The sequence below is a fragment of the Ciconia boyciana genome, chromosome 5 (assembly GCF_034638445.1).
Source record: "Ciconia boyciana chromosome 5, ASM3463844v1, whole genome shotgun sequence".
Taxonomy (NCBI): domain Eukaryota; kingdom Metazoa; phylum Chordata; class Aves; order Ciconiiformes; family Ciconiidae; genus Ciconia; species Ciconia boyciana.
The window spans coordinates 73,746,541-73,818,629 of NC_132938.1; the positions used below are offsets into that span (position 1 = coordinate 73,746,541).

The window sequence follows — 72,089 nt, forward strand, 5'->3', positions numbered from 1 at the left end:
CTTACTCTCTAAAATGAATACTACCAGACCATCTTGATAGTTTAAACACCACCACTAAAGTAAAGATGTTGAGAAAGACAGAAACAATTTACAGGTATTTCACATGACAATTGTTTCAGGCTTTCCACAGGCTTATACAGAAAGTAGGTTGCATTTTGCTGATATTTTAAGGGCTCCAGTAATGCAACAAATGACAACATACTTGGAAAAACTTCCTCAATGCATACTCTTGAAAAAATCATATATTGTCTGCTGCAACTATCTGACCTTTTCTGTATCAATGATGAATCCATCTGGCTGAAGACTTCTAGACATAAGAGAAGTGTCATGTTCAGGGTACATTATGATAATGCTATGCAGCATGCAACAGGATGCAGGAAGGCATAAGTAGAGGAGACAATGCAGGTAATAGTTTTCTTCCTTCAGCAAATTTCAGGTTTAAGTTCTCCAGAAAAAAAAAAAAAAAATCAGAAACAATAAAGGCTTACCTAACTAAACCAAAAACTTTATGCATTGTTTAAGAAAAAATAGTTTGTTGGAAACCTAGTCAGGGAAATATACTTTATAGATAAAGAGTAAACCACTCAGTATTCTTGGCGTACAAGCAAAAAGAGAAGATGGGATACAATGAAGTCAGTATCGCATTCAGGCACTGGGCAGTTCCTTCAGTGCAGTGGTACTGATTTACATTACATTTCCACAAACAATGGCTTAAAGGAGCCTTCAACTTATACTTTCACAGGGACACTCAGGAACAAGTCTTCATGGCCATGCTGGTCACAGGGGGAAGGCTGTGCAGGGCCAGGGCAGAGGCTATCACAGGCTGGGGGGATGCAGAGGACACCGCCTGTGGAGTGAGTCCATCTCATTTCAGTTCAGGCTTTCTTCCCTGAGCTTGACCTAGAATGCCACCAAGCATGACACACAGCAAATGAAAGACAAAGAAAGGAGAGAGAAAACTGCTGATGCAAAAGTTTAGGACACTTACAGTTTGGTTTATTCACAAATCTAGGAAACCAAGAGGAATTTGTTTCTTGAGAAATTTTTCATTTTATGAAGGGATTGGATTTTGGATATATAAAGCGTAACCATAAACCACAAGGAAACAAAATACAGGATTTTCTGATCTGGTAACATAGCACTTCAATGCTTGTTACAATATTGAATAATGATTGTATAAGAAATAAGGATGTATTCAAATTAAAACACAGAAATTGCTAAGGGTAATAAGCTTTAACAGTTTTACCTTAGCAGGGCTAAGGAAAAACACTACACATATATTAGAGATTCCCATCAGAGGAGAAATATTAAGTCTACGACAAATGGGAAACATTGAAATGCTTCAGAGCATTAGAGAAGACACAGATGCCTTGGTAACCAATACCTGTCATTTGGTTCCAAGAGCTGAATTTGATTGCATCCCATCTAGTATATTCGATGAATACAAAATTTGTTGTATTCACCAAATTCTCTAATAAAAAAGTAGAATCATTGAATTGCAGAGGTTGGAAAAGACCTTTAAGATCATCAAGTCCAACCATTAACCTAACACTACCAAGACCACCACTACACCATGTCCCTAAGCACCTCATCCAAATGTCTTTTCAATACCTCCAGGGATGGCGAGTCAACCACTTCCCTGGGCAGCCTGTTCCAATGCTTGATAACCCTTTCAGGGAAGAAGTTTTTCCTAATATCCAATCTAAACCTCCTCTGGCACAACTTGAGGCCACTTCCTCTTGTCCTATCACTTGTTACCTGAGAGAAGAGACCGACCCCCACCTCTCTACAGCCTCCTTTCAGGTAGTTGTAGAGAGCAAGAAAGTCTCCCCTCAGCCTCCTTTTCTGCAGGCTAAACAACCCCAGTTCCCTCAGCCGCTCCTCATCAGCCTTGTGCTCCAGACCCTTCACCAGCTTCGCTGCCCTTCTCTGGACACGCTCCAGCCCCTCAATGTCTCTCTTGTAGTGAGGGGCCCAAAACTGAACACAGGATTCGAGGTGCGGCCTCACCAGTGCCAAGTACAGGGGCACAGTCACTGCCCTAGTCCTGCTGGCCACACTATTCCTGATAAAAGCCAGGATGCCATTGGCTTTCTTGGCCACCTGGGCACACTGCTGGCTCATATTCAGCTGGCTGTTGACAAACACTCCCAGGTCCTTCTCTGCTGGGCAGCTTTCCAGCCACTCTTCCCCAAGCCTGTAGCGTTGCATGGGGTTGTTGTGGCCCAAGTGCAGGACCTTGCACTTGGCCTTGTTCAACCTCATACAATTGACCTCAGCCCATCGATCCAGCCTGTCCAGGTCCCTCTGCAGAGCCTTCCTACCCTCAAGCAGATCAACACTCCCGCACAACTTGGTGTTGTCTGCAAACTTACTGAGCGTGCACTCAATCCCCTCGTCCAGATCATTGATAACGATATTAAACAGGACTGACCCCAATACTGAGCCCTGGGGAACACCACTTGTGACCGGCCACCAACTGGAGTAAACTGCATTCAGCCCGGCCATCCAGCCAGTTTTTTACCCAGCGAAGAGCACGCCCATCCAAGCCATGAGCAGCCAGTTTCTCCAGAAGAATGCTGTGGGAAACGGTGTCAAAGGCTTTACTGAAGTCTAGGTAGACAACATCCACAGCCTTCCCCTCATGCACTAAGCGGGTCACCTTGTTGTAAAAGGAGATCAGGTTGGTCAAGCAAGACCTGCCTTTCATGAACCCCTGCTGTGCTGACTGGGCCTGATCACCTGGTTGTCCTGTACATGCCACATGATGGCACTCAAGATGATCTGTTCCATAGCGTTCCCCAGCACCGAGGTCAGACTGACAGGCCTGTAGTTCCCTGGATCCTCCTTCTGGCCCTTCTTGTAGATGGGCATCACATGTGCTAACTTCCAGTCAACTGGGACCTTCCCAGTCAGCCAGGACTGCTGAGAAAGGATTGAGAGTGGCTTGGTGAGCACTTCTGCCAGCTCCCTCGATACCCTTGGGTGGATCCCATCCAGTCCCATAGACTCCTGTTTGTCTAAGTGGCGTAGCAGGTCACTAACCATTTCCCCTTGGATTATGGGGCTTCATTCTGCTCCCCGTCCCTGTCTTCCAGCTCAGGGGGCTGGGTACCTGGAGAACAACGGGTCTTACTATTAAAGACTGAGGGAAAGAAGGCATTAAGTACCTCAGCCTTTTCCTTATCCTTTGCCACTGTGTTTCCCCCAGCATCCAGTTAAAGGATGGAGATTCTCCTTAGCCCTCCTGTTGTTCCTAATGTATTTATAGGAACATTTTTTATCGTCTTTTATGGCAGTACCCAGATTAAGTTGTAGTTGGGCTTTGGCCCTTCTCATTTTCTCCCTGCATAACCTCACGACATCCTTGTAGTCCTCCTGAGTTGCCTGCCCCTTCTTCCAAAGGTCATAAACTCTCCTTTTTTTCCTGAGTTCCAGCCAGAGCTCTCTATTCAGCCAGGCCGGTCTTCTTCCCCACCAGCTCATCTTTCAGCACATGGGGACAGCCTGCTCCTGGGCCTTTTAGGTTTCCTTCCTGGACTCCTTTGCCCTTCAGGACTGCCTCCCAAGGGACTCTGTCAACCAGTCTCCTAAACAGGCCGAAGTCTGCCCTCCAGAAGTCCAAGGCGGCAGTTCTGCTGACTCCCCTCCTTACTTCTCCAAGAATCAAACACTCTGCCATTTTGTGATCGCTGATGCCCAAGACGGCCTCCAACCATCACCTCACCCACAAGTCCTTCTCCATTCCCAAAGAAGAGGTCCAGCAGGGCACCTTCCCTAGTTGGCTCCCTCACCAGCTGTGTCAGGAAGTGATCTGCCACACACTCCAGGAACCTCCTAGCCTGTTTCCTCTCTGCTGTATTGTATTTCCAGCAGACATCTGGTAGGTTGAAGTCCCCCATGAGAGCAACAGCTAAAGATTGCGAGACTTCTCGCAGCTGCTTACAGAATATTTCGTCTGCCTCTTCATGCTGGTTGGGTGGTCTATAAGACTCCCACCACGCTACCTGCCTTGTTGGCCTTCCCCCTGATTCTTACCCATCAACGCTCAACCCTATCATCACCATCAATAAGCTCTAGAAAGTAAACATATAGAATTTGCCTTCCACCTGCTTCACACACACAAAAAAAGGAAACAAAAGAATCAGTTTTGAGGTGTACACTGCAGAAACCCTTACTCTGCTTAAGATTCCAAATTGTATGCCCAGTGACTCTGTAAATTAGTTGCATTTATAGGTTTCTTACTTCTTAGTCCAACAAATTAGTAGGTTAGCTATCTGTACCACTAGCAAGTTCACTTGCCTTCTCAATTATAAAAGTGAAAAATGCATTAACAGCATTTCAAAGTAGTTCTAAATAGATGCTTTATGAAACTAGTAATCCAAGTGTATGAAGAGTCTGATTTAAATAAGTTATGGATCTAGTAACAACCTGAGTTCAACATAATACTGGACTGAATGGTTGTGTTCAGTTTTGTTTATCTTTCTAAAAAATGACAAGACAGAAGTATTTGCTTTTGAAATAGAAGGGGCTTGAAATGTCTCATTTAGCCCAGTTAAGTGCAGAGTAATTTTGTTACACTCTGGAGATGACAGTTAATTGTGGGGATTCAGCACAGACTAGGTAGTTTTATAAAAAGACTAGAAACTAACACAGTTTAGTATTTCTACATATTCCAAATAAAAGGTCAGCAACTACCAAAGACAGACATTGGTCCATAGGTGATACGCTGATTACTTTTTTTTTTTTCCACGTTATATACCTTTATTGTTCTGGAGATACTTAACGTGCATTTTATGGCCGCATTTGATGTTGCAGGTAATGCTATATAATGGTATTTAATGTAGTCATAAACCACAGGATATTCAATTTATACTTTCTCGATTATTAAAAAGGTTTAAACAAAATTTTGTATTTTCCATTTTTATTGGCTTTCTACGGAACATTAGAGAAAAATATACTCAGTGGTATGACTACCTTTCATAGACCCCATGCACAGGTTTATTTCTCCCTAAGGTCCAACTACCTGAGCCAAAACAGAGCATCCCAATCCTCACTGCTTTCTCTACCTTTCTACCAAAGCTGCAGCAGAACTGTATGTTTCTCCACTCCTCGGCCACCCAAATTCACAGACAGGTGCCCTACTCCAGGTCAGTTTGCTCAAATGCCTCCAAAACATCCTCATAGACAAACTGATGAAGTACCGACTAGATAAATGGACGGTGAGGGCAACTGAATATTGGCTGAACTGCCCTCTGCTCAGCGCTGGGGAGGCACATCTGGAGTGCTGGCACCAGTGCTGGGCATCCCAGTACAAGAGAGACATGGATATACTGGAGAGGGACCAACAACATGGGCCATTAAGACAATTAAAGGCTTGGAGCAAAGGAGAAGAGGCTCAGAGAGCTGGGACTGTTTGGCCTGGGGAAGTCTTATCACAGTTCATAAATACTTAATGGGGGTGAGCAAAGACAAAAGACTCTTCTCAGCAGGGCCTAGTGACAGGGCAGGAGGCAAAAACTGAATTATAGGAAGTCCCATTTAAACATCATAATAAAAGTTATGATAAAAAATTGGTTGGGTTGGGTTTTTTGCCACCTTTTTTTTGTTTGTTTTTAAAACTGTTGGGGTGGTCAAATGCTGGAGCACATTGCCCAGAGAGGCTGCAGAGTCTCCATCTGTGGAGGGATCTGAAAATGCAGCTGGATATGGCTCTGAACAACCTGCTCTAGCTGCCCCTGCTCTGAGCAGGGCATTGGAAGAGGTGATCTCCAGAGATATCTTCCAACCTCAGCCACTCTGTGAAAGATGCAATTAAGTGTGCTGTGTAAGTAGATATGATCTAATATACTGGGACAGATAACAAGGCTCATATCCCAAAACACATTGGTACGGGGGAAGAAGGAACGAAAAGGCACTAGTACTTTGCATATAACCACTCATCTTCTAAGGCACTGACTCCAGGATATGCTTGAAATTGTTAGTCACAGTAGCTGCCTGGAGTCAGAAGTGGACTTGAATGCTTAACTATCCATTTCTCATGGATATTTTATTCTACCTGATTCAAAAAGAAAACCCAAAACAAAAAAAACCCCAAAGCACAACACACCTACACTGTGCATTTCCTTACCTGTGGGTATGTGTGCACTGCTTCAAACTGAGGGTGAGGATCAAGGGAAAGATCCTACTATTGAGCAGATGGTGAGAAGCATGAGCAGGTGGGTGATGAGCTGCAGCGCACAGGGTGATTTTGGCAGGTGGTGGGCAGGCTGAGCAAGCAAGACTTAGTCACACTGCTCAGGAGAAATCCAGAGAGTGCCTAGATAAAGGAGCATGCAACATTTTGAGTGGTGGAGTTAACAGAGGAAAAAGTAGGGAGAGGGATCATGCACATTGACTGGAAGCACCTCACGATGGGATGGATGAGCTTCTCTAAGGCGCATTAGTCTAGAGAACAAAAAGTTGAGAGTGAGTGCTGGGAGACTGCAGTTAAGCCAATGTAATCAAAGCTTGGACTTCTAAATATAAGATGCTGCAGGATAGGGGCAGGGGAATATCCAAAACCCAGACAGACAAGGAGGACCTACAACTGACACCTCTTCCTTTTAATCCTCTAGAGGAGAAAGTGATCACTCCATCAATACCAGATCCTGGCCATATTAAAGGCCTCTGAGCAGGTTTCCTAGAATCCAAAACCTCTTTGTAGCACAGCCTCCTCTGTCTTTTTCCTGCAACTACAAGTTTACCTTGAAACAAAGGCATATTTCCAAATTCTCTTGAAGAAAAGCTAAGCCACTGTTAGCCAGCTCTCCTTGTAGAAATATACAGAGATTGAATATCCACTAGTGTCTTTATCCTCATTATAGACCTACACCAGGAACATTACACATGTCCATGAAGTCCCAAATCAGTAGCAACGTAACAGTGTGCTGCATAATTTTACACTTTCCCAGTAACCATCCTACCTCCTCTTGCCAGATCCAGCTGGGATGGCTGAGACCTAGAAAATATCTTCTGTGCTCTGCCTTGCAGAGGTTTGGCTGTCCAGTGATGCTATGACCTTTTAGGCACATTCGATGCTCTGTAAAAATGGTTTGAAAATTCATCACCAGTCTAAGGTTAGTAAGTTCACTAGTACAATGCCAGTAGTGTAAGAAGAAATGCAAGATCTTAGAATTCTGTGGGCAGTTATTTGCTACGAATTCATTCATTCCTTTCATTTTAACTATCTGATGTTTATTAAAATACACAATTATTATATAGTAATTCCTGAGTTATCTATTGTTAATAAATAAAACAGAGGGTGCTTTATTTTTGTATTAATGGCTTTAGGTTTCATATTCTTAAGAATGGCTTGTAGTAAGTGGTCGATTATGCCACATTTCCTTCTTATTCATTGCTTGCATTCAAAATAAATAGCTGTTTTTTTGCTTAAGCATCTCAAAAGCCACTAAACAGTAGGTTTTCTTAAGATGTTAGTACCGTTTCCAGTTTCTCTCAGCCAAGATCATAACCCGGTTATCTGTAGCCATCACTCACAACTGAAGCCAACTTGGCAGTTCTTCAGGGTTTCTATTTAAAAAGGACTCTAAAATAAATGAAATGGGTGCTGGGGAAAAAAAACACCCTGCAATTTTAAGAGAGATAAAAACAACTTGTTTACTTTTCACTGTTGAAGTGCAGCTGTAACTTTATCTTAGCAGCAGTTAAAGTTATCTTCTTTTGGAGAGGTAAAGAAAGAGGTAGACTTCTCATCATTTTGTTACTTCTTATATTGTACAAATCTGAAATTCACTGAGCCTCCTGAAAGACCAAAATAGGAATTACTTTGTAGAAGGAAGAATCGCAAGAAGGGAGAAACTCTGGGTTCTTTTCAAGAGATTATTTCTGCAGGAGTATTCAAAATTTTCAAACTCTTTCAGGTTGTTTTTTTTTATTGAGGGAGGTAGAATTTGCCTTTATTATGGCAATAGCTTTTAATACCAGGAATAATCAAAAGGTGACTATCTTATTAGCAAGGCCTGCCTGATGAATCAGGGCAGGCATTTGTTATCCAAACTTATTTAATCGCAATTGCCAGGAGCTGAACTGGGGCAAAAACTAGTGTCTGGCTTTTAGACACTGTTTTAGCATCAGCACTGTTCGACCAAGAGAAAGAGTTTTTCTTAAGTGTTACAGGCTTTCTGGAACATACTCTGATTTCACTTGTGCTCTATGTCATGCTGACCTTGCGAAAGCACATAATTCATGGAAATGCATTATTTGTATGGTTATTATGGAAGAATATGCTCCCTTTTTTGTTTGGACTCTGTGCTGTCATACGTGTGTAACCCCAGTGGCTGCTAATTGACAGTAGCAATAGACAGAAATTAAAGCCTTTCTAGCAGATTCTTTTTTTCTTAAGACTTTACAAATCATGTTTTACAGTGCAGCAGTGGGATACATTTGGAATCTTTTCAAGTACTCCATTTCCATCACACAACTATTTTATTTTTTCATAAAGGATTTAAAACTCTGACAGTGACCTCCAGAGTTTGACATTTCAGCTCCAGAATATGCAGTTAGAGGGGCTGTGCCTCTAACCAGCAGGTCACTGGAGCATCTCGGAGTCAGCTCAAACCACGCGCCACATCCTGGGGACCCACCCGAGAGCAATGCCTGGCCTCCAGAGTCAAACATGGCAGCCAAGATTACCAGTTTCTATTCATTTTATTTGAAAAAGAGTTACATAAATATTATTTATACATGGCATGCCAGATACTATAAGAGGAGAGAGTGGAATAACTTTCCTCCATGCTTTTTAGGGTCAAAGCTACAGGTGTCCTTTTACTTGCTTTTCGAGAACCGTATCATTGATTAGCCAGAGAAAGCTGTTTGACAGACCTCTGGAGCTGCCCCAAACTCAGCAGAGAGTTTGTCTGGTACAACACAGCATTATGTTGCTTGTGTTATTGTATTGTAGTGCCTTTTGCATTTTACTACGTATCTCAAGTTGTGTGGATGAATACACTGGTAGTCAGCGCATCAGTGAAAAGGGGCAAGTCCAGGGAACAAATCTAAAGCAAATCAGCTGGTGAATTTAGTCTGTAGTTCAGAATAAGGTAAACTACTCCAAATAGAGGTTTTATTACATCCATTATGATAGTACTTTATATTTACATACATAAATTCAACACATCTGGACATAGTACAACTCTTTCCATTTATTAAAGAATAAGCCTGCTTTTTCTATAGACCTCTAAAAACCCTTTCACAAGCCTTGCAAGAGGATTGGGAGGGGGGGTGGGGGGGGGTGTCATTGCAGCAGAGACATTTTAGTGGAAGATGACAGATGTTAGCAACACTAGGGTCATGCCACATGGCATAATGAAGACTTTTTTTAGACCTTGTAGTCTCAGCGATCTTATTTGAACCCTAGTTGTAATTTTTCCAACTCCTCATTCTAGTTTCCTCCTCTTTCCCTCCCCCTTTCTGTCACCCAACCTTCCTTACCAATCCTCTCGCTTTGGTCCTGGCCTATCACTATTCTGTTATGCAACACTCTACTGCCAAAACTCGCTTTCTAATTCAATTCTTTCACCCATTTCTCCACTGATCCCTAGCCAAAAACTCCTAGAAACTGCCCAGAACCGCAGATGGAAGGGACAAAAAACCCCAACAAACAAAGCAATACAAAGAAGCACCCCACCCCTCCCAAGAAAACACACCCCCCAAAACAACAACAAAACCTGAAAATGGACACAAACATACACCCACAAACCTCAGTTTCGGGGCTGTATGCTTCACCACAGAATAGCAGTCCTAAGGTTTCAGCAACTGCATCTCTAAGGCATCCGAAATTCACATTCACATGTGAATTCCCCAGTTTAAACAACAAAAAAACCCCCAAACACACCCCCCCAATTTGTACGGAAGCTCCTAGAAGAGCAAAACCCCTGAGCTGATCCCTCACAGACTCCCTCGCCAGCACCAAGCCTCCCTACAAACCGCGGCTGCCAGAATAATGCAAGAGCCCTGCAGAGTTTTCAGCCAGATGAAAGCATGCTTATTCCAGCTTTGTTTTTAGAAAGATGTTCTGCCTGTTATTTAGCAAGAAAGGGTAAAAAGGGTAGGGGAATCCTATCTGGCATAGCAGCTTGAACTGAAACAGTTGCTGTTTGGTTGCAAAACAGCAACTGAAATGCTTTTCAACACAAGAGTATTAGGCAATTTTAACACCAAATGCTACCACCTCCATTTATGTCTTGGTTGTTCATTTCAAGGGCTGATGGCCATAGTTGCCATTTAATGGTGAGATAACGGACCTAGAAGAAATCTTAAAAGGAGTTCCTTAAGTACATTGATTGATCGGCTCTACTTTAAAAAAAAAAATATTACAAGGAAAGGACAAGAGTAAAGCAGCAAATGGTAGAGGTGTAACTGGAGTACCCCAGGCTCACGCCTCCCTGTTTTATAGAACTCTTGTTGGAGGTTGCTCTGAAGTAAGGGAAGAAGATTTTCCTGCAGCAGCAACTTTGCAGGGTTTGAGAGTTCCCCCCTCCCCGCCTTACAGCAAACAAGGTTCACATCTCCCTGAAGATCTCTGAAAGGGAAAACCGAGTGGCACCACATCTCAGCAGCTACGTTATCAACAGTTCACTTAGAGACTCTCTCAGGTGAGAAAAGTAAAAATCAACCATACTGAAAGGCTGCATCTTTTCTGCAGCCCAAGTATGTCATCCATAGGACTGCTTCCATAAATTAGAGACATTTAGCCATTTTGCTCCATATGTCCATGCTCCGAAGGAACAAATTTATAGAAGTTCACTGGTTCTAACTGCTGTAAATTAATTAAAAAGCTCTACATATAAAATGCTACCATGCTTTCTGTTAGCTGCATTAATTACATAAGAAAAATTATGTGACTTGAAAGCTAAACTGTAGAAAATACATTTTTCAAGTTTAGCCATATAACAACAGTGATGAATTATTTTGGTTACAGAGTTCATTTTAAATTAGAAATTAAGATTAGTAGAAAAAAATAAAACATAGTTCACGAAAAACCTTATTTTCTACTGTTGCTGGCAGTTCAAGTTAAAATTAAGCTACTCACTTGAGCATTTTCACTCAGAAATCATCTCTGTACTGAATAAACTCATATGACCTGAATATGTTGCATCTGCCAGTAGGCAATAAGTGCTAAAAGGCAATAGACTGGAATTACTGAAGGAGCTGCAGAAAACAGTTGTAAATGAGAAAGTATCTTGAATGACATTTGAGACAAGCCTAACACGTAAAACATGCAGGAAATACCTATCAACGAAGAACAGGAAAAAATGAAAATGAATCTTACAGCCATTTATATTCAAGATACAGCCCTTGGGACCAGGCCTGGAACCTCTTGAAAAAAGGTCTTTTTTTCCTCCGCTCTCAAGCAAAACGCGTAACTTTCCTCACTCACTCAAAATCATAGATCAAGATGAAGTTGCAGGTGTTGCTCTTCACAACTGGGACGTTTTTATCAGGGAAGGAAAAGGCTTCTTTAATTAAATTTAAGTGTATATATACATTTATGTATTATAAATGAGTTTTTTTCACCATTTCAGAATGACAGTTCTTGCTTTCTAACTCCTCACCAGTTTAAAGGCACTCTTCATTCCAATTGTCATCTTGCCAAAAACAACCCATTACGCCAAAGCGGAACACGCGATGCTCAGGGGAAGCAAAAAGCTGATCTTTCCACAGCTTCTAAAAGCTTTGAAATTGAGGCTTAAATTAAGAGTCTTTGTGCTGACTGTCTAAGCTTCCTTAGTCTTTAATTTTCCTTTTCTATTTACCCAAGACTAAATTTGGTTTTGAAACCAAGCTACCAAAAGCAGGCACAGATAAGCAGGCAAGAGTCCACCCTGGCTCTTCTGCCACAACCAGCTCAGAGCTGCTACTCCTCTGTCTCTCGTGCAATTATAAGGGACACTCTTTTCGGAAGGAAGCTGAGAGTTTCTTCTTGGCCTTATGCTCAACTGAGAATTAATGCAATACCCATTAGGGGACCATTAACTCTAAACAAGAAGGCGTGAAATACATTTGGCTCAAGGGAGATTCAGGCCTTTAACAGAAGTGGGAACCTAGGGAAGGAAGAAAAATGGGGTATGGCTCCCAAAGGGCTCACAGCATCTGCTGCAGGTTGATTCTTGCCACTTGCTACCCAAAGGGGAGATGGGGACAATGAATTTTTGCAGGTTGCACTGAACCAGAGCCCAGCAACGAAGTTACTGAACCAGAATGGAGTTGCTCATTGAAGGCTTATAGTCTATTAGCGACTAAATCTGTCAAAGACCCTGTCTTACTATATCCATGTGTAATATTAGGAATTACTATCTGTTCATTATTATAATGATTTTGAAACTTCAGCTTTTAAACTATTAAAGCTATAGTTTTATATTAAACCACAAACTATTAAAGCTCCTTTCACCGGAATAGGATTATTAGCAAAATCACCATAATCTGGAGCATAAATAGTGTGTTGCATCATTTGGCATGTTACCAGAAGTTTGGGTGGGGTTTTTTTGTATCCCAATACTTATTAGTGGGATCAGTTACAGTGCGCCTTGGAAATAGCTATTTCCATATTATTGATATAAATGTTTTCTAGGAGAAGAGCAAAGAGCTGCAGAAAAGAGACAAAGATATTTCAGTTTGTAGGGAAGCTGCAGAGTTGGGGGGGAAGTTGTCTTTTTCTGTGGTTTTTTTTTTTTTTAAGGTTATTATTAAAAATAGGTACTTGGTAATTCAACAGTAGGCTGCAGCCAGAGAAAGATAAGGAAGGGGGGGGGGGGGGGGAAGAGGGTGGGCATAGGAAAATTTAATCCAGGTTCCCGAGAGGAAGGAGGTAGCTTGGGGACTAGAGGCAAGATAAACTATTTGGCACAAGCATGCAAAAGGCTGATAGATGCTAATGGAAGTAAAGCTATTCTTCATCAGTCCGGCTAATCAGCAGAGAGCACAAACCACGGAGTCAGCACCAAGGACTGACATCCCAGGTGAGGGAACCAAGCGCAGCTCTGCAAATACTCATCCATGATTTGATCTCTGCTTACGGAAGGCGACAAGGAAGAGCTCTCTGTTTAGAAAGCATTTCCTTGCTTAGCTTCGCAATGTGTAAGCGCCAATGGAGGAGCTGCTGTTTAAACAGGATGGGCTGGGTCGGGGGCTTTTCTGATGAGAGAAGTACAGTTAGCTTATTCTAAACCAGCAGCTTCCCCCTAAAAGTGGCTATTCACTGCAAGCAGGCTTGGCTGCGAGCTGGACCATGACAGTTTGGACTGCAGAGTAGCAGTATATGTTACAGAGAAGTCCTGTGATTTGTCTTTTGAGAGAGGAGGGGATAGGGAAAGAATAATTCACTGAAAGTTGCACTGTTTAAATATGGGGGGGGGGGCACAAGTCACTTAAGAGCAACAGCTGACTTAAACCCGAGTCACAACAGATCTCACTCATAATTTTTATTAGTGCTTCCACTAGGAGACTTATTTACTCCGAGACACTTGAGAAATAGATGACCTCTTACAGGCCTTCTTTGAAGTGGGTTTCGGTCTTCAGGTGGTCCAGCCAGCAGTTACTTCACACCTCTCCCCTTTTCTCTCCATTCTTAATGGAAAGAGATATCCATTTCGTTTTGATTCCACCTAAATCACTTTCTTTTCAGGTCTTATGGAATATAGGATATCATTCTACACTTACATCTTTGATTTAAAAGCAGCGCAACCCTTAGGTTCTAAAAGTATTATGTATTTAGCATCATTTTCATCAGCAGTATAATCCCCCTTCCTGTTCCTTACTCAAGCAATATTAGTTAACGTTCACCAGTACCACAGTGGCACAGATGGCAAACAGAAACGAATCTTGGAAGAACTCAAATCAACAAAAAATCATGCAGAAAGCATGCAGACTGTCACAATACATAGCTGTGTGGATACATGCCTGGGAAATTCCATTTCTTATGGAGGTCCATATATAAATAAAGCTTTTTCAAACACTTGTGATAGGTGCTCGAGGCAAGAAATAAACTACCCAACCTCCTTGTAGGGTAAATAATCCTGTCCTGTCTCACTAATATAAATCTCAATAAATAAGATAGTTTTTACACACTAAGTCATGTTCACAGAAGCGCATCCATTTGTGGGAAGGTGGTATATAAACCACCATTTGTGGGAAGGTTTTACTAAAAACACACACATGAAAATATGCCTCAGATGGCAAGGATGAATACAAACAAAGAAATGGAATTCAAGTTTTGTTTAAAAAAAGGTTCTCTTGGGGCTTCATCAACCTGTAACCACACACCCATGTGCAACGCACTACAGCCAGCTTGACTATCTTCTACCTCAGCAATCACAGCATGCCAACCGCTGCGTTACAACAGAAAGCTTCAGCAACCCCAGAGGTGACTTGCTTTGCCGACACGCTCCCTCGCAGGCTCTGTCCCCGACGCGTTCGGACGCCAAGACTGAAGAGCAAAGCCACCTCCGCAGTGTCTGGTAACACCCTCGCAGGAAGCAATAGCAGCAAGGCTAACGCAACACTTGAAGGAAGGACCCTGGAGCACATGGGTATCACCACAAGGCAACCTCAGCACCACACCAGCTGCGTGGCTCTGCACTCTTCTTCTGCAGAAAAAAGCAAGTAATTTGACCAGGTGAGTTCCCTGGAGAAAGGTGGGTAAGGTACCACCCGTAGCTCCAGTATATAGACTGTAATGTGGTCAGCTTTCAGAGCTCTATGTTTTTATGGTTTCACAGAGCCAGAAATACATTTCAACTCTAAATAGATATTCAAGTCAGAATTTATTTTTAGACAAATACAGAAAGCCATTGCTACTACTAAATGAAAGAAGTAACCTGTACTGTTTGGCACATAACTAAGCTCCATTATGTTCAGAGATGCTGTAATTTCAGTTGAAGCAATATCCTGGAATTTCTCTTTTCACTTCTGGGTTTGGTAATTATTGACCATATATTTTTAATCCCAGGCTTGTTCTTTGATTTCTGACTAGGGATTTTTCACAGTGAGATAATATTAACTTAGACACATTTTTTACATGTTTACTTTCAGTGAAATATATTCTACTAGAAATGCACAACTGTCCTTCTGGGGTTTTTTAGGCTTACTGGATTTAGCCTTAAGTGACAGAGCGCAAAACAACACATCTACTGCTTTCCCCAAGGATGAGAGGACCCCATAGAAAACTGAGTTTAAAAGCCTGAGCAGGTTTTTGTTTAGGTCTGTGTTTTGGTAGTCAAAACTTGCTTGCCTGTATCCACGATGTCCATTCATTGCTGCCCTCCTTCAAAGCTTGAATCAAGTCTGATGCCCGAAAAGAATGATTTCTAAGAGGAAAACTCTGCTGCTTTTCAAAAATCTGACGTTTACTTCCAATTTCCAAATCTCAACCCTTAATGAGTGATAATGAGTGTTGGAGAAGGCACAAGGAGAATTTTTGATGCAAGATTAGAGGCAACTCAGAAACGCAAGGACACTTGATAAGTCAGAATTTACCTAATAAACAAGCTGCATTTTTGATGTATTTTGATTATGTTATACTTTGCTTTAGTTTGGACTTTCATGACAGTTGAAAGCAAAGTTATCTTTATCACAGAAACATTTAAAATTAAATTGGTTTGAAAAACAACTGTGTGAGTTATTAAATTGTAAATCATTCTAAAGTTTCACAAGAACAAAAGGTCAGATGCATAGCTTATGTAAACTAGCGTTGCCTTTTTGATGTTAATGGAGTTGTACTAGTTTCAAGTGAGGATTTGGTCTGTAGTGCCCTAAACTTCACATTTAAAAACACTTTCTTGTAAGATTTGCCTTTCTCTAATCCAGATCTGTCACATAAATTTAGTGGGGAAACCACAGATATCAAAACAAGAGCAAAGAAAGCAGAGCTGTGTCAAACAAAAGTCCAAAAAGAAAATTTGTCCTTTAAACATGTCCCTCCATCCTCCCTCATTTGTTCTTTCTTCATTTTCACCATTTCTAGCAATCCCACTTCTCCATACATTTTCCAAACACGGATGCAAGACACAACTGTCAACTTCACATTATTTCTCCATCACAGTTTACAGAATTATTTATTTTTTTTTAAAAAAAGAAAGTTACACCTGGAGTCCAGTCACATTGTGAGTTGTGCTAAAGCTGTCTGGAAACTTGACATTAGATGGGATATAGACATTATATACTTTATTAGATCAAAAGTGCCACAGACATACAGACCACTTGCTTCACGAGAATTTCTATGATCAAGAGAGTTGCTGAAAGAGGAGCAGCTGTAGACACGTTATGATTTGTTTGATACCTGATCTAGTACAGGACATGTTAATTGGGGGATAAAGTTGTGCAAAGACTTGCTGAAAAGCTGCATATCTAGAACCTGTACATATACACACACACAGTCTGACCTAGCACACTTGAACAGCCTTGCATGTTTCAGTAACTGTATAAAGCATGCAAGCATCTCAACAGCAGCCAAATTCCAGTGGAATTCTCAGAGACTTTCAATGACAATAGCTAAATGAAGACTCAAAATTGTATGCAATTAAGTTATAGGAAACAGAGCCAGAGGGAATAGAAGCTCATAATGGAGGGGGAGGGGAAGGAAAAAAAAAAACCAAACTCAAAATCTCTAAGCCATCGCCTGTGTTTTCTTATCAAAGATTTTGAACAAATGCATTCAATGATCTTTTAAAGCAGTGCTTTGCTATATATTTCATAAAAAAAGACTTCCCGAAGCCTAGCTTGTATACACTAAACCTACTCCTAGTATAAAGGACGAAGTTCTTCAAAAGAGGAAGAGAGTATTTCTGATGACTTCGTGTTATCAGAGTCTCACCAGACCCATAGATTTTGCATACTCGTAGGTATAATGAAAGAGAGGAAGAGGAGAAAGGAAGAAAACACAAACAGTAAGTGCTTTAAATAGACAGAATTAAGCTAAAGCGTGCTGCCCAAACCTGAACACACTGTTCTGTAAAAGGGCTTGCCAGTGCCGAACAGACCAGAAGGATTACTTGAGAGACAGAGGACATCCTGTTCACTGCTTCCAGTTGGAGGTTTACATTTTACAGACACGTTTACCAATACAACTCTTATGCTCACCCTGTGGCCCACTGTTCTTTCCTGCAGATCTTCTACCTCACTAGTTATTCATACTTGCATTTGTGCAGTAGAAACTCTGCTGGAACTACCTTATATTTAAATTGTTGTCAATGCACATAATATTCCTTTCGGGACACTTCTGCATTTCAGCTATTCCTGTCTGCACCTGCCATTCTTCCTACAATAGCAGTATTAGCAATTTAGTAAGCTTAGTGATTTTCCTATTCTACAAGTTATTAACAAAAAATATTGAACAGAACCAAATTTAGGAAAGACCCATGAAAATGGCACCCTATATATCTTTGAATTTGACAGATAAATGCTCTCAGACTATGCTTTTCATAATTAGTTTTGAACTCACCTAGACATAGCTTCCCTAATTTGCTTATGAGAGTATCACACAAGTACTCTAAACTTTACAGCTTCTCTTTGGTCTGCAGGGCTCATTACACAAGTATAGAAGCAAATTAGATTGACTTGGCATAATTTAATCTCAGCAACTCCACATTACCTTCTTAGTGCTTAAACCCTTCTAATATTTCTCCAGAAATTGAGGGTGACTTGACTGCAACTCCGAGACCTCTGCACAAAGACACAAAGTACTCATTTTAAAGAAAAAACAGAGAGCACACAAGCATGAAGAACTCTTCACTTCTTTCCCTTCTATTCCACTTGCTAAATTTTTTTTATTTTTTTTTTTTTTGGGGGGGGGGGTGTTTGGTTGTTTGGTTTTTTTTTTAGCTAATCATGGTATGGTTATATCATCACCACAGAAGGATCCTCTTTGTAACTATTTATATTTAAAACAACCCCACCCCTGCACTCCCCCACTACTGTTTCAGGACTGTTGATCAAGCCCTACAATGACTCTTTAGAGGTCCTAAAAGTGGACCAACCCACGACCCCACAGGACCACTACACAACTGGATCACATTGTTTATCAAGATTATAACAGCGTTGCAAATAACATCTTGTACTGGCTGAAAAAGTCATTACTTCCTCCCTCAAGGCAAAGAGCATTGCTACTCCCTTAGTCCAGAGGGGATTAGGCCTAAAAAAACCCCCCTACCATGATGATATTTTCTAAGGTAGAATGCACTGGATGTTAAATGTCAGTCTTCAGGATGAAAACTCATGGTTCCGACACAGTCTGGCATGTATTGCTTCCCCCCTTCCACCAAGTCTCTAATCTGAGTTTACTCAAACTTCATTAATTGTTTAAAAATACTTTAATTTAGTGATCTATACATTTGTGCTATACACACAACATACAGAATTCCAGCTAAATAGAACACTGTGTGACATCTCTCCTCCTTTAAAATTTTGCAAAAATAAAGCTTTAAGATCTTAAAAATAACCCAACATACAAACTGGCTCCAAGTGAATAATTTAATGCAAAGGGTAAGTTAAAGTTTGAATAGCAGAAATAGGCTAGAAAGGGGAGGGGGGGAGGGGGGGAGGAGAAGAAACAAGCATTTTATTTTCTTCATGCCTGGATAAGCAATTTGGCCATGAAACTTAAGTCATCCATCATCCATATTACCACCACCACCAGTGCTCAGGGCAGCTGTTCTTCAGGTCAATCGCTTGAGAATCTCTAAAAAAAGAGGCAGTTTGGGTGAAGAAGTGACCCAAATAATTTTGATGTAACAGGTACGCTGCTTCTAGAAGATGTCAGGATTGTAGGAACCTGATCCTTTCCTCCCCACTAGTACCAATGTCAGTGCTGGGAAGAGCAAAGCGGGCAGTGCACTTGATAATCTGCTTAATACAACACTGATCTTGAGGACTGCCACTGGTGATACATAGCCATATTCTCTTCCGAGAACCAAACAGCAAGGATTGTGCCAGTTCCCATATCATTGTTATCGTATCGCTGCTCACATACAAGTGACAGAACGTGTCTGTGTATTAAAAGCTATCACTATCACCTATGAATGTAATAACCTTTAATAACTTCAGAGATCTGGGCTTTGAGACTACTAAGCAGCTTGTGAATTTACAGGAAAATAAAGGTCAGAAATTTCTTATTGCAAACATGAAATCTATTTGTTTAAAATAACTGACAATTACTAAATACAAGAGACCCATCCATATGGAACTCCTATTGACAGGTTCCTCTATGAAGAAAAAGAAACCCCATTCATTGTGCTCTCAGAGACTCAAACTGTTATTCAATTCAGACTCAACTTTTTTCACATGCTACAAACCAAAGGTAATACAAATACATTTTTTAAATGTAGGGAATTTAAAAAGACTGAGAAAATGGTGAATTTATATGACTGTGTTTATTAAATAGAGACAAATGAGCACTTACTGTTCAGGAAATTCCTCAATAACTATGCAGATGTTTTAGACACATGGACAGCTAAAATTTCAGTTATCTAAATCAAGATAGCAAAAAAGTACTGTTTCTTTCTTCACTTGTTTTGTACCTCCTAGCTAATAGCTAAATATATTCACTTTTTTCATTATGTTCTTTGAAGATTAAAGACATGTCTGACTTTGCACTGGATCTGCCTGGACAGTTGACAGCACATTAAACTAAAGTAGTACAAGCCCTACATTTTAAGGTCCCAATTTCCAAAATGACTTACTATATACGTACAAGAGTACTCCTGAGACACTTTGAAATCATACATTTGAATTTCTTCAAGACATAGATGGGCTTCTGCTCTTGTAGCAAACTGGTTAAACAGCAATTAAAATATCCTTATGGTCAGGAACCTTACAGAAGTGTGAGGTGTGTCCATCATTAACACTGACTATTATTGTAAAAATTCAAATTAAAAGCTTTCAGCTATAGTGTTCCCTTCTTTTAATCCAAGAACACTCAGAAGAATATCCCTAGCATGGGCTAGATACTGCCGATGAACAAATTTCTGGTTTTAACTGATAATAACCCCCCCCCCCCCCATGAACTTGATGCACACTGCATCCTGGCTTTCCCTCCTACCATTGTAGCCACACTGAAGGAGGAAATATAAATATTGTACTGTTCTTTTACAGCAATTCTAAAGTTTGCTTAGTTGTGATGCTCTCTTATGGGCTTCCTGTAGCAACACATACAAAATGGTGAGCTCTACACCCTTGGATTCATTTGCACTGTGGCCCTGCTTACTAATTCCCCCCCCCCCCCCCCAATTCTAGTCAAAGAACAAAAAAGAAGGTTTTAAACCTCAAAGAGATCTTCCATAAATATATTTCTGGCAATGTTTTTCTGGAAACACAACTGAAGCTTTGAGGTGGATGTTGGAAGGCCCCTCAAGTCAAAGACACAGATGCAATGTAAAGAACTGCAATGGCATGTAATATACTTTTAGTTGTGGACCTCACAGAACTGGTTTACATAAAATAATAGATTTTGAACCACAAAAGTAATCAGTTAAGCAGCCAGGAGAATGCATAACGGTAGTCGTCCATCTGATCTTTTCTTCCTGCTGCAAAGCATCCCAGTTATCTCATCCCTTTTGTAATGGGCCAAGGACAAAGTTCAGTCAAGCTCCCCAGCAAGCATCCTCAGTCATTAACCCAGATCCTTCTCAGCTGGACTTCCCTCTAGGCTGCAGCTCAGCTCCCAGCTGCCCTTAGCTTTCAAGGGAAAGCAGGGGATCACATTCACACCTCCCTGATTACCCTTGTCAACAGGATCAGAGGTTGCCAGGCTGACAATACACAATTATCTTACCTAAGGGGAGGCTGAGGGAAAGTAAATGGAGCATCAAGCATCCATATTTGTGTTTTACCTGCTCTCAAGCAGATACCAAAACACCCATATACAGGTTTTTTGACACTAAAAACACCTCCCTTGAGAGCGTCACAAAACGTTTGCTTTTTGAGTGCACAGAAAAAGGCATACTTTAAGGAGTAGATTTAAACTGATAAAGCTATTCAAATATGTTGAGCCAACTTCTGAGATTTCTCAGCAAGGTGTTGTACTCTTTGAACGTTTATCCCACTCCTAAAGAAATGTGAATGAGAAGAAATAAGTGATTTTCAGCATAAACAACAGCATCTAGAAATCATGCTGTGGACTACTGAACATAAGACAAAATTAAGTGCCCAGTTATAGTCTCCCAAACCGTAATGGTTATTCTCCATTAGTACAGGTACATTGCAAGACTTTCTGGCTAAAACACTGAGAACATGCCAGCTAGGATATGAAACTCAATGCAGTTCCAATTTGTATTCAATTTATAATTTAGTTCTTTGTAAAGCCAGAAAAATTTACCCTGAGTTAGCTTTTTTTTCCTAAATAAAACTTACTCTTTCATTTCTGAAACAGTACTGTCTAATCTATGTATATTTGTGGGAGAATATTACATGTATCTGGCAAGACTACAATAGCAAACATTCACCCAATCTGTTGCATCTTTTCAGGCAAGTAGTACTCCTCAGAATTTAGGAGTATACTCCAGACTGTGTTAAAACCTAATTCTAGGCTAAATCCTCCTATGTGTCCACATTAAGCTGGCTAGAATCTGGAATTCAGAGGTCTGTATATCAAGCTGGCTAAGCTGAGTTGAAGTGAGTCTACTTCTTCAAAATTAACTTAACAGTTACAAAAAGTTGTTAGACATTGAATAAGTTTCCATATTATCTGCTGTTCTGTTTAGTGCTACTCCATAGTTAAATACCCCCAAGTTCTAGTCTCATATACTATAGGGATGGATGTACATCAGACAGTGTACTCATAAATTAAGAGGGTATACGTAAGCACAAAGTATAAGTGTTTTAAGAAGGAAAAAAAACCCACACACCCAAAGTACACACATTTTTAGGGGATATTAAAAAAACCCCACACAAACAACCCAAAAACCTGGTAACAGGCAGCAAAATAAGTAGTATCAAACCATTATCAAATTACACATTAATTTCCATTTGAATATACTAGTCATTGCTGTTGCCATTACATTTGTATTCTAGGTCACAAAGTATCTTTGCAATTCCAGTTTGAGTTCTTCCTTATCTTCCAGTATCTTTAGCTTTTAATTAGCATAACAACCGACTGTGATTTCACTACAAATTCCATGTTTTTACACCTGCTCCATTACCCTGGTTTTCAGTAATCGAGTATAAACACTACCTTAATCAAAGCATCACATTAGGTACTCAAAAGTTCTATTATTTTTCTAGGACTTCCATCAAGATCTTCTCCAAATTTATTCACCTTTATTTCAGGCCAGGCAACTCTCTCTCATAAACATAGCCTGCTTTCTTTATTCCTACACATCAAGCCTAACATTTGGCAGTGTTTAAACAGATTTTCAAATAAGCTCATCTAAGAAATCCCATTTAATTGATTTAGATTATCATTGCACTAGATCACTTCAGCTCCCTTTGCAAGTGCTCACAGCGATTATTTCACTCCGTGAAAATACTGAATAGCATCAGGTCAGGAACAGGCCACCACTAAAATATACTGAAAATACCTACAGTCATGTAAGAACAGTTCCTCACTGTGACTTCTTGCACTAGAAGTCACATTTGATCAAACTCATAGAGCTACTACAGCAAGCCCCACCTCAGCCATGCTAAGGATCTCCTTTTCTGCTCTTAGGAGCCACGATGACGAAGTATAACTCAAATAAAATATTATTTCAAAGCTGAGTTAAAACATGCATCTACCAAACTTACCTGAAGTCTTCTGCTCAGTCACATCCCCATCCATAGCAACAAACACTGCTTTCTCACCAATGCCACCAGCCCCTCGCGTCAGTCTCCTCTTAACAATTCTATCATCTTGAGAGGATTCCTAATCAGAATAAAATGTCTCAGGGCCTCCATCACAGATCAGCTACATTTACTTTTTCATTCTCCCTGTACTTCACTTTAGATGGAGCCTGCTAAACAAACAAACAAAACAAAAAAACAAAAACAACCCACAACCAACCCCACACCATAAAATCCCTTATCTCATTGCCTCCTTCCTCTTTAGCAATATTCTTTCCGCCTCTCTTTCCTCTAGCAGAAAACCCCCTCCCAAACTCCCAGGTGCTCCATATCATGATTCAGTGAACTGCTACTGAAAACCCCCATCTCCTGCAAGCAGGTGTAGGTAAATAGAAATCTAAATTGCAGTTGAAAGTGGTTTATGATAATTAAATTGACTATGCATAGGATTGGTGGGTTTGTTTGTTTTTCTAAGATGTGTTTTGAATAAATTTGTGTACCATATTACATTAGTCAACGCAGTTATTTTCAATAAAATTGTGGTTTCATTAAAAAAAAAGAAACTTCTTTGGCACTACTAATTTCCCATAAAATTAGCTGGATGGACATGAGTTCCATTACCTACTTACATGCCTTCATACCTTGTATCCCATCAGCAGCAATTGTATAAGCACCAATGCCAAGTTACTACAGCTCTCAAAGTCATCCCAGTAACCCTTTTCAGAAACTTTCACAGTATTACAGACTTATATCACTCTTTGCTGAAACCTCACCTTCCACCCCCAGCCCATACCCCTGTCATTTGGCCCACCTGCAGAAAGGGGAACCGTCCAGGTGGGCAATTGCTCTGCAGACAGGCAGCTCACCCGTGTCCCTCCACCACACCTCAACAAAATGATTCCCCAGCAATCAGGAGGAAACCCAACCTCATTAATTTTGCTGCTCATCAGTAATCTCCTTCATTTATGCTCCATCCTCTGGTTTGTACAACTTGTTATTGCCACGTTCTAGGATTTGTTTAATTAAACAAGATTTATTTTCTTAAGTGCAAGTATGCATAGCTTGGGGGTATCTGATAAAATATTCTTATGCATTCAGTATATATATGGTATTCTTACACATTCATTACATATTCTTACACATGACAATACATGATTTATTTTCAATCTCAACTTTGTGTTCAGGTTTGTATTTAGCTCTTTAAAATTAACACTTTTACAACACTTAATTCACTAGGTATTACTTGTGGTTTGATTAAATATATGTGTAGGTTCATATGCGATAAAAGGACAGGAAAATTTTCATCAAATAAGCGTTGCTCACATTCATCATAAATATTTTGGTTTCCATAAAACTATCATGGGAAAAGGTTTATTTTATTTCTTATTCCACCTCTGGTTTATTTATTGGAAAAGTCAAGGAGGGTCAATAAAATGAAAAAAAACATGTTTACATAAACAACTTGCTAGGAAGGGATTGCTCTCATGTTAAATCTCTGTTGGGGAAGAAGTTGGGAGGGAGAGGAGGGAGGCAATGAAAGAGCTCTTCAGCATCTCTTTTAGTTTTTCTTTGACTCTAGTTTCTTTCTATGCAGGTTTGAAGGTCTTCCACTTTGAGTGGAACCATCAGCCTTTGCTTAGTTCTATTCAGAAAAGGAAGAAAACAGTAAAGAAACTCAAATAATTTGAAGTAGCATTTTTAAGAGTCACGCAGCTGTATGATGTGCCTGTTAAATAGTACGTGATTACATCGCTATTCTTTTACAAATAAACACAAAAGGCAACTGAACAAGTGAGCAAATGGACATCAAAAAATAAAATCTGAAGTAAAAACGTGTCTTTTCATGTAATTTAATCTGAACTCCTACTCTTTGCTCTTCTTTGGAAGGGACCTTCAGCAGCATTAGAAAATTCAAGGTAGCTAGGCTGTTGATAGAGGAATAAAATAAGCATAATTTCTTAGATAAAATAATGCAATTACGTAGGTTATACCATAAGACATGAGTAGTCTATTCCATTACAAAACACATCTTTTTATATTATTTTTTAATTCACTAATTTGGAATGAAGTATTTAAGCTTCAACAGCTACTAAAGTATTCTTCAGGTAATATTGGACCGTACCTTTTTCAAATATTAGGTTCCTTTTCACTGCCATCTTTAAACACTTTCCATAAGCAGGCCCAGTGACAAGCAGTAGGACAATGACAAATTCGTATCACTTTGGCAAGTAAGTGGAGAAGAAATGTTTGGCTGGGGAATTCCTGAATCCCATCTATTGCTCTTCTACTCTGACACTAAACTGGGATCATGCAATTCTCTAGTTACTTAATGTCCAGTTCTATAGCTTAAATATGTTATTTCTTATCAGACTGATTCCTCATGCTCAAATTTGCTCTGAAGCAGCAGAAATTGCATTTAGAAAACAGGATTTCCTTTCCTTTATTTCTGTTCTTGGCACTCACTATCTTCGTTCAACATGTAACATCATTTTGACACAATGCAGTAGGTAATACTGTAAAATCGAATGCAACAGAAGCTACCCAGCATACACATATATGAGGAAAAAGTTTATTGTTACAAAAATAGTGTTCATTTTTCATTGGTTGCAGTTCAATTTCAAACTATTCGCCCAACTCCAGTAATCCCTCTCAGATCCCAGCTCCAGAGGTGGCTCCTTACTTCTGAGCATCACACAAGCACCTCATTTTCTTGCTTACCATGTTCAAGTAGCATTTTAGCATAAAATCTACCACTTTGGCTGAAGAGGAAGGTTTCTATTTTACCAGTAAGAATCTCTGTTTCAAAGTAGCGTACTAGGAAGGCTTGCATGGACAAAACGCCTCACCAGAGCATGGCAGGTCTTCCGACATGGCCAGATTGCTTTGCAAATGTAAATAAGGCACCCAAGAAACATTCTTTGGAGGAACAGTTTTTAAAAAGCTATATAATCTATAAGAAAAATAGACAGAAAAGTGTAGGACACTTTCCTATGCCTCAATCCGTCAGAGCCTTTAGGAGCTTTTTTTTTGTTTTGGATTTGGACTGCAATGAATGGGTGATGTCTGGATACATTTTCTTTTTTGGTTTTTTTTTTTTGGTTGTTTTTTTTTTTTTGTAATAAACCTGAAGAGAGATGATTTATAGTGTCACCTCTATATTGTCAGCCCTTTGTATAATTTACCAGAAATTAACAGTCACTGTACTAGTAAAATTATTTTAGAGAACCGTTGTGATAACATGCAAAAACTCCTTCCCTGGGCTAATGTCCATTTATTTATTGCGTCAGGGCCAGGGCCTAAATGCCTAAAAAAGAGCGTGTCACTTCAGGCAGAAAAAATTACTTTTTTTTCCTTTTTTTCTGAATTTTGGCAGTTTTGTATTCTGGGGGGAATAGAACAGGTTTAGGCATGGAGGGATTTACATAATTTGACAAAAATTCTGAAATCGTATCAGCTGGCCATAATCTTCATCTACCAGTGAACAAAGTAGCAAAGTTTAATTCAGCTGAAGAGGTGGGATGAGGTGGTTTTACTAGCTCAAATAAAGGGAATGGAAGAGGAGAGCAGAAGTGAAACTGTAGCATAGTTCCAGGGACAAACAATTAGGAGGTTTGCAAAGAAAAAGAATCACAGCTTTGTGTGTTGGAAAACACTGTAATTAAATCAAATGATGTCTCTGATGTTGTTTTTGTACTGTAGAAAGAAGTTTCTAGCGACCAGCCCAGAAGAGCAGTAACAAATTTATCACATAATGAATTTTGTTATGCGGTGAGGAATAGAGGAAAATGAACAGTGATTGAGCACCAACCTAATGTAGTGTATTTGTCACTCTGTGTGAATTAAAAAGCTAGAGGGACGCTGTATAGTATTTGCTGTCTGTGTTTTGATTCATGGTGTTGTTGGCTGTCTTAGAACTATTAATGATAATGTCTGGTGAACTTTTGAATTTGGAAGAGCTAGTTAGGGTATTTTCAACTGGGAGCATGTTTAAAGTACATTTTTGGAAGGTTCAGTATGTTCAGCATAACCTTGGACCACTAAGACCGAATACTTCGATCAGCATGACATAACAGCAATAATCTTAACATTACTTACGCATACAGCTAGATTTTTATTTTTATTTTCATCGCTAAAGTCAGTGCCTGCAATGTCACCGGTGATAATGTATTACCATTTTTCGTCTATGGAAATGGGAGGAAAATCACATAGGCTTAATAGGAAATATTATGGTAATCCCCACATAGCGGTTAAGATAACCGTATTTCAGCAGGGCATAAATTGCCCTGGGCTTCTTCTGTATTCAGACAACTCTGAGACTTAAAAGCAAATGCAGATATGTGTTTCCCTTTTCCTGGAGTTCATCAACATAGTATTACCGTTGATTCAACCAGTGAAAGGGAAGGAGACATATGTGGGTCGTAGGGAGTTCAGAATGACTGAAAGACATCACCACCAAGTATCATAAGTATTACTGCCCAAATTGTGTGATAATGGTGGCTGTTAGGTATTACTCCATTGGTCGTGCAGAAAAATCTAAGGGGAAAAAGCTAATTGAGGATTACAATCTCACATGGACAAAGATTTGGTGGAGGTGGTTGCTATTGACTTTATTCAAATAAAAAGTGAAAAGTCTATCTACACCCTGAGGCATTATTTCATATCAATAATAAAATATCTGCTTCTTATACTGCCTCAGCAATACATAAACATACATATATATGAAATATATTATGATATGTATATTCACTGCTTCAACCGTGATGACAACAGGGTTGGAAATACTTTATTTTAATGAGCAAGAATGGCAGAGGAGGAAGGCTGTAACTCAAAGTTCCTGCAGATCGCTTTCCTGTATAGAAGAAGGGGAGCCTGACATTGCCACGCTGCAGCACTGGGGCCCTTCAGCCCTGACGGCGGGTTAAGGCCACGTGGTGTTACGCACCGTGCAAATTTCTGAACAAAAAAGTACTTGCTGCCCCAACACATTTATCCACTACATACAAGCCAAAGGAAACCACATCAGCCTGGAAAGAGATGGCAAAAGCCCAAGGAAGCAACAGATGATGTATAGCCCAAAATGTCCAGAAGCTGCTTTGGAGCCAACGTAGGGGAAGCGGAGGCGGGAGAGCGGCAGCGGCTGGAGGGTGCCTGTGCCGTGGGTGCACGGGTCCCAGCACCGAATTTGAGAGGAGTGTTGGGTGCGAGGGCAGCCGTGCAGCCTTATCAGGGTGCTGCAAATTTTTTCCTTGTAATCTGATGTCTCTTGCACGTTCTCCCCATCTTGGTGACAAATCCTCTTGTTTCGTACACCCCCATCCAAAGGAAGGAGCTAAACATCCCTGTGCTCGGACTCAGCTGAGCAGAGCAGAGCACATGTGGGATGGGGCAGGAGATGGGGGTTGCCATGGAAACTCATCACTCTGCTTCTAGTCTCTGTCTAAGCTTTGATACCAGATTGAAGCAGCCTGGTCTAACTTTCATCAGCTGGCAATGATTGCGAGTGTTCACCCATGGTATTCTCACTCTTTACCCTTTTGAATATTTGCTTTGCTTTTCTAGAAAGTAAGACAAAAAAATCCAATTTTAAGTACAAAGCTTTATAAGACCTGAGCCTGTTCTTATGAAAACAAATTCTAGGATTTTTTGTTGTTGTTCTGGGGTTGGGTTTTTTTGCTAAGTAGCAAGCTGCTATGCAAAAGAGTTAAGAAGACTTCAGGGTATTTTATTTATCAGCCATTGCTTGCTTCATTTGATAATACAGCCTAACCAGTGTAACACATAAAGAAAGAAACAGAGGTCTTAGAGTTGTTCTGCCCTAATCTCCCTTTTGTTAATGTTTCAGGATCAGCTTTAGGTCATATGAGGCCCCTGTTGAAAGCCAGCTTAGATTGCTCACAGAAGAAAAAATGATAGGAGAGGAGAAGAGGAGGGGTCAAAGCCTATTCTGAAAGCCACCACAACATATGCAAATTTTTTTGCTAAATGTCATAACATAGACATAAGGAATATATCCTTGAAATATGAATGACTTTTTAGATCTGTACATATGAACACATATAACCACGTTAGACTATATATGACGTATTATATACGAATAAATCCACAAAAATAGTAAACTTATTAAAAAGAAAAAATGTTTTGATTACCTGTTTGAAATTAATTTACAACCAACTTCCTCGAAGTGCAGGGTTTTTTGTATTTGTTTCTGTGAGTTCACTCCTGAGTATCTTTTCCTTTCTTCTTACTGCCTGGCTGGCTTTTGTTCTTTTACCTTCCCTTTTTGGTGGGCTTGAAAAGAGCCATTTGTTTAGTGTGGTTCATATTTCAAGTACTGTCAAGCATAAGTGAATAATACTTGGCTGATTTCACAGGTTTCAGTTTTACAGCAGTAATGTTTATCATTTGTTGACTCCATATGCTTGTGCCCAAATAGCAATCTGAGATGTCTTATACACAGCACATGTGTTTTTGGACTGTGCAGAAAAGAGATGATGGCAATAGTAGCAAACTGAATTACATAGAGAAAAAGAAATAATAGTTTATTCCAAAATTTTTGCCTTAAGAATTAAGTCAGACATCATCAACAAATTCTATGAGGTGCTGAATTAACTTTTTTCTTCTTCCAGGCAATCACTGTAATACCTGAGACTGTAATGCAGGCAAAAGCAGAATTGGTCTGGCTGGCTCCTTTACAAAGAAGTTGATTTGCAGGCCCCTCTTTATGCTGAAGTTTGTGCATCATCTAAGAGGTGACACTGAGATTCAGGTAAGAACATACAGTACATTTTAACTTCATTCATAAAAATTAAAACAAGAAACAAATTATTTTATATACCAGCCTTAATGTGCAGAGTCTGTGTTAAGCCACTGATAACACAAGCTTTAAGGGACCTCCCTGTATTTTTATGTGTGACTTCCATTATATCCATTCTCAAGAAGTATACCACACTGATGCAGAGCAGGATACATTCTTTTCTAGAAATGCCGCTAAGTTAACGAGTCACCTCTCCAGTTCGGATTGCTCCAGATACAGCGTGGACTGACAGCTCTGGCCAGATAACAGTATTTCAGAGTATTCTGCAAAGGCTGTAGTGATTGCCCATGCGCAGGAAAAGCTGCCACCACTGATGCTTCGCCACTGGCGGTCCCCACACCCTATTCCACCAGCAACTGGTAGTCGGCAAAGCACTTGCAGCTGGTAGGAGGAGAGCTGGTGGCACAAGTGGCACCCGTTCTTTGCCTGGTTTCCAGCTGAGAGAAGCAGAACAGATGGCTGGGAAGGGAGACAGGGCAAAGAGCAAACATCCATGGAGCAATGAACAATCTCCTCGGACTAAATGCGCGCATCTACCCAGCAGATCGGGATTCCAGCTTCATACTGGTCTTCTAGGTGCAACTGCAATAATAAACAGAATTTAAAAATAGATGAAACAATATTCACAACAAATCAGAAAAAATAAAATCAACCTTTTCCTTTTTACTTCCATGTAAGTGATGGTTTTAATTACAAGAGAATTATTCCGTGATTGAAAATGGGTGAGAGAATGCAAGAGACGTCGGTTCACATGACCATGAATAGGAAGAGAAGTGCTGCCTCCTGCGAAGTTTACCATCCCGTGCCTTCTACTGTGCAAGGAATACACAACAGATGACTAAGAGTATCGTTCCACAGGTCTTCCTTTCAAAGGGATATTCCCCTATGTGAGCTAACCCCCAATTAAATTAGGCAGCTGCAGCTATCACTTTCTTCTGCATATCATGTTTCTCTGAGCTTTAAGCTGGAGCATGTGATTTTCCACATTTGTATCCCAACCCCCAGCTCCCCACTACTTCCACTCAGCAGGTTTGCTCATCAATAAGTTTTCCAAAATCTTCCATCAGGTATTATTTTACAGGGTCCACAGAATATTTACTTTCTCTGTTCCTTTTGTCATAACAAGCTTGGTTTTTCTGTGAAAAAAAGAAGTTGCGCTGACCTGCACGAGTAGACCACGGCAGTTTCTCTGTCCACCCGCAGAGCTGCGCAGCCCTGACACCGCCGTCCTTTTGGCAATGCGGGAGCTGAAGAGCATCGGTGTTACGGTGTGCTATTGCACAGATAGTACTTTGGCTTGAAAAGAGGTACAGCTGCATTTAGACAATACTGCACCTACGCTAGCCTGTCTTTCACAAACTAGAAACACAAAATTCTTGCAGGAACTTCAATGCACCATATGCTGTCAGGTCTCAAGTACATTTGTTGAACTCATCATCACTATTACTACTGACTCTTCTTGGAGTCAGTCAAATGTATATAGTCTTTAGTTACTATATAGGGGGTAAGGAGTGTCTTGTCAGTGAGCCTGTATAACTGTGATCTCGGGGTTCTTTGAATATTTATTATTAGCAGGTCAAAAAGGGCTATCAATATATAGAAGGTGGAGAAAACAATGCCTTAGTCCCACGTTCGGAGCTGGAAAAGTCACCCATGCAATATTCAATGTCTTTTCCTGGAGGATTTTGCAAAACGTAGTAAGATGCAACGGTCTGTTCTGCGGATTGGGAATCGACAGAGGGAGATCTGAAACAATTTGGCCTTCCAGCTTCTTTGTGGGCAACATCACCACAGCAACGGTCGTAGCTGATGACAGACAGCCCTTGGGGTCGGCACTGGGGTCATTCTGGGGTCTTTACCAGCGTTCATTTCGGAACAGTCTCCCCTCTTTTTAACACCCCCACGTATTGCACGGGGGGAAGACGGAGAAGGGTAAAGGCAAAACACAGATTTGACCTGGCATGCTTGTTTCTGGAGAGAATTCTCTTTGTAAAAAGAATCTGCAGCAGCAATGCATTTGGGAGCAGGTAGCTGCAACAGTGCTACAGGAGCATAAGCGCGGTCAGTGCTTTCTAGACATAGTTACACAATTCCATTATATGTCCATTCTCCAGCCTTTTATCTAATGTTAGGATAAACATGACTTTTCAAGCTTATTAGATAAAACATCAAACTGCACCAAGATTTAAAAAGTTTCATATTTTCTTTTTTTTTCCCTTCCTTAGGGTATGCTGGAAAAAAAAGCACACAAACCTGAGATTTTAATCTCCAAGTGGTTATCCTGATAACTAATAAATCTAACCTTTCCAAGCAGACATATGAAGTTAAGGGGACTAATTGATCATGTTGGCACATAGGTGTTGCTCATTCTGCAAAGGCCAAGTTAATCCACATTGATGTGATTCAAATTAACCTTAATCAGCTACTAGGCTGACTGTGATTTCATTACTGGATATGCTACAATTAGACATCTCCTGTCTTTAAATGCCCCTCAGCTTTACTGCAGTGATTTTTTTTTTTTTAATAATAAACACCCATTTACACATCAGATGCTATTAGCGTAATTGGCTTTAAGATTGACTTTTTTTGTGTAGTCACTTTTTGGTTCTGTTTATTCTGAAAAGGTCAAGTAATACAGATTGATGTGATCTAAATTAACCTCAAACAGTTACTTCTGTTCTCAGAATGATATGCTGTCATGGTGGGGAAGGATCAGACAGTTGCCTTCTCTTTCCTTTTTTTTTTTTCCCTCCAGATGCATAAATCATATGTATTTCATTCCTGGAGGCAGGTGCAAAACACTTACAACCCTATAAATTATCTTCATAATAGAATTCAAAACCAGTTGACTATTCATCAGAAAACTTTATTTTTTTCCCATTGAAGCAATGCAGGTATGCCACACACTACAAAAGATACACTTTTCAAAACTGGCTTTTACTTTGACACTAAAACCCGATGCAAAGTCCACTTTTGCAAAGCTTTCTTCCCTTGGATTTCATACCTCAAGCAGACAGTGTGAACACAATTTTCAACTACAAATTCATGGGCAGAGTGCTTGATTGTGGCACTGAACAAGTGAAGCAGGCTCCCTCCTTTTATTTGGTTTCTTGAGGAAAACAAGTGTAATTTCCTTACCTCTCCTCTCCTTCAATTATCTCAAGCTAAGAGTAATGCCTCTTAACACCGCCTTGATGAAACGGAAAGGTAGGACGAGTGAAACACTCAAGGAGGGCCATAAGAAACATGAGACAAAAATGATAACTTTTCTTCTGAGGGAGGGAATTACATGGGGAAGGTGAGGGCAGCAACAACAACTTAAAACCAGCTCTTTCCCCTGTCTGCCACGTACACTCTCTAAAGAAAGTTAGCTTCCCCGCAGGCAGGAGGCAAGGAGAAGACACCTCAAAAACCCCTGTCCGTGCCACGGGATGGATGCTCTCCCCTTACAGAGGTGTAACTCTGGGTGCCCCATGCCCCTCCGAGCCCAGCAGTGGGAAACCGCCCCAGGAGGGGCTCGGGGTGAAATACTGGTAAAGGCAAGGAGGGGCAGCAAGCCAGGCAAATTGTCCTCCTGTCCCAGGTACCGGCATGTCTCCCCACAGCTCTGCACTCAGGCAACCTAATCTGGACACAGATACATGGAAATACAACTTGACGTAGGGAATAGCCACAACTGTCACATCATTTATTGATCAGAATAAATGTTTAATTTTGCATTTAGTTGAAGACTGCACTGTAATCAATAATTAATTTGACAGTTGTGGTTATTTTACATGTCCAGTCCCCTTTCTACATGCAAAATAACCAGAACAAGCATATTATTTATTGATTCAAGCCTGCACCTGAACCTGAAGAATGGAGCACAGTACACTAATTTTGGCAGTACTTGTATGACTTCAGAGCTACTTTCCTCTCTGACGACGTCTCCTCATGTATCAGACCTCCCTCTTGTTTTATTCTGTTCTGTTGAAATCCTCAAATTTGAAACTCAGCTCTGAACAGTAGGCAAGGAGAGCACTCGAGGCCAGAAACAAATAAAAGGAGTATTTTTTAATCCTGCCAAATCCTCTAAAACACACCAGAATGACTGCAAAGAGAAACAGTTACGCAGACAGAAGAGCAAGTGATTCTGACTGTAAAGACATCTTCTTAAAAAGTAAAAAATGCTTATCAGATCTCCACCACTGTGGAAAATCCAGACTCTTTCTCTGAATAATGCAACACCTTAAATAAAGAATTGAAAGGAGCTGCAGTTGCTCTGGGAGATTTCCCTAAATCTTCCAGCTTTGGGGGCTGGAAAAGGAGAGCAGAGGCAGCTGTATCTTTGTAGTGTTCACACAGTGTTAGGGTTGCTCCCTTAATAAATCTTGAAGGAAAAAAATATGGAAAAGCACCTAATAATTCTTTGGAAACTTTCAGGGTAACTAGCGCTGAACATTATTTAGGATGCATTCGATCCTTAAATTTTGATACACAGTGAGGCTCTCTCCCTTTTCTGCCTCCTATTTGCCACTGTATTTCTTCAAGTGTGAAAAATCTGTAGGGGTTTATTGATTTTTTCCCCTTGTTGCTCAGTATGAAATAGAAAGGGTGTGAGACAGGCAATTGGTGAACCCACCCACCCTACATCTAGGGACAAACCTATTTTTCTTGAGATATCAGTTATTTTGAGGCTCACCATATAAGCAATATTAGAGACGTAATAAAGCTGCCTACCCACAAAGAAGTCGATTGCTTTAGCGACCAAATGCATATGATAAACTTTACTTAAAATTGACATAATACTTGTTACATGACACGAGACTAATGATGAAAACAATCCTAGCCAAAGCCAATTATACTGTGGGTTAGTAAGTACGATCACAACTGCTATTTATGGTGACAGAAATAATATCATGATTATCTATGAAAGACTATATACAGATGGTGAAGAAGATTATGCTTGGCATAACTCAGAGACACAAATTAAAATGAATGTCTGTAAACAAACCGGAGGAAGTAATATTACATCACTAAAAATGAGACTGACCTGCTCTTTCGCTTAATGCCAAACTACATCTGACATGACTGTATGAAAAAACTGAAGTAGCTTTACTTATGTATGTGTAAGTGGGTGTGGCTGTCTGTATGTAACTGTAATACAACTGCCACGTTTTTCAGTTTGGATGAAAATAGTATAAAATACTGTTGGGCTCTTGGCATATATGCCTTTGGGCCTTCTGAAAAATATGAAATATTAGCACTTATACAAAGTAAATTGCTTCAAAGTGGTTTTAATAAAGTTTAGTATGTGTTTGGCAAAAACTGAACCTTCTTCTTTGCTACACGTGAATGACTAGAAACATGCAGGCTCACACCAAATAGATATACGGCTTCATATTCATTAGGGTATTATCAAGTCTCATTTTTGCATTTAGGAATTTTATTATGCCTACTTATGTTCTTGTCCCCCATTATGAACGGAGATTAATTCAACACCATCAATTTATAAGCAACAAGATGTGTAGAGCCAGTTATCATGCTAAGGCTCACTTCGTCTGTCTGTCATCCTAGACTGTCATTTACAGACGTTTACTTTTACAAGACCATAAAACGATCCCAAAGTAGTTTGTTACTGCAAAGCCATACATTATACTGGGGTTCTCATTACTCTGGTTCCCTAAATAAGTTACAGTAAAACTTAAATGAGCATGTTAATGATTGTTGTCAGTGGTTTGCTGTTGTTATTTTTTGTTTTATGACCATGTATCTCTATTTATCAAAAGCAGCCCTAAGTCTACAGTATTTTCCTAGCTGTCCCATGACAGCTTTTTCACCCCACCCTCTTGCCCAGCAGCATTTCAAAAAAGCCAAGTACAAGGAAGGTTTTAGTTTCACTTTAAAACATCCAATTCAGCGTGTTAGGTGAAAGAAAACTTTGAAGGCAGCCAAGCTACCTCGTGAACACAACAGCTATGCTGGAAATGAAACCTGGTGCTTCTCTTTGAGGACAAGCTACCTGCTACGTGCTCTTGACCACGGGTGTTGAAAACTCAGCAGAAAGCATCTCCCTTTCTGGTCATTTTGTACTCAATAAGCTCCTAGGATGCTTCTGAATAATGTTTCGTATTTACACCTAATTAGAAACACGGATCAGTCTTTGTAAAGATTCTGAACTAGATTTTCAAAATAACAACTTGACAAAAATTCATCTTCTGTTCAAGCATCAAAATCACTGGCAGATTTCACAAGAACCTCTTGTAGAAACCTGTCCTATGAGACCTAGCCCATTATTCTGAGGTGCACCAGAGAAAAGGAAGGTGAATTACCATTACTTTTGGCTAAAAAAATCTATTTCTTCTCTGTAGTTTCTTCTTTGGCTTATCACCATCCCTCTTTAGATGTTCAGGGTGGAAGGGGGTTTAGATTTTTGTACTGTTGCAAGCATTTAAATAAGATGAGCCTAATGACTGTCCCCCTGTAACTAGAGGAACACCAGAAGATCATATTTTGAACTATTTGCTATTAAATGACTATAACAAGTGTCATCAATCAGGAGGAAGGCTGTGACTAGTTAGGAAACTATGAAATTCTTTATTAATAGGTTAAGAAGTGCATATGACATCTGGTAGAACACTTCTCCTGTGAACTACTCTACCATACCTATTTTTCAGTATTCCTGGACTAACGCAGAAAGAACATTTTCAGGACTACAGAGAAAAAAAAATTAAGAAGGCATTCAGTAAAGATTGTTTTAAGAAAAAAATCCTTCTATGCACAAATATTATCTGTTATGTGACTAAGAAGCCAGAACTACTTCTAAAGCTCTAAGGCTGGAAAAATTGGATCCACAGATACGGTACGTGAATGATGTTGCATGAATGGCCTATATTCAGTGCAATAAAAATGTTGCCATCTGCTATAAGAGAGGATGAGAATCACTATCTTAAAAAAGTAAATATTTTTGAACTGACAGTGCCAGAGAAAGTAACAGACACATGTCATGAAGAAAATGGCAAAAGATCTATTTGATTCCCCCATGTTACTATCTGATAGTCCTCAGAAAACTGGGGACATTCCAGAGGTTTAGAGAATTACCAACTTTTGTATATTTTAAAAGAATTGAAAGAATGACTAGGAACGACAGCTTGGTCAGCCTAATCTTTGTTCACAGGTAAAAATCATTACGGATTAGAGATTACAAGTGTAAGTACTGCCCATCAGCTTGGGTTCAAAGAAGGTGGATAGTGCCATTCTTTTATCTTTGGTGGGATTATGGATCTAAGCAGTAAATTGGTATAGTATACTGGGATTTTTCCAATGCATTTGATTTAGTGTTTACAAAGTGGTTTACAGAAAAGGTTAGCCCCATATGTAATTAATAGTAATCAAGGATCTAACTAGAAATTCATAGAATAGATTAAAAGGATCAACTAGTATCATTACCAACGTAGCTACGAACATCTGAGGTCATCTTTAGCAACATCACTACTGAATGAACTTCTTGGCCAACATTATTTTCTGTCATGAACTTCAGGATAAAAAAATCCTTCTTATTAAAGCCTGAGAAAAACCTTGACAGGGTTTTTCCTGCAGAAGGATGGAAGAGCCTTGCAGAAGGATGGCTTAAGAGAACTTATGATCCTAACTTTTATGAAATTTAGAAAGAACTAGTTTGTCTGAATAAGGTCTCTGAAACTGACATTTGGAAAGAAATTTTTTGTTTTGTTTTGTTTTTTTTTGTTTTGCCAAATAACGTTAGACATCTGCCACTGGTTCCCTGGTATTAGAAAGGTCATTATACCATAGGCAGCAGGAACTGTTAGAGAACTCCAGAAATCTTTGGCACTCACTAATTTGAATCTGAAAAAATATCTAAGAACTTGCCAAATACGGTCTTTTCAGAATAACAGGCTGGAAATATGAGAAAACCATAGCCTAAAACGAGGATCATCTGAAATAGTCAGATTTGTTTATTGGTCTTTTAGTGAAGAAATTTCAAACTTCTGTAACCCACGATCATAACTTCATGAAAGGGCTGACTGAATTGGTCTTGTTCAGTCAACCGTCAGTCATTAGTAATGGCAAGAAGGCTTATTATACATTTTGTTCACCCCTGAGACAAGCTAAATCCAACAATGTCACTTTTAACCTTACGAAAGGAAATAAAACGGCTTAAAGCTGTTTTCACACCCTATAAGTCATACTAGATATAAACTCTCAGACAGGTCTTGATGATATCTGTCTTTTTCGTGGTTTAACCCCAGCCAGCAACTAATCCCCACCCAGCCGCTCACTCGCTCACTCCCCCCTGGTGGGATGGGAGAGAGAATCAGAAGGGTAAAAGTGAGAAAACTCGTGGGTTGAGTTAAAGACAGTTTAACAGGTAAAGCAAAAGCCGCGCGGGCAAGCAAAGCAAAGCAAGGAATTCATTCACTTTTTCTGTTGCGTTAAGAGTTACTGTCGCATACAAATAGGAGTCCAAGGAGTGGCTGAGGGGGGGAACCCTCCCGTTGAGTCACGAGGTTCAGACAGGACCCCCTTGCTTTCTAAACTCCTTCTCAGAGAGGAGTCTAGGTGCGGCTAGGTCCAGTCTTAGTCTCAGACTTGGTCAACGGTTTATTTTCTAAGGACTGTGTGTAGAGCCACTTATCAGAACCAGAGCCCTCTCAGGGCTTTCGCTAAGGCGACAGCATTAATTTACGTTATAAGTCCGGCCATGTTCAGCGTACTGAACTTCACAATTACGGATTCACTAATAACGCGCTTACACCCCCAGTCTAGTCGTGTTACATGAACTATCACGGCCACACATAAAGAGTCTGGTCGTGTTCAGTGAGAACTACCATGGCTAGGTCAATGAAGAGTGCAGTTTATTAGAGCAACAGACACGCAGATTCTTTGGATTACCGGTGATAAATTCACTGTCTGCAAAGCACATGCAAATACCAAGAATATGAGTAACACTGCCGGCTACAAACGCGTTAAAAGATAATAAAGCGACTCTGTAGAGGTTTCTAAGCTTCCCGGGGAGGCACTTGGAATAACCAAGTGTTCGACTCTTACCCAAAGGCGTCCTGATGGAGGGGAAGAGAGGCTCAGACCATCGACTGATCCCAAACGTCAGAGTGGTACGTGATGGTGTCTTCCCTAACATTCTCTTTCTCTTAAGCTATTTTATACTATTTTTCACCTTTCAGTTGGAGCTTGAGTGACTCTAGTTATACATACCTTTATTTAGGATTGGTGTAAAATTTTATTGCTTCGCTTTTAAAGGTATAAGCTAGGAAAACTCAGAGCTCAAGCTCAGTGAGGGGTGGCTGCACCTTGGAGGTGGGTAGCCTTTGGGATGGAGGTGTGTTTTGGTATTATAATGATGTTATAATGAGCAAAGTTCACCAAAAGGACAGCATTTTGTCAAAAACGTGGCAGGCTGTTGGCCCAGGGTAGTAAATATACAGCTTATCAGTTCCATGACACCTTTAAGTTCCCATATAATTGCAGAGCCTGGCCGCGGCATCTCCACACCGCTCCACCCTCTGGGCAGCGCCTCTTAGGGTCAGCACACCAAGTTCCCCTGGCGTTACCAACATCTAAGGTTGCAGGCCTAGGGAACTTCCATGGAATAGATTCCTTGCATGTCAGCCACATTTCACCTGGGAAGCTTCTTCAATGCTGTCCCTTACCTAAAAGTGTGAATATAAGTTTAATTTCTAAGTCACCTCAGCAATTATCCCACACCTTCCCATGGGCAGGCAGGTGTTCAGCCATCTCCAGGAAAGCAGGGCTCCATCATGCGTAATGGTTACTTGGGAAGACAAACGCCATCACTCCAAACGTCCCCCCCTTCCTTCTTCTTCCCCAGCTTTATATGCTGAGCATGACGCCATATGGTATGGAATAGCCCTTTGGCCAGTTGGGGTCAGCTGTCCTGGCTGTGCCCCCTCCCAGCTTCTTGTGCCCCCCGAGCCTCCTCGCTGGTGGGGTGGGGTGAGAGGCAGAAAAGGCCTTGACTCTGTGTAAGCACTGCTCAGCAATTATGAAAACATCACTGTGTTATCAACAGTTTCCAGCACAAATCCAAACCATAGCCCTATACTAGCTACTGTGAAGAAAATTAACTGTATCCCAGCCAAAACCAGAACAGTCATCCTTATCTAATGTCCTTAGGCACAATGTCCAATTTTAAACATAAGTCTATTGTAAAAAAAGCTTTCAAGATTTGGGTCACAATTTTTTAAATATACAAAATATATGTACGTTATGCATTTTATATCTGCATATATATTTGCATATATGTATATATAAAGCAAAATATATGAGAGAGTTCTAATAGAAAGACTATGGCCAACTTGTTCCACTGTAGCCACTCTTGATTTCCTGTAATCAAAATATCATCGTATAGCCAGATTCTGCTTTTTAAGTAGAATGAGCAAGTAAAGAAAATACCAAGTATTTTATAATAAATTTGATTAAATTTATGTGCAGATTCTCAGTTTTGAAAAATTTCCCGAAGAGAGCTCTGTGTGTCTAGAAATGTCTGTTAAAATGTTATTTTAACCTTTCAGTAAAAATTGCCTAAAGATACAGCCCAAATTGCAAGTCTGACCGCTATTAACTTGTCCATTTACTTAATAAGAAACCCTCATATACTTAGAAGACCAGTGTCACTGGGTTCAGATGAGATGTATATCAAATATACGGTAGTTCTCTGGCTATGTCCTCGACAAATCTTCCTTTCTAATGGAGAACTCCCTGTCTCCCTTCTTCCTTCCCTTCCTCATAATTTTGGATGCACATGCTTAAATTCCATCTACTCCCATCTAACTTTATGTAAGTAGCCAAAGCCTTTATTAACTCTGGCTCTTAATCCTTACCAATTTCAGAATATATTGTCTCTTCTCTGGATGTCGTAACTATTTTATGTGCCAAAGAGACTGAAATTAAATATACATTCTGCCAAGACATAAATATTCTTCTTTATTTATAGATAAATCAATGCATTAAATAATTCATAAAGATTTTAACCAATATTTCAATCTAATTAAATAAGCACTGTTTATATTTTATTAGTTGATACTAAATTTGACTAGCATTGTCTTATTAACTACCCCTACTGTTATTACCCCTACCCCTATTAACTACTATAGGGACTGGGGAAAGAGGAATGAGAGGGAGTGGGCAAAGTAGTATCTTGTTTTCTTAAAATTTTCTATGTACTCTTACTTTTTTTCTTAAAACGTTACTTTTTAAAAAAAAAAAAACCAAACCCAAACCTTTAAGCTAATATCTTTTAGTGTTACATTGAAAATTTTAAGTGTTTTCACTTCATTCAGTAGAGGTATAGGTTGAACACTTGACACAAATAAAAGCCATATAGTATGGCCTTAAATGATTTAGCAATGAATGTGATTGTGAGTAGAGATGAATGAAGTACAAGTTACAGTGATTTTGCAGAAAATCTGCCTTGTAATGTAGTGTATAATTAAGAATTAAGACAGTATTTCTTCTTACTCCCTTTTATTTTAGGTGATTGTCCAAAAAGCTAACTGGTTCCCCATGTATCAACACTCTTTTATGGATTCTTCCTCTCCCATTTTCTACAGACCGTTACACGCTTTTTCACAATAATATGCATAGGTGTCTCACTAATGAGAAACACTCATCTGATAGGAAAAAGCATACTCTGAGAGATGCCATTTCTTTCTGGCCTCTTTCTGCATCAAATAATGGTATCTCTAGAACTGTTTGGCACTTTTATAAAGGGGCTTGCTGGGGGCTGAAAACTGTACTAAAGAATTATCCCTCTGCGTTCATCCTGGTTTCACCCCCTTCTATAACTCAGCTCCTGGATGCTGTTAGAGCCTAGGTACGGGGTTAGATGGCTCCCTGGGCCCGCCCGGGATGCTATATTGGTTTTCATGGTCTTAGCGCTTCAGTGCAGAACAGGAGCTTAAACAAATGCAAGTTGCAGATAGCCCTGTGTAAAAATTCTCTCTTTTGCTCAAAACGAGAGCATAAGCCCAAAAGACAAGTGAGCCCTGACTACAGGATCTCTTCATGAGGCAAATTCCCAAACAAGAATGAAAATTAATCAAAGTTCTGATGGCACCTAATAACACTGCAGTCATTGAGAATGATTTTTATTGTCCCTAATGAGCATTTTACAGATAGTCATATTTGAGCAGTGCCTGAATCTTTCAAAATAAGAACCAGTGTTTTCCCTGGAGAAGAAGCATGTTGCTGAACGCAATCTGTCAGCACATCGGGGCTTCTCAGACTCCTACACTGTAGCAACAGACTATCAAATCCTCTTCCATGTTTCATGAATTGAAGGCGTAAATCAGTTTAGCCATTAAATACGTCAACACTCCTCTTATCTATCAGTTACTTTGATTTTATAGATAAAGGTATAACTTCTATTGCAAGTAATTAAAAAGGAATAATTTATTTCACAATGTAGTTTCTATCACAGTCTGCTTCAAGCCTAAAATGAGGGCAACCACTAACTGTAATTTTTGCTTTTCTAACCTATTCTCTCAAAAGAGAAACGTGATTTCACTTTGATTTTTCATTTCCATCACAAGAATTGTGAAGTATTTAATATATTTAAATATAGCTAGTCCTGAAAAAATAATAGTCTAGGAACCTGGCCCTCCCCCTCTACTATCATGGAAATACTAAATTGCAGATAGCCTTCTCCCTTGTCTGTTTTAACGCTGAAGAATGAAAAGAGGCTCACTTGGAGTTCCTTCAAAATACTATTCATTTTATTAAAAAGGATGTTTCCACTGGATGACAAAGATTAAAAAGAGAATTGAATGCACTTCATCCTAGCAACACTAATACTAATCTCCTAATCTTCATCTTTTTCTCACTTTAAATCTATTTCCCTTTCTATAAACCATTTATTGTCTGATCATTGTTCTTGTCTTTGAGCAGCATTTTAAATTACATAAATATAGCACGCTATTTATCCATAACATTTCTGTGAATTTCTTTTGCTAGTCAATCATCAAACAGGAGTTTAGGGTAGAGCTTTGTCTTCACCGGTACACCCTCGCTCAATGTTCCCAGGCGATTCTAGATAAGAATCATACAGACATATATTTTAAGATACTCAGATGTGAGCATGTGTTTCATTTATGCCCTGCAATAATTCTTGCTGCCTTTAAAAAAGTTTAACAGGAAAAACCACTATATACCCGTATGATGAAACAGCATTATATCCGTGTAAGGCAATACATTTTAAAGCACCTGGTTTTGTACCTGCGTTTATTGAATCTTCTACTTATGATTCTGGGCAGACACCACAGACAGCGATGCAGTTCCTGCTGCTCTTTGCTGCGGAATTAAGCTACTGAGCTTTGTGCTACTCTTTGGCTGGCTTCATCACCATTTTACCCCCTGTAAAAATGTCCTGAAGAACACGTTGACACCTAATTTACTACACGTTATTATTTGAATTGAGGAAGTCTATAGGAAAGACAGTTCATCCTGTGTTAAGCCAGTTGTCAGGACACTGGAAGGATGCGTGAGCACCCGCCGAGCTGAGCCAGCTTGGAGGGGGGAACAGCAGCTTCCAGCAGAGTACAGTGCTAAGTACGGGCAGCTTCCACACAATCAATTAGATACCCACGAAGAGAAAGAGCTCAATTGATAAACTAGCAGCTTTTTCTTCCTTACGTTTTTAATCTCTGCCACGCAAGCTCCATTTCTTAAGTATAGTGTGTGACAGGGGGTTTATCCAGGTACTTCAAACAAGCAAGGCTTGCGACTCTGCAGTTCTTAGACAAAAGAACAACAACAACAAAAAGGAAAATAAAAAAACCAACACAAAAAAAGAAGCCCCCTGGTACATGACAGTATACTTTTGAGTGGAAATACTCTTTTGCATTTTTATAAGCAAGGTAAAAATACAACCAGCCTCCACTTGGAAGCACAGATGTGGAAAAGCAGGCTACAACTTTCTCGGAACTCCCGGCACGTGTCCCTCCTGATAAATGATGACCAGGAGGGATATTCTAGGATTTGGGAACTCTTTACATTGTGGAGAGCTAGCCTTTCTAAATGTTGGAGTATTTTCATTCGGTGAGGGAAGTGTTTCAGAAAAAAGTATTAGATCTTGAAATCAGCTGATTAATACGTGCTTTTCCTCCTGCCAGAAAATTTGGAATAAAACATTAGTGAGGAATAGTCTCTCTTAATGCAAACAAGTCTGCTGGCATTATCATGGGCCTCCAGCTTCCTGTTAAATCCTGAAGATTCTTCCTTGTTCTCTGCAGAATGGATTTGTTTCCAAAAGAGAGACGCCCGTGTCACACACCTAAAAATTATACACAATTTTTCACCTCGCTGGGCCTGCACTTTCCGATGCTTACTAATTGGTACTTAGGAGAACGCTATTGTGCTTTCTGCCTGCCTTCTATGCACAGGCAGTTGGAGTTTAAAATAAATCCTGTTAAGTTCCAGGAGTAGATGATTACTTTCTCATTTTTGGTTCTAAATATGCTAGTTGTCGCTCAATTTATTCTATCCTTTATCCTTTCTGTTTTCGATTTCTTTCCACTTATTTTCCTCCCACCTCCTAGTGGGAATTTCCACTCGCTGGCTGGAATTCAGCAGAAATAATAAACCCGAGGAAAGATCTCCAGCAAAAGATCTTTGCCTAAGTGCATGATTGCGGATGCTGGAGCCGTGCCCAGACAAAACCCTGCCCGTGCTGATCTGTCCCTCCCCGGCAGAAGGGAGCGATTAGTCACGTCGGCGGCAGCCTTCGGCCCCCCTAGACACCTCCTCGTAGGGATCCTCGCCGTCTGCAGCTCCTGAAAAAAGGCAAGGTTCAAGAGCAGGGCCAGAGAGCGGCGGCTTGTCCTTTCCTGTTCCCAGCAGTAATTCCACAGCAAAACAGCGACGACAAAGGTCTCCCCCCATGCTGTGGTTGCCTGTTTCAGTTAAAATTGCCACAGTCAGGCATCAGCCAAGGCAGGGTGTGTGGGGAGGGGTTAAAGATTATATAGCGGTTCTGTTCAGGTGCTGACGCGCAGAAACGTGTCTGGAGACAAACATGATTGATTGGCCTGTGTTAATATGATGCACTATCCGTCTGATACCATCAACATGCACAAATCTTCTATTGGCCTTAGCTACGAGAGGGGACGGTCAGCCCGTAACAATGCTACTTTCAATCTATCCAAGTTCCAAAAACCCAGTTTTCTCTAGGCCTGCCTAAATTATTACATGGGCATATACACAACATAGGACCTTTTAAGTGTATGGTTTAACCTTTAAAAGTTACTCTGATAGTAGCTATGTCAGTTTCATCCAAGATAATATCTGATAGACCCATTGGAACGACCTCTTTGAGATGATAAAACTAAAGTTCAAATGTTTTCACAAGGAGCGTGACAGGGCTCCTTGAGGGATGTGGTGGATGCAGATCTCTGGAATGCAGGTGAGAGGCAATCAGGAGGTACAAAAGTGGTACAGCACAGTAAACTATATACTGAATGCAATGCAGATCCTTGAGGGAGGGAGGAAAAGAATCAGAACAAAGCCGAATGCAACTGAAGAAAGCACCATAACTCATCCTGATGCCTTGTACCCTCCTAAAAGTAGCAGACTTGAAGATGTCTCTTTTAACCTGCAAAGACTCGCTTATATGTAAGCAACCAAGAATAAATAACCCAGATCAAATGCACTATGACTATAGGTTGTGTAAATTGAAACTGCTTCTGCAAAGGGCGGCAGCAGTTTACAGGGGCAGACCTAGAAAACTGTGGGTCACAGACCTTGCAGCCAATGGAGCTGGGAGGCTGATTTGTGGAAAAGCGCTTGTGGTGTTCCGTATCGCTTCTTCCCAAGCACCTCATTAACCAGCCAAAGTAGCCTGTACCGGGAAGGAAGCGCTACAAACACAGCTGTGACTGTTCACTGTCCTGGGAAGGCAAGAAGAATAAGGCTCCTTCTCCTCCCTATCTCGGCTGCCATTTGCATATACAAGCTCGAGTGTCTGGGCAGTAAAACAAAACAAAAGGAAGCACTCTTTAAGAATGCGAGGAATCAAAATTCATAGAACATCTGAGATGAATTTCAATCACAGGGTGAGGTTTGCAGTTGTTCTAGTTTGAGGTAGATTATTTTAGCTCCAGCAAAATAGGCTTGCGCTTAGTACTAGCTTGCTTTCATATTACAAAGGCCACCGTTTGAAGGGCAGAAGGAAAGAAGAGCCGTTAGAAGCTATTTACATTGTGAAAACAAGAACAGATACAACGCAAGAAGGAATGTGCACCACAGTGAGCCCTCAAAATGTATTCTTTGAAATTGCAGCTCTGTGTGGTTGTATCATCTTGGCAGCTGAAGTAATACTCTGTGCAATTATCCATATTAGGAAAATGTTAAAATTAATAATGGCTCTGTTTATAGCTTCATTTTTCTATGCTTAGTGGTCTACAGCCACAGCTCTATTGGTCGCTGTATTTCAAAGATCACTCCAGACGTTTTGATCATGGAGATTCCAAAAAGCTTTATCAGCGCTCAGATACTGGGAGTTGCCGTGTTTAAATCCAAACATGATTATCAGTTGTCTGGACAACCTTTCATGGGTATTAAGACTGTGTTTTAAAAAAGCCCTCGGTAGCAGGATTTTTTACCATGTTATGATCTCATAGACTGGAGAGTGGATATGAAGGGAACAAGCTGCTGTTAGTGTTAGTAACAGTAAAGGGTCTTTTAGGGGAAATAACTTCGTTTGGATACTGTACTTAAAATGTTAAGATACAGGTAAACCTTTCTACCTTGAAATATACTGTATTTCTTTCATGCCCTCTGGTTCTGTCAAGTAACAAGAGAAAAAGTAAAATGAAACTCTTCAGACAGTGAATATATCCACTGTTATGTATCTATACTGATGTGATTGATATAAATACAGATTTATGCATGTTTATGTTGTTTGATTACTAGGTCAGATGAATCAGGCAATTCTGGTGTGAGAAGCAGGCCTCAGAAGAAATGAGGATAATCAGCATTACCAATGGTTCACTCATTGAAAACATAGTGTAACACAAAGCAGCTGTAACATATGATTACCTAAAGCAAGCTAGGAAGGTAGTGTGTCTGTAATGTGAGCTGAAGACAAAATTGTGATGAAGAGTTGAAGTCATTTTTATGAGTATGCCTGTTCTGTAGGCGATTCACTGATCTTCCCTCTGAAGAGTAGCTTGGGGAGCCCGTACGCCCATATCCATCCCCAAAGCCCTGAGTTTAGGGCTTAAATAAGTGATAACAATGACTACTGTTTACGTATGTTTTACTGACACACGTATTGCCTACACGTCCCCTTCCAGATAAACACAGGCAATGACCAGCCCGCTACCTATTGCCTATTAAGAGAGAACATCCCCAAATCCTCCTTCCTCTTGCATGGTGTCCTTGCTAAGAGCTCTTCTACCAGTTAGGTGGTGTGGGGTGTGTGTGTATGTGTTCAAAGTTGTTATTTGTCGGTGGGTTTTTTTGCCCCCCTGAGGATATAGTGAGAAATCATCCTCCATCCTAGGGTTTGTAGAAATGTAGATCCCCCATTATCACAGCATGGAACTGATGTAATCCCCACAACAACTAGCCCTGAACTGGGAGAGGACCGTTTCCTTTTGGTAGAGGCAGTCAGAGGACAGGAAATCTTTTGGCTGTGTTGAAAAATCCACCTGAAGTATTTCTCTAGACTCTTTCTATGCACATGAGCATACAGCAATCATAAAGCAAAACTCAAGCATATACACACATCTTAGAAGAATACTTGAGCCTAGATTTCATACAATAGAATTTAAAATTCCTTGCTTCTTAAAGGAGACTGATAACCTACCATAAACACGCTGGATGAAGAACAGTAGCTAAATTCACCTTCAAATCAATCCACTAGTCAGTTCCAAATGGATTCACTGATGTTTCCTCAAAGGGAATTTACCTGGATGGTGTTTCTCTGTGTGCGCATTGTTTAGGGACCTTTCAGAGCCAAAATGCTCGGCAGGAATCTGCTTCATTATCTCAAGTCACAAGCTTTACAGACCACAGTATCTCCAACTGGCTCAGGCCAGAGGTTCTTAAAGATACAATTTGCCCCAGTTTCACTCCCCTCTAAACACCACGACAAGAAATAATTAACATTAACTTGACAGTTAATTTAAAAACCTTATAGCCAGCTTATCTACAGTAAGCGCAAGAGATGCGCTGTTCTCTCAGGTGGCATGCACAGTTTGCACGGCTGCAAATTTCCCCTCCAATGTCACTGCTGTAAAAGCACTGTAAGCTTGTTTCGTCCCCCCGTTGCTCCACGTTCCATAAAGATGCAACAAAAGCAACTGCTGATATTCTCTGTCATAGCTGCCTTCTGAGTAATCTGGAAAAAGTGTTTTCTATTTCTCCAGAGAAAACGCCTCGGTGTCTCAAAAATTGTTCGTTTTGTCTTTTGCTTCCTTCAGAAGCAAATAAAAATCCATTAGATAAAATGATTTGCAAATGTAATTCTAATAAATACATCAAAATAAATAAATAGCAGATATTTTCCATTTATGCTTTAAAGGAAACAACTTAGGCTCCATGACCTAGTAAAAGTATATAAAAAAATAAAGCCCGCAGCAGTCTATTTCAATAAAAAGCATTTGGTAGCATCTGAAAAAGGAACAGTTTACTCAGCTTAGTCTCAACCCACAAAAAATACCGTCGCCTTTTTTATTGCTTCTAGAGCATTTTAAGACCCCTATTTACAGTGAAGCCTGTAACAGCCCATTTCCTTTATATGTTTCTTAAGGAAAAGGAGGGGTCTGAAAGCATAATTTTAGGAGCATATGGTTAGGCAATACTGTTGTCAAATATCAGAGGGAAAGAATAGTTTCTGAGAGGCCATAAAACCACTAGAATGACAGTGAGATTTTACGTGAGCAAGCGGTAAGAGTATGAAAGTCCTCCTGATGGGCAACAGTCCAGACGCTCCGGGATACCATCCAACGGCGGGGAAAATGTAAATTAAAAACCTGCCACATGCAAAAAGACAACCTAAAGTGATTCTTTAGAAGAAAAGTTTGAGAGTAGTCCTCACAAAGGTGACACTGAAAAGTTTCAGTGTGTAAATGCTTTCCCCTCACTGTTTGAAATGCCGGCGGTTTCCATAGCATGATTATTTGTATAATTGCTTCGTGTACCTAGTACTAATTTACCTTCATAGCATATTGACCTTGTATCACTTTAAACTTTGCACAGCTATTAACAGATTATGCCACCACTTTGTAAACCGGTTTTCTGCTAGTTTTTTCTCTTCCAAGCAGGCTTTTGTTTTTCAATATTTGCCCCTCAAGGTATTTCTCTCTATTCATCCCTCTGTTCAAATACACTAAGGGCCTGTCAGTCTGGCTTTTGTTTTTACTGCCTAAAAAACAGGTGTAGAAGGATAGTAAATCCAACGCAACAGCAACATTCAAGTCCAATTTTCATTCAAAGCAGAACGTATTTTCCAATTGCTGAACATCAGTTTGAAGGCTGCAGAAGTATGTTAAAATCGGAACACTCTGGAGACAAATGTCAGTGCCAGAACTTCTCTCCTAAGCAAAAGGAAACCTGCACTTTTAAAATCTTCTCAAAAGTTTTGACTTCTCACTTTTTCTTATTTCCTCACACTGCCTTTCCTCTCCAGGAAAAAAGTCCTTCAGAATTAAATGCATTATTTTGTTACTATTCTGGCAACATCTTGCATTTATTTTAGGGTGTGGTAAAAAAAAAAAAAGAAAGAATAAAAGAATAAAACGGCAGCAGTTCTGGCTTAAACAGCCCTTCTTCTTGCCTCACCTCCTTACTGGTCTTTCTGACTCCCACACTGCCACACTAACACAACCATCTGTAGGTCCTAGCAAGCCCCTGAAGATCCATGAAGAAAGCCCTTTTTTAAGCGTGATTTAACCTGGATCAGTTCTTCACTCCATTTTTTTTTAGTTAGATCCATAAACAGAAATTATGGAACTGAAGAGGAAATGTGGGAGTTGAAAAACATGGTTAGTGAAGACAAACTCTTTCCTACGCCCATCTTCCCACTAAAAGAAATGTTCATTAAAACATGATTCTGCATTTTTTTCAACTAATCTAATACATAAAAAACTGGTATTATATAAAATTATATTTCTGATTGACATAACATTTTGGCTTGGATGCTTCAGAGAATACAAATCGGAAAAGCAGCAAAATAATCTCAGCGCTAGTTGATTTATGGTCAGTATATATTTTTTGTTGAGTTCACATTGATCAACTTTATCGTTTGCTACTTACTACCATACTACCTCAAAAGGAAGTAAAAGTCAAAGATTGTAAAACTGTGGTATGAAGATACATATTTAAGATACATTTTTTTCTGGTATCCCAAAAGAATGAAGAAACATTGAGACGTTTGTGAAAGAACTGTTCCATGTTGCAATAGCAGAATGTTAGAAACAGGATACGATTTGGATAATTTAACAGTTGCCAAATAAGATGATTAAAGATATATTCAGCTGAAGACAGTTCTAGTTCAAGTTTCTAAATGTATTTATCCTTGCTTTTAGCTTCTCACATACGACATCTCTTTGGGCCAAGAAGAGGGGATTTCACAGTGAAAATGAGAGTTCGTCCTAAATGGTGTGAAATATGAGACGGAGATATCTTGTAATAGTGGGTAATGCTCACTGTAAAAATATGAGCTGTAAAATTTAATCTTAAATTACTTTATACTGCTAATGTTTAAGCCAATTCATTACAGCTGCACAGTTCTGGCACAGAGCACCTTGTTACACAGAACCATTAACTCCTCGCTATCTTTGTCATATACCCAGAAGTGATATGGATCAGCCAGCCTCAGAAAGGAGACACAGCTAAAAAAAGTGCAGAGCTCTATTTGTTCTCATCAAAGGGAACACTTTTACTAAGTCCTACTTAATCGAATTGGAGAAGAAACTCTGTGACTTGTATCTCTGCAAGGATTATTCACTTTCTGTACAATCTGCAAGAGAAGGAATATACATTTTACTTAAGTAAAAGATGTTGCTAATGGTACAATTACTTTAATATGTGGTGCTAGAGATTAAGTGGATGAACTCATTCAAAAAATACAGCTGTTCCTCTCAGTGATGGTTTTGTGATCAAGGCACGGGATTTGCAACTATGAGACCTACTCCCTTCTCCTGCCGAAGATAAAACCTTTGTATGAGATGAACTGCTCAAGAGGAAAAGGGGATTCCACCTCCACCCCCCACGTCCTACACTCTTCTCTTCCTTCTACAGTCCAATAAAGGGAAAAACAGAGGGTGGAATTTCACCCATTTTGTGTAAAAATCACATGGAAAAAACCCCACTCTCAATGAGGCTTCATGGCAAAATCAGATTTCTTTTTTCCTTTTTTTACAGTGTGGAAAATGTTGGATCACTGTTTTGAAGGCAAGAGACACAGAAATGTCACGGCACGAAGGCAAAAGACATGGAAATTAACAGAAAATGAGACAAAGGAGAACCTCAACATTAGCCTATATGGAATTACCCAGGATAGTTTGTAATTCATGGCCCAGTATAAGAGCAACTTTTTTAAACAAACAGGATGTCATGAGGTAAACTATTTAATTTCAATAAAATGTTTAATATAACAAGAACATGTTCTATAAATTGGAAAAGACGGGGATTAGTACAGGAAATATCAAACGCCAAAGGACCTCACCAGAGAACAGATGATGACAGGTCATCCTGAACAAACAGCTGTACTGGAATGAGATCAATAGCTGAGTTGTCCAAATTTTCTTTTAGGATCAATCTTATTTAATAATTTTACAGCTACCTTTGGCACACAAAAATGTTGGATACTAATTGCATTTCTTCATAATGCAATGTTGAACTGAATCAATAACAGCGAGACACATGCATATATCATGGAGGGAAAAAGGGATGGCAATGAAGATGGGGCACAGGCATAAAATGAAATTACATATTATGGGCTGCTAGCAATAATTATTTTCTATTCTCTTTTCTAACAACACAGAAAAATACAAATGTAATAGTGCATCACAGACAGGGTAAAATTCAGCTACCCTGTCTAACACTAATTTTTAGATACTGTGTAACATGGTCATGCAAAAGGGCGAATGTAATCCAAGGATCTATCACACACGATATTTCCAGCAGAAATTGGCAAATGGCAATGCAGATATTTAAGTCACTGATGAGACCTCAACTTTTAATTTTGCTCCATCTTTACAATAAAAAAAAAATATGTTGGATTTAACGAAGGGAGGGACTACTGGCGTGATCAAAGGAATATAGAGTGCATCTTAAAACAAGAATCTTTCTGGCCATGGCTTTTAATCTAACAAAATGGCAAAGAGAGGGATAAACTGACTTACAAATATCCCAAAAGAAAAACACTAGAAGGAAGGAGTATTTATTTGTACTACAGGAAAATAACAGGGTCTAATTAGATGAGTACAAATTGACCGTAATCAATTTTATTATGGAAATTAGAAGACAGTTTTCAGCTTTTAGGAATTGGAGCAATGATGGTTAAGTGACTGCACCTCCCAAACTCCCAGTTCTGTGTGCGATGAGTGGGGGGATCTGACTGACATCTTTTCTCCTTCCATAGAAAGAGAATTTCGAAATAATTGCACAGATTTTTTTTTTTTTTTTTAAATAAAAGGACATGGTAAAAATCCTAAAAACTTCAATGCCACAAAGGAGTTGATCAAATCTCCACACCAGGGCTACTATTCACAGTGGTGTAAATGCTATAATGAGGTAATACTAGCAGTGATACTGTCCAGTTTAAATGTCAATAAATCTTCCCAATCGGCATATCACACAGAAGAATGAGGATCAACTCTCGTACTTTCTTCTAATACCTCAAAAACTTTATTTTAATAGTAAATTATTTCAGCTGGAGCACGTTCTGATGTTACTGTTTGTGATTACCTCCTGCTTCTATAAAACAAAACCCCTCCTTTTGCGATGAACAAATTTCAGATCTCTTAAAAGTTCTTTTCTTACTCCCATTTCTCCCCTCCTCATGCTATGTACGAACAATAAGAATACTATGAAGAGTTGGCTCCCAGTTATCATTTAATTCACACCAAATATAGTCACACACAGCCAGAAAGGCTGCACGTTGCACCGCTCTCAGTAAACGACAATGGAAGAATAAATGGAGCCCATCCATTTACACTGGTTTCAGTTCATGATTTCAGAGTGAGATAGATCAGAATGTCAGAAATACAGATGAGCATTCTGCTCCTCGGGTTTGACTTTAACTTACAAGCTCTGAAGAACTGGTTTTGATTCACGGATAAGCTGTCTAGTGAAAAACTTGCTATGGCTCAAACAAATAGAAAAGTAACTAGCTTTAATTTATAGCACGTATGAAATGTGTTAGTAATTGTTACTTAGCAGAGGGAGTGGATAAATACAAATAGGGAAGGAATATACACCAGAAAATGTATTTTAGTATCTTACAATGTTTAGCAGATTATTACAGTCATTCCAAGGAGACCTTAGTTCTTCATCTTTAGATCCTTCTAAGGAGTCACAGATTGTCTGCAAGTTTCCTATGGCCCTACCTATTGTCTAATAATGACCAGCCCACTGAAATGTTAAAAACGCCAGTCTGAATCTTTCAATAGCCTTTGTAACTCACCCCGATGAGCTACAGTATCCTTGATCCTGTGCCTATTATTCTGCCCTTTCATTATAGTATTACTACTCATTGAAGCTTTTTTTAATGAACTGAAGAATTTAGTCTGCAGGAGCACTGTACTATGGTTCATAATTGAGATGCTCTCCCATACTTTATATTTTGATCATGCTTAGCTACACAAGGGCAATAGTCAAGTTAGCTTAATAATAGCCAGAAGAAATGCCTCTAATCCAATTGGTCACAGGGCACATATCACCAAAACCAATTTCTTTATAATTAAAAGGTGCTCGCGGGCACAGTGAAAGCTTGGAAGTTGCCCAGGGATTTTGGGGGAAGTGTGGGGATTTTTTTTCCATAGACAGCAACCACACTGAAGCAATTTCTGAAACACACTGATAAGCTTTGCCTTTGAATTTACATTAAAGAGCTCAATAGTTGCTACCTGTGAGAACAGCTCATGCTTCTAAACTGACTTGTGTCCTGTAGAGATTAAGGACACAAGGCCTCCAGGAGATTAGCACGTCACTTGGTTTAAGTGACATCCAATCCATTTTATTGACATGGCCTCTATCCTGCAAAACAAGCACTTTTTAAGTGAAACATAATGAAAATTTTGTGTGGCTTTATGGGCCAGTGTATAATGGCTTTTCATAGGCAATTGCTAGCCGCTATTGGCAGGTCTGTAAACGAAACCAACAGCACTCGCTATAGATGCCTTGTCAGTACATGTCACCGCATACTAATACAGTGGAGCATGCCCGAAGGAACCTTACATTGTTTTTTAATTTTATTGGAGCATTGCCATGGACTAAGGACTTTAAATCTCATTCACTGCATCAGGCAGATTATTACAGTGTATTGTTACAATTTTTATTTCAGAGTGGTATTGAATCATAGGGCCACACAGGTCTTCAATTTCATTTCCTAATTGTTTACTTTCAGCAACACGAACTTGAGCCTTTACTGCAAGAAAGAAAATTGGTGTGTAGGTGAAGAGTTCTCTCCCCTTCTTTTTTAACGCCATTCTAATCACAGGGTGCAGTTTGGATGCACCACTTGCTGCTGAGTAGCTGCTTAGTGGGAATGAGAATAATTATTGAATTGAAACTGTGCGCCAGCTCGGGAGATCTGACGTTTCGAAAGCCTGCCTGCCAGCTACCTGGACTCCATTATTCTGAGGAAATAAGCTTTTTACTAACACTTTGGAAAATAAATTTTCCATTCTTTTCTCTTCCTTTTGATCTGTAGCATAAAGAGACCGCATGTACTGAGGTTGATACAATGCATGAAACTACGCTACACTGATGAGAGAAGAAAATAGCATTAAAGCACACACATACATACAGATATATTATCATTAGGGAGTTCTACAGCAACACCACAAATGACAAACTACAGCTAACTAAAATGTAGTGACATACGTTAATCCAAAATGAAAGGAAGAAAGGAATGCAATACATTTTTATGTTGACTTATTTTAGCAGAAGTATGGAATTACTAAACATGAAGGTGGAAACTGAATGTAGATGGCCCCCTTCAAAATGTTTGTCTTAAATCAGGCTCTTTATTTCCTATTGTTAAGCAAAATGGCACTCTTCATTTTGGCTTCCTAACTCATGACCAAGTGTTAAAATTAGGGGATATCCAAGTGGATTCCTCCTGGTTCTGGAAATGACCTGAGCGCCATAGTGTAGCAGGCAGGACCTTACACAACCGCTGCATGTCCTGTAGCAGTGTCACAGCCTAGGCTAGCAGCATCTGCCTCAAAGCAGGTGTTCAGGAAGAGCGTGTGGTGAATTCACAGCTGGACAAAATAGGAATTAATCCAACTACTCCCTTAGAAGCAAAAGAAACCTAGTAAGAGATGAAATTGTTTTAACTAATACCCATTCCATTTCAGAGCTCCTCTGATTTTCTGTATTACTGCATTTTGCAGTAATATTGAAAGCATGCACAGTACTTCCACCTTGATCAAAAAGAACATATTTTTATGAATTTTCTGGAAGACTCACAGTCTGGTTTTACTAAGCAAAATCTCTGTAAGTAACCAAGAATCAGAAAACCTCATGGCTGGCCTTTCTCCCGATTTTGTGAAATGACAATCTCAACAGAGCATCAAACCTGAGAAGGCCTTTTCACAAGTACTGTGTGAAAAATAAGGCAACATAACTTCAAGCTGATGTTTCTAGCATTTGCTTCAGTTTCCCTTAATCTTTCTTGAAACTGCAACTCCTTCTTCTATGACTGTGTAAGATATTGCCAGTACTTCCAGAATGGATCTTAAAAAATAAAATATGCTGCAAAAAGCTGAATTTGTAACTGACCCGCAGACACCACTTTTCCAAGGCTGTATTGCTTCCAAATTTCTAATGATGTCCAGAGATTCTGAACACAGCTGACCAAAATATTTACCATGAATGTAAAGTCCTGAGAGTTCTTGTATGGTTTGCTGCATGTTTTTTGACAAACTGGTCATTTTTGAGACATTGAGATAGCTGCAAATCCAGGAAATTCAGTAAAAGGTTTGCATAACATATATTGAAAAATACTTCCAAGAGTTTTTCTAAACAAAAAAGGAACTTATAATTCATGCTGCAGTTGGAAAAAGCAGGAAGCAGAGCAGGAGCTTGAGGAAACTAGTCATTCTAAGTCAATCTGAAAGTGTAAAAGTGACCACAGAATATAGATTATCTTGACTTTTTGTATTAATATTCTTTTTTTTTTTTCTTGGTTTCTGAGGAAGAGTTATCCAACTCCTTTTCATTTTTAAAATTATACAGGAAATGAACTAGTTCAAAGAGTGACAAGCTTGCATAATGAGCTGCACTAAGATAATACCTTATTTAATCGGGGATTTTAATATCCAGATCAGAGAATTCATTCTGCTTTTGGGGGTGACTGTGCCAGGCTTCCTGAAGACCGATTAATGACAACCGCAGCTTTCATAAAGGGTGCAAAAGCTATGATTAGTGTTGCACACGTGGGTTAGCCAGAGCCTATCGCTCCTCTTAGCTGCTTGCTATTCTGGTGCTGCAGATCAAGGCAAAATGTCTTTCCATGGTTGGGCCAACTGGCAGTCACTACATTTGTAGCAGTTGCATTCATGTTTGCTTCATTGCTTCTGTTCTTATTTGAAAGAGTAGAACACACCTCTTCAGGGACTGAACAACGAAAATCTTCCTTTCTAGAAAGGTCAGAGATAAAAATTCAAGCAAATATGAACCGACAGGAAAATATGTTCTTTTTCTTATCTCATTCCTTTTCTATTTAATTTCCTTACCACACTGCATGCTTTGTGGTATTTATGATTCTTTGTCATAGTTATTAAATAACAGAATTCTTGTCTTTCTTGGGCAGCTAGTATGAACATTTTTATCTATACAACCATTGTTACAGCATTTGTCCCATATAAAAATATCTATTACCTGAGCACTAGTGCCTCTGACTTAGAATGAACTCATGTTTGAATAGCACATCAGAGCATCCTTCTCATCCATTACTCAAAAGATAGCATCACAGAACCATTTACAGGCTGCGGATTTTAAAAAAAGTAATCAGTTTTAATGTCAGGACACAATATGTTTAAGGCAGTAATACTTTCAAGCACAGAGCTGACAGAATCCTACGTGCTTTTGGAAGATTGCACATTCAAAGGAAAACCTCCCTGATGATGTTTGGCATTTTCCAAAGGAGAGAAGGAGAAAGGAAAGAAAGAAAGGAAAAGAAGGAAGGAGGGAAGAAGGCAAGGAGGAAAGGAGAAAGGAGGGAATGAAGAAAGGGAAGGAGAGAGAGGGAGGGAGGGAGAAGAATTAGAAAACTGGAATGCTCTCCTGCATCATACTGACTATACTTTTTAAAAAATACATAAACTCCAAGTATATTATCCTTAGACAAATCACAAAGCTAACAGAGAACAGCTGTAAGTTACAGAAGAGTATTTAAAATGCATCTTTAATTCAAATATCGATATTTAATGCTTGTAAAATATCCTCAAAATTATAAAGAACTTTACAAAAAAAAATTATATTTGCAGAAGATTTATACACAGAGTTAAAAAAATAATTACAATAATTCTATGTCTGCCCTCGCTGTATCCCATTCTGACATGATTGATAGCTTAGAATACTATCTCTTTTCTCATTGCACTTCCCAAAGTGCACAGACTGTGCTGGTCAAGAGGAAATACAGATATAATATACTTTGCAAATCACAGAAATAAATAAGCATGAAATGCAATGAAGTAAGAATCATTCATAACTTGAGAAAGAACAGAAGTTTTGTACTGGTGACATGACACGAATATTGCAAGTTCAACTTTAAAATATGTCTCGTAAATTAAATCCAGAACTGACACATTATCTACTAAACATTATGGAAATGTACTCAATAAAATAATGAATATCATATTTTCAAGAGGGTGTGTAAGATGTTTCTTCATAAAAAATGTGTTCATCCTGTTGTGAAATTGCAAGGAAGGATGGGGGATATTTATTTAAAGCTCTCAGTGACATTCCATTTTCTTGTGGTATGTATATGGACTTTTGTAGCATTTTACATGTATTTTCGGGATTAGTTTCCAAGGATTCGTGATGGCCTGGGACAAGTGTAACAATTCTGCCTAGCAAGCGCTTGTACTGACTGAAATTAAAATACATGCACCCATACACAAACACAAGTAAATAAATAACAAAATAAATTACAAACCCTAGCTTTTTATTGGCTCCCAAATAAAGAGATTTTGTAGAAGAAATATTACCTTAATCTCTCCATTTACCACAGTTATTCCAAATACATACACTGCCTCTATAAATAAGAAGCTTAAGAGCAATGAATATTATAAAGCAATAATAAACTTTGAAAGCTAATGCTGGGGAAATTTACATGATAATTTGAAATCTGTTTCCATAGTTATTATGTCATCTTGTAATATTCAAAAAGCAGGATTTGAGTAAAATTTTATTGAACCCTTCGTGTTAAGATTGAAGCAATAATGGCCATGCAAGGCTCAGAAAATCTCGGCTTTGCAAAGCATTAATAGAGGGGCAGAAACCTGCCTGTGTTATGTTACATTCTTTTCCACTGTGATTATTAGAAGCTTTGTTCCTGTAGACCATCTCTCCCTCTTTCAAAGAGCAAATACGCAGTTTGCATTATATGGGAATTATAGAGTGGCAGTCGCTATTTATGAAACTATTACACAGATGTATTTGGCAACTATCTATTTATTTAATCAATACCATAAATGTAAATGTTGCTCTGAAATAACCTCTTCAGGAACGAAGGAGAGTTCTTTTACAAGACCACATCAGCAAAACATCATAGCTATCTAGTGTTACCTACATTGTAAATGACTCTTCTTCTAAATCATTGCCAGGTGAACCTCAGAAGAGCTTATGAATTAATTGCAGAGCATTTTGATTCTCTTCCTCCCCAACCTATTCTAAAATAGCAAATCCTTCTTCCATGTGACAACAATGAAACTGTTCTATTAAGGGTTCAATTTCTACATACCAAAATCCTCCTTGACTTCACGCAAGGAATACAGAACATGGCTGATGGTACTGAAGAGGGTGATATAACCCATTTGGGAACTGACATCTCTCAGAGCCTGTTTCACCTTTTTGGAAATACAGGTCTGTGGAACCACTGCACTAGGTCACTACCACTCGGGCAGCTTTTCCAGATGTCTGGGCTGGGACAGCTGGAAGGAAGGTAATGAGGTGGAGGGAAGGATGGAGAAAAGCAGTGCAAAGTCAAAAGCTGGTGATGAATAAATAAGAGTTAGGTTTTGTTTTCAAAATCAGTTCTTACAGCTACGATCCACAAGCAAACTTAATTCAACACCTTAATGATCTGAACAACAGGAATTCATTCCAGGAGTAAAATGGGGCTGACTAATAGATATTCCTGCAGTTATCTAGCATACCTTGAAAATTACTCTGCTTGGTCTGAAACTGCCTTTTGAAATTGTTGTGCTCATGCTTCGAAGTTAAGAAAGGTTCTTATCTTCATCAAACTCATGCTTGGGAACTGCCTAGATATTTCTTTAAAAATCCATTCTAGAAAAAAAGGATTAGCCAGTAAATTAGGCTAGCACAGGCATAGTTATTCAGAACTATTGAGGTTTTTCCTCTTTATTAAATTGTTGTTCTTTAATAGAGGGACCAGAGCAGGTTACAAGCAAGGGAAAAAGGAGCAACGCTTTTTCTTGAGGTCTCTTTTTCACCAATTATGTACCAATGACTTAGTGATATCTGCAGTCAAATGGCAAACATCCTCATCCAACACAAAGTTATGTATCACATTTCTTACCAGAAATGAAATCTACATAACCAGTAACCACAATTTCTTAAAAAGTGAGGAAGAAGGAAACAAATGAGATAAGGTTAAGGTATTTGCCATGGAACTGAAAACACTGCAAACAGCTTTATCATGACAAGCATAAGAAACCAAAAGCTAGTAACTGGTCTGTATAATTTTTTTTTAAAATGTCGGTCTTTGTTTAAGACTTAAAATAGTTTGAGTCTCCTTTGAAAGCAAGCTGCTCCCCAAGGGCCAGGAGTTCCACAAGCAAGAATATTCGTGCAATATTTGCAGTGTGTCAAAAATAGTGGGACTCTAATATGCAGCATCATACAGCCATACAGCTACTCTTACCAGCTCAGAAGACTCTCATCATGGGGTAAAACCAAGCCAGTCTAGCGTCCCAGCAGCAGACAGCACAGGGAGTATGGTAGGTGTGTTGCCACAAGACAATTATTAGAAGGAGGACTCTTACACTTCAGTTACCCTTAGCTAAGGAATTCAGTAAGAGAAAAATGATCTTAGCCCTGCACCTATGCTAAAGGCGATAGCTAGACAAAACTGCTAAGGACACTGAGTGAGAAAGGTAAAAAGGCAACTTTTTCTTCTACTCCCTTCAGAAAAAAAGTTCTACAGAAATTATTGATTTCTATTGAGTTCTTCAGAACTTTCTCATGCAATTTGTCAAGAAATAAAAAGATGAGAATTTAGCTTCGTTGCGATTTCCAGACAATATTCAACAAGATTCAAAAGAGCATTTGGACCCATTTGAACTCAATTCAATATCCAAGAGATATGTGAGAACTTGTCACTAATGGAGTGTGAAAATGGATGTATTAGAAAAGAAAGGAAAAACAGAGAGAAAGGAGATGAAATAGGAGAAGAAAGTGCTGATTTAGATATTCTAAAGTAACTTGAATCATCTGTAGTGAGAAGTTTCTGATAACTTAAACTGGAGTGAATTAAATAAGCTATCTCACTTTTACTTCTTGGTGTCAGTCAACTTAGACGATGCCCTGAACTGTAAGAAAAAGATCCATAATAGAGATTCCTGTTGCAAATTATAATAGACATGCACCCTAGAAAGAATTAAAACCCAGAATTTCATATCCGTCTATACTGATTCTACAGTATACTTAAAAGTAATAATTTTATATAATTTTGAGTATTTGTATGTTGCACTCTGAAACTATATTAAAAAGCATATAGTTACCAGTTTCTAGTAAATTCTTTAGAACATTCTCATGAGCTTTATTAGAAAAACCTAGAGTAACAGCCAAAACAAAGTTATTCATAAAACTTCAAGCTGATTTTTACTGTAGAATTTTATAAAGGAGCTCTATTTTTTACTGGAATTCTGCTCAACTCAAACTCATAAGATATTAGACTCTTAAAATAAAGCAGATCAGAATCCAGCTCCTTTTATGTTACCAAATACTATGAAGAGAGAATGAGTTCAGGGCCTCGTGCTGCGAGAGAACATATTACTTAGATTATTGCTATTGTGACTTGGTATATTTACAATCAAATGGTCTGAGCACTTTTTAGGGCAGATGCAAAGCAAGGAGAGGTAGCAGAAAATGACTGGAAGCTGAGAAGGAAAAGCCAAGATGTAATGATGGCTCACAAAACCAGCTTCGCTTTCTGACTACAGGCGAGATCTGCCAACTTAGGTCATTTTTTCAGAGACAGATCTGTAGCCCAGTGGCGGTAATGTTATAAGCTGTACCAGGTAATTGCACATGCTACAAAGGTAGATGTTGGGAAGTTGTGAGGGAAATAATAATGAGATTTAGTATGGGAAAAACATTGGCATGATTAAAACCTGAGATCAGATCCTACTTGTTTTCACTTCCATAAGGCTACATTGTGTCAAAATTTAAAGGCAAATAGGAAATAAAATACTTAATACTCAGAGCATTCATCAAAAGCCATGTCTCTTACAGGTAATCAGGGGCATGCTAGTTGAACCAATAAGCTCCTGTCAGTTCTCGTCTTCCCCTGCGTTACTATTTGCTCTTACAGAGGAGGAGAAAGACAGAGAATTTACTCTATCCCTAAAAAAACAACTCATGCCAGTAAATTCGGCTCCTGTGAAGTAGCACGGGCTCTGCCAGTTTTGATGTTTTCTGTGGAAGCTACTGTGTGATTAAAGATTAATCTCATTAGGTACACCTTTGATTTGGAATTTTAGGAAAAGGGACCAAAAAAATGAAGTAATCTAAATACTGCAATCCCACATACATATTTTTAGTTGCCAAACTTCAACTCCTGAAAGTATTTTGTGATTATTTGAATGAGCTACAATATCTGCAGAGATAAATGCAAAACTGAGACCTACTCTTCAGGTATTTCTAAAATCTCAAGCTCAAAAATTCCCTCTCTTTTTGAGGAAGCAATAAACATGCAGCAGACTACTCTCAGTATATAGAAGTGCAGTCATATGGCTTTTTGCCATATTCCTCTTATAATCGATTCAAAATTTTGCAATTGATTGAAAATTTTGCTGAGGTCCGAGTCTCCAGCCCAAGATCTCAAGAGAGTAACAGTTTTCACTTACGCTCCTGACATTTGCTTCTGCTAAATCTTACTTCACATGAAGGTACAAGAAGGAAAGAAAGACTGTGTTGGATTATGTCACCTGGAAATTCATTTATTCAAGAGGAATCCTATTCCCAAACTCCTCAGCTGAATCTTCAGAACAATTTTCTTCCTGATTCATAAACATTTCACAATACCAGAAAATAGGATTTTGTGCAAGAACTGTCACAAAACCAGCAACTAAGGAGACAAACAAGTGCACGAATGTATGACATGTAAGGAGTTTTATTTTTTCATTATAGATGCTGGGAAAGTGTAAGTGAAGTTCAGTGCTGAATAAAGGAAATTCAGTCTCTAATTTGACTATAAAATTGAATGTTAACATAATTACAGGTTCATTATACAAATGGGCAGTTTATAAGCTTCCCTTTCATTTCTGATTTTGATAAACAAAGGTCTTAGCCAACTCCAGTCAAAAAAAAAGGAGAAAACAAATGCATAAAGAGAACTTGGTTGAGATCTTTAATGACTTTTTTCCCTGCAGCATGCACAGCAAAATTTCATAGTAGAGGTGCAATTGCTAAATGAGGGATTCATAAGTTTAAACCTGTGCATCAGAAATAAATGAGAACAGCTATTAATCCGGGAAAAGTCTTTATGAGAAGTCAAACTTGTGCCATTCCACACACAGAAAATAACAGGCATTAGGCAGTACGTAATTGCATAGGGTAATGGGGGAGTAGAAAATTAAACCCCTGAATCATAGCGTTTTGGGGAGCACAGGACAATAGCTTCAGTATTTCCAGAAAGAGTTTGGGTTCAGCCAGGCTTATTGGACTGAGTGCAGAGTTGGTCTGTTGGATCTGGCTGCTCTGGACCCAATGAGCTCTTGCAGCTGGTTCCCAGTAAACTGTGCCCTACGAGGGTTTATTAGCTATGGGAAATGCATCCCAAATTCATAAAATAATTTTGGGCCAGGGATAGTTAGCTTGTTCAGAGCCCAATGAATTGAAGCGTGCGCAGGAGAGTTCTGCAGGTGGCTCTCTGTAAGGATCATCTTGTCTCTAACATGGCACCTTAGCCCTGACTCATCTCCAGCCATTACAGACTCAGGCTGCTGAAAAGCCTCCTGTCCATGCTTGTTTAGGCAAGAGATTGGATGAGACATGACATGATCTGGACCGGCGTTGGATACACAGGCTCACATAACACTGCGTTTCACTTAATTAGGCCTCCTACAGCCACTATCTGAAGGCAGATATCTTATCGTTGGAAACAATATGGTCCATACATATAGTCTTCAGTAATAATTTAAGTGGCTCTAAGGGTTGTGAGGTTTTTCTGCCTCCCTGGTATGATTAATTCACAGCTTGGATGACTGAGAGTTTACTCTATCTGTCTTTCTAGTATGTCCCAAAGACTTTGTATTTCTTACCAAGTTGGATCTCCTTACCACAGGGAACGGAGACACGTGGTCGTTAGGAATCATCTTGGCCGCGATGCACAGGTTCCTGGTTCTAACCCAGTTGCCGCACACATCCCATCACTCTCTCAACTTCTCCACTCTCCAAACATTTAAATATGAAATTTGTGAACAGAGCAAAAGTAAGCCCCTCCTAGCAATAAGAAAATGCCTGAAATACAGTACTCCGAACAGAGTCTCTTCCTCCAAAGCTGTGGGTATAGTTTTGCACACACTGCTAATAAATGATGGATAGAAATATATAAAATGATAGTCTGACAACTTGAAAAATGGATATTTCTGCAAGTTTTAAAATATCATAGGGAGCTTAATTCAGACACTTAATTTTCTAATATATACCTACACAAAGTTCCTTAAATTATTTGAAAGCATATCGTACAAAACATGTGCATCATTAAAATGTAGAACATATAGATGAATACATGAAACACAGAGACATGTCCTGTATTTGTTTAAAGGTCTTTCTCTCATTCTCTCTGAGAAGATGTTGTGCAGAGATTTTAAAAGGCCTAAAGCTTTACATTAACTTTGTGGGAATATTGCAACATCAATTTTTTAGCAAATTCTAGCCTCTCACATGTACAATCTGATTGAAAGATTCTCAGATTACAGAGCAGTATTAAAATGCTCTTGAGTCTTGTAAATTATTTTTATTTCTTGACAGCAATGATTTTTGTATATGCATGTGTGCATATATATGTGGACTTGATTAGTAAGTGTGGTATACAGTAAGAACCATGAATTTAAAGAATTTCTTATTAGACCTGTGATACGTTTTGCTGCTGGTCATGCCTTATCTTCGAGTGCACAGAATGCTGTTAGCTGAACTGAAGCCCCATTGAGTGAAACAATTGGATTCATCCAAGAGGAGAAGAAAAATGATCCTCTTAGTGGTGTTCCTTAGCACAGGAGAAAAGTGCTTACCTTGTGATGGCTATTGGCAGTTTGTACAAATGATAGTGCACAGGGTTTTAGGTTAACCTGTTTAGTTTTACATGACCTGAGTTATTAAAAACATCCTTACTCTGAAGGGCTGCCAGGTGGTAACTCAGCATCACATCAATTCTGAAGGCAGTATCATTGAAATGGTGTACACTGTTATTGAATTTTTAGTATTCAGTGAATATTGGTCATAATTTATAATAATTTTGAAAAATCAGCATTTGTAATGGGATTCTCTTATCTCTGAAAAGCATATCTGACATGCGGTAGTGCATCACAGATTTGATTTATATTTTTTTTCCTAGTACATATGCCAGCTGCATAACAATATACTGAGGTTTTGACACACTGCCAGTCCTTGCTCCTTAGAAAGGGAACTGTTTTTAACAATAATGATTGGAAAACTAGCAAATAAACAAATAAACAAACAAAAAAAAAATCAATCTTTTCTGATCAAAGCAATATACTCATACAAAGGAAGCTCAGATACTTCAGCCAAAGACAGCACAGCTGCAGGTTTTGTATTGTTATTTTTTAATTTGTGCAGAAATCACCTACTTGCATTTCAGTGCACTCATGCCAAGGACCTTGTGACGACACTTCAACATTTACGAGTGCATCTCCAAACACTTTACCTCAAGCCTCTCTATTCCCAAAGCTTCCAAATCTTCCTGGGTCAGTCATTTTAACTTTTTGATTGGAAGGGTAGCTATATTATTCCTTGCCTCTTTTTTAATGTTTTAAGTCTATTACATCTTCAGACTGCTGGGAATTACGCTTGTCCCATGCTGTGCTGAACATCTCAAAGAGTTTAATCTTACCTTTCTGTGCTCATCCTGAAGAAAAAATGACATAGAAGACTCTCATGGCTCTCTCCTCTTCGCTACATAATGCTCGCATGAGCCAAACTGAGAATAAAGGTCTAAGGAGACGAGGAAGTTTGCTGCAGAATTTTGCATCCGCTTTGCACTTCCCTCATAAAGATATAAATTACTGTACGAAGTTAATATTGTGGTGATTTACATTCTGTCTTTTACATAAGGTGAAATGTTATTACTATAGAAAAACTGCAAGGCTTAAGGTTTTCCCATACTTGGTCGCACAGAGGAGTGATTCTTTGAAACTTCCATGTATGCAATCTCCTTTATACTTCGTAAAATCCTAAATCTTCCAGTAAAGGAGCATGACCTTATAACTTCTGGAACTCTCAAAATGTATTACTTCCAAATTTTAAATGTCTTTTCAACACATATTAAGAATCAAGAGGAGCTCTTTCTAAATAATTTGTAGGCAGTCTGAATGTGAACAAAGAGAAAAATATAGCTCAATTTAAACACAGCCTTGATTGAACACCATGCTTTGGAAAACTATATACACATTGGAAATCTTGTATGTTCCTATGTGAGGAAATCATACAAGATACTCAGCAACGTGGCTAGTTGGGCCTCTGTTTATTACCTTCTTAACAAAGCTGTCTACCTCCACAAACAACAGGTAAAATCACAAGCGTTCTGGGAAATAGATTATGTACTACTAAAGCATAGCATTGAATCTTTACTGTCCTTCTGTTTTTTGGCTTCTCCCACATTAGCTAGAAACATCTGGCATCAGACATCATCTGAATGTAGGTATGGCTGAACTTATCAGGCAAGACCTTTCTCGTTAGCCTGTACTCATCCACCTTGGTTCAGACTGAAGGCAGTGATAATGTGCTGATTTGTGTCACTAGACTGATCTTCAAACTCTGGAATTTTGAATATTTCAAGTAATTGATTTATAGACAGCAAGTAAAGAACTCTGGGAAGGACGTGAAGAAGTGACAAGGCTCCTTTTTCTTTAATTAACTCCTACATTGCATTTAAGTGAGAGAGGTTTAATTTTTAAGCTGGTTACTTCTCATCTGCCAATTACAGTAAGTAAAATTTATACTTTGTCGGTACCATTGTTTTGAGCGGGTTTTGCTTGATACATTCATTATCCATACACTAAATTAGCTAAATACAAGCAACTAAGCTGCTTTGATTTCCTGTAGGTTACTGCAATATCTTCATATGAGTGGTTTAGGGGTTTTTTATATCTATTCTGATATTGCACTATTAAAGCAAGTCTCCGAGAAGTGTTTTGCTTTTCCACCTGCATTTAAGAATATGAGAACAACTAGTTCTTTCTGATTCAGGCACTATACTACTTTTCTCTATAGGTAAGCTAAATTAATGCAACATGTTGGATGAAGAGTTTTTTCCTGAGATCACTGGAACCTTAATCTAAGCCAGGCAGCAACTCCCCGCTTACCAAATCCATATTCACACCATAAGAATTTTAAACTGAACTCTGGGTTGCTCTGTAAATACTGTAACTGTTGAAGTGGAATTTGGGGCACTGGTTTTAATTTTTAAAGTACCCTATAAATTTTGATATCTGTTTGCCTGACAAACTTCATATTTCCTTGCACAGAACTCAGCAGAGATCTAAGAGCTGAAATTCTGCTAATTTACATGAGAGGGAAGTGTTAGTAGGAAAATTTTTTCTCAAAAGGCTTTTTTTTTAAATACTGTCTTCAACTGAGATGTTGTCATTGACTTCAAATGAGGTCCAGATTTCACACTTGAGACCTAAAGCATGCCTTTTTCTTAATTTCACTCAGTCTAGATTTGTTGGCCTTCTGAGAACACTCCAGACCATGTCATTCTTCCTAAGAAATGAACTGTAATGCAGATGGAGGGATACAGGGCTAGTCAGAAGGTCTGTGATCATCACTCAGGAAGCAATTACCTTAGCAATGAAAAGTCTATTTGATTACTAGCCTGATAGTGCTTTATATCCATTGTATGTATTATGTACTCAAACAAATGAAGAGAGGAAAAAAAATGAACTAGGTCTATATGAAGAGAGATGTGGGAATTAGACTGCTTTATGCCTTACTCTGTAAGGCTGAGGTAAATGAACCTGTCTGCATGGATCCCACAGAAGCCCTGTATAACAAAAATCTGTATTTTGACACGGGAAAACAGGAGATCAACCTTATTGACAACAAAGTATGCCAAATCCTTGGCAACAGAAGATGGATATACACATTGCTGTAAAAGATCAAGGTATTTACTTAATGATTTTGCAAAACCATTGAATATAAGAGGTAAAAATTGAACTTTTTATTGCTGTTAGATACTAAACATTCAAATTCATCTTGCGTCTCATTCTAGTTTGCCTTTTAATACAACACAGTTTCCATTCTTCCACTGGAGAACAGGAAATATTTGTACTGCTTAAAAATGAAACTTTGCTAAACCTATTCAGGAAGGAAACCACAGTTTTTATGCTCAGACTCTGATTTTTACTACATGACACACCACTGTATCTTGCAGTCTACATATTACAGTACTAGTATATAACTGATAGAGAAAGTCCATGTCAATAATAAATTATAAATTATGTTTCTTGAATTTGGTATGTCTTTTCTATATTACTTTGTTGACTGAGAATTAATAACTTTTCTCTTTTTCCTTTGCTTATGGAAAAAAATGTATGAAGCCAAAACATACAGGTGACAATTTTCTGTGGTATTTTTTTAACTATGTCTCTCTTCACAAGGCTGCATGAAAATCACCTCTGTGAGAACTTAGGGGACATGGAAAGATAAAGTATTATTCGCATACAATGTTTATTAAGTCATCCCTTATTCACACCTTTCATCAGCATTAAATACAGGGCTGTGCAAAATGTCAGGTCTGGTAGTGGCTGAATTCCGCTAGTAAATGAAGCAATCAGTACATGAAAAATATTAAAACTTTATCATCACATTAATTAAAAGAAGCAGCTAGTAATGATACAAGGATACATAGCGGAGTACATAGAATAAACCTCTGAAGCTGCTATAAAAGGTAAAGAAGATCCCTCAAAAAATCAAAATAAAATCCAATCAGCAGCAAACTCCATATGGAAATTGATTTGCAAAATATACAGGCATCTGTCATTTAGATCAATGGCAAGTCTCCCATCAGCTTCAACCGGAACGTCATCAATCCCATGGGAAACTCAGATTATCAGAGAAACCATGCCTCATCTTTGAGCGCATACAGTTTTCGGCCTTGATTTATGCTACATCTAAGTGAATAAAGGTGTAAGCATGCTACATCTAAGTGAATAAAGGTGGCATGGTTCTTTCTTTTTGCAAAGTTGGGTGCTTCATTAATAATCCCAGATATTGGTAAATTGCATAAGGAAAACTTCACTTCAATTTTGATAATATAATCAATCCTTTTCTTCCTGAAATTTAGCCTGCCATCAGTTTCTCATAACTGCATAGAATGTGTTTATTTTTCTTTGTAGTCAAATCAGTTAAAGTATTTTGAAGGGTATATCGCTTTCTATTTGATCAGTTTAATTTAAAGCTAGAAGATGCCCTCAGAGAGCTCATCAAAGAATGTAGACATTTCAATACGTTAATTTTTTTTTCAGCAGCAGCAGCTCTAAAAGGTAGTGAACATTATTTACTTTAAAAGAAATGTTTTCCCTTATGCAATGATTGCTGGAAGAGTCATTAGTCACAACAAATTTCAATGAGTCCGTTAAACATACATCTTATTTTATCATTTATATGTCTTTTAACAGTGGAAGATCCCTTGGGTCAAGTTTATGAGACGCAAAAAGGACACAGATAACTAAATAATATTCAATATATAATGAACATGTAAATTAACTGGAAAACTGCTTGCTCTTAATTACCAATTTTTACATAATGACCCAGTATCTCTTTGGTCTCTCCTAATACACGAAGAGAGAGCACATTGTGAATGTTTCTTAAGTGCCAATTACAGCTCAGAGTTAGTAGATACAGTTTATTGAAAATATGCCAGGGTAATTTAGAGCATTCTTCAGACTAGGTTACAGTTCTGCACTGACTTTATTTTTCTTAATTTATAAATTCATGTTGTCATTTACAAGCTGACTCCTACCACATCTGCCCTAGGTAAACTTTAGGAAAAACACTGCTGTAGTATCCAAGTGTACCAAGCTCAGGATACTCGGTCTAAACACAGGGTGAAGAAATTTTTATTATAAAAGAAATCGGGAGTATTCATTTCCTAAACCACCGATGCAAGAAACATTCAGATTATTACATTCATCATTAAAAAAATCCTCCAAGCCATCTTGAATTTAAATATTATTTACATTTACATTAATCTTATCATGATGGCTACAATATCTGAATATGAATAAAAGCACAGATTAAAATGGAAAAGGCTGAGTTGCATTAGGATGTGAGCAAGCTGAAAAGCCTGTAATATTATTTAAAAAGGGCTGGCTATTAAACTGAACTTATTAGATACCCTTTTAAAACTAATTTCCTAATTTCATTTTTTCTTTCCTATAATTTGTTTCATTTAATATTCATTGGCCTTATTATTACCATCTTTCATCTAGTCTACCATTTGAGGTTCACTGACCATGAGGTTCCTTCCTATTATTTGATCTATTCACAGGAATACATGATTTTTGTACTTAAATTTCTGACATATCACCAGTTTTTAAATGTTATGTTAAAATTTAATGAAATGTCATCATAACGAAGTCATGCATAATGCTATTTAGATACAAATCCTGAGCTCAAAGATCTTGATCCCTACATCGTGTGGTCCAGATGACATCCAGTTGCTTTAGAATATATCAGATCAAGACATCAACCATATCATACCTATACTCTTCTAAAATCTCACCGCCTCTGAATTTAGGAATGGGAAGGTTTTGTTTACATACCTTGCTAACTTCTCTACAAATACGGCTTTGTTCCCTATTTTGTGTTGTCATTTTCTTTTGTCAACATCACAAATAATTTTTACTACTTTCTTAATAGATTTCCCTCTTAAAACATTTTCCCTTACATTCATTTTAGTTATCTGCTTAATTTAATCCAGTTGTATGTACACATCCCTATGTGCACCATATTATATAGCAAACTTTCTGTTTGGGTCTTATACCCCTGGGATACACTGTTGATCGTTAATGTCATGTATATGGGTCAGGACTCTGAGTGATGTCCTGAACAGGCTTTGGTCACTTACCATAGCATTGAACTATTATCAGATAAATTAAGCAAAAGATGCGAGTTTCACCTATCTGAGCTCTTTCACCTCAATAATATGACATATTGTAATACCTATTAAAAAACATCTGAGATAACAGTGTATGAGTTGTGGAAGAATTGTTAAGCGTAGTTTTATTTTCTAGTGGCTTGCATAATGTTATTTCTGAGGAAGGTGTGGCAAGTATCCAGCACTTTTTTTTTTTTCTCTCCTTTAATTTCTCCAAAGAGAGTTCTTTATTTTGAGGAAGAATTGTTCCCTCCTAGTCAGATATTTGTGCTGCAGTGGTATTTGAGATGAGATTTCTGAAAGATGGAAGTGCCTTTGTAATTTATTTACTGCTTAAAGGTATATTAAAAAGCTGTATTAATGTGTATTCTGGAAGTAAGCTCCTTTTTGTTTAAAAAATCTTTATTCAAGAAAACCAAAACTTTCATGGGAATAGATAATTTCCAGTTTCAGGGAATAAAACTATACAAAAAAGGCTTCAAAAACTGAAACAAAGCTTTCTGGGTTTCAGGTCTGTTTGATTTAACTGCTTGTTTTTTGCTTTGATGAAAATTTTACATTGTTGAACTGGGACTCTTTTCTCAGATAGGAATCTTTTATTCCAGTCTGGGATAGAACAAACGCAGTGATGCTTGAACACGTTCCTGTGTTCAGGTAGGGATATCTATACTTGTGTTTGGTAGGTAACTTCACCAACCATTCCTTCTTACTAGCTTCATGAGATTATTCCAAATGCTCTCCTGTAGACATAAAAAGTAGGTGCTAGTATCATTATTAGGTGGGCTGATGATCTTTCATCCTGTCATGAACAAACCCTTGTATAATCCATTGCGTAAGGGAAAGGTTTTCTAGAAGTATGTTTATGTTAGCCCAGAAGTTTACTGTGTATTTAAAACAATACAGGGTAACAACGACACATATGCATGCTTCTAGTAATATGTAAAATTGCTATCTAGAATGAATCATACTGGAAATCTAAGAGTGTCTTTCATTTTGCCTGAGAGAAAAAAAGAGAGATGGAGAATCCCCCCAAGTACAAAGGAATGGGATGTGACTGCTACAAGGCTTCTGAAGGCAGATTTCCTTTTCTATAAGAAGTCTGCAGGAGATTCAAGGTCATGTGTCCCAGGTAATAACGGCAACTGTTTAATCACTGCTTTGTCCTCTAACATTTCCTTTGGCAAATTCAAGACTATGGTGATTGAAATAAGGCCTATTAAGAAATGAAAGCACAGGTTTTGTCTTGAAAGAAATACGGGATGGAGACTTCACAAAACAAACTTTCCTAGTTTCTGTTGGCAAAGACCAGCGAGCACAATGAAACTGTTTTAGGATGTATTCTTTTAGCCCAGATTGAACGCTTCTTATGTTTATTTATGACAAATTGAGAAATTAATCTGAAACAATGGTGTAATATACATTACCTGTGTATGTATGTAT

At 38.9% G+C, this 72,089-nt stretch overlaps 1 long non-coding RNA gene across 1 annotated transcript; it reads left to right on the forward strand.

The window, feature by feature from the left end:
• Positions 1-38,618: 38,618 nt before the first annotated feature.
• On the forward strand, positions 38,619-51,213 carry LOC140652494 (uncharacterized). Its single transcript, XR_012042831.1, has 3 exons — positions 38,619-38,736; positions 50,188-50,260; positions 51,026-51,213. It is a non-coding gene; the product is annotated as an uncharacterized lncRNA (long non-coding RNA).
• The last annotated feature ends 20,876 nt before the right edge of the window (positions 51,214-72,089 follow it).